Below are 72,089 nucleotides of genomic sequence, written 5' to 3'. Positions count from 1 at the left end.
GTTACTGTGGATCGGGCCATCATGATTCATAGCATCATGATTGGAGAGGAAGTGGAAGTTCATGAAGTCATCTCCAATGAACTCTACAAAATAGCTGACAAGCCTTCATACATGGCACGGCTAGCCTTCCCCCACCTTATATGTCATCTTTGTTACTCAGCTGGAGTTATCATAGATGGAGATGTCTCCATTGAAGAAGACAAGCCCATCACCAAGAAAAGGATGGAGCAAACAAGAGAAGTTCCTCACGGCCCTCAAGAAGAACATGAGGAAGTTCATCATCAACAAATGCCTCAAGGAATGCACTTTCCTCCCAACACCTATTGGGAGCAACTCAGCACCTCCTTAGAAGATTTGAGCCATAATGTGGAACAATTAAGGGTGGAACACCATGAACACGCCCTCACTCTCCAAGAAATAAGAGAAGATCAAAGAGCAATGAGGGAGGAGCAACAAAGGCAAGGAAGGGACATAGAAGAGTTGAAGAACATCATTGGTCCTTCAAGAAGAAGACGCCACTAGAGGTGGATTCATTCCTTGTTCTTTATTTCTTTCTGTTTTCGGTTTTTAAGTATTATGTTTATCTATGTTTTGTGTCTCTACTTCATGATCATTAGTGTGTAACCATGCCTTAAAGCTATGAATAAAATCCATTAGTCTTTCACCTCTCTTAAATGAAAAATGTTTTAATTCAAAAGAACAAGAAGTACATAATTTTCGAAATTATTATTGAATTTAATTTAATTATATTGATGTGGTGACAATACTTTTTGTTTTCTGAATAAATGCTTGAACAGTGCATATTTTTGATCTTGTTGTTTATGAGTGTTAAAATTGTTGGCTCTTGAAAGAATGATGAACAAAGAGAAATGTTATTGGTAATCTGAAAAAAATTCATGAATTGATTCTTGAAGCAAGAAAAAGTAGTGAAAAAGAAGAAGCATTCGAAAAAAAAAAGAGAATATAGAAAAAGAAGGAGCAGTAGAAAAAGCCAATAGCCCTTAAAACCAAAAGGCAAGGGTAAAAAGGATCCAAGGCTTTGAGCATCAATGGATAGGAGGGCCCAAGGAAATTAAATCCAGGCCTAAGCGGCTAAATCAAGCTGTCCCTAACCATGTGCTTGTGTCATGAAGGTCCAAGTGAAAAGAGTGTGCTTAAGAGCTCTGGACACCACTAACTGGGGACTCTAGCAAAGCTAAGTCACAATCTGAAAAGGTTCACCCAGTTATGTGTCTGTGGCATTTGTGTATCCGGTGGTAATACTGGAAAACAAAGTGCTTAGGGCCACGGCCAAGACTCATAAGTAGCTGTGTTCAAGAATCAACATGCTTAACTAGGAAAGTCAATAACACTATCCGAAATTCTAAGTTCCTAGAGAAGCCAATCACTCTAAACTACAAAGGAGAAAGTGAGATGCCAAAACTGTTCAGAAGCAAAAGGCTACAAGTCCCGCTCATCTAATTAAATTAATATTCATTGATATTCTGGAATTTATAGTATATTCTCTTCTTTTATCCTATTTGATTTTCAGTTGCTTGGGGACAAGCAACAATTTAAGTTTGGTGTTGTGATGAGCGGATAATTTATACGCTTTTTGGCATTGTTTTTATATAGTTTTTAGTAAGTTTGAGCTACTTTTAGGGATGTTTTCATTAGTTTTTATGTTAAATTCACATTTCTGGACTTTACTATGAGTTTGTGTGTTTTTCTGTGATTTCAGGTAAATTCTGGCTGAAATTGAGGGACTTGAGCAAAACTCTGAAGAAGGCTGACAAAAGGACTGCTGATGCTGTTGGAATCTGACCTCCCTGCACTCAAAATAGATTTTCTGGAGCTACAGAACTCCAATTGGCGCGCTCTCAACAGTGTTGGAAAGTAGACATCCAGGGCTTTCCAGCAATATATAATAGTCCATGCTTTATTCGAAGATTGACGACGTAACTTGGCGTTGAACGCCAAGTTCATGCTGCTGTCTGGAGTTAAACGCCAGAAAAACGTCATGATCCGGAGTTGAACGCCCAAAACACGTCATAACTCGGAGTTCAACTCCAAGAGAAGCCTCAGCTCGTGGATTGATCAAGCTCAGCCCAAACATACACCAAGTGGGCCCCGGAAGTGGATTTATGCATCAAATACTTACTCATGTAAACCCTAGTAGCTAGTCTAGTATATATAGGACATTTATCTATTGTATTAGACATCTTTGGTCTCAGTTCTATTTTATTCTTCATCTTAGGAGATCATTGATCACGTTAGGAGAGGGCTGGCCATTCGGCCATGCCTGAACCTCTTTTACTTATATATTTTCAACGGTGGAGTTTCTGCACACCATAGATTAAGGGTGTGGAGCTCTGCTGTACCTCAAGTATTAATGCAATTCTATTATCTTTTATTCAAATCTCTCTTATTCTTATTCCAAGATATTCATTCGTACCCAAGAACATGATGAATGTTATGAGTCAAATTACCCTCATTATCATTCTCACTTATGAACGCGTGTGATTGACAACCACTTCCGTTCTACATGAAACAGAGCTTGAACGTGTATCTCTTAGATTCCCCAACAGAATCTTCGTGGTATAAGCTAGATAGATGGCGGCATTTATGAGGATCCGGAAAGTCTCACCTTGTCTGTGGTATTCCGAGTAGGATCCTGGGAATCCAGAAAGTCTAACCTTGTCTGTGGTATTCCGAGTAGGATTCCGGTAATGAATGACTGTGACGTGCTTCAAACTTGTAACCTGCTGGGCGTTAGTGACAGACACAAAAGAATCAAGGGATTCTATTCCAGTAGGAGCGGGAACCAACCAGTGATTAGCCGTACTGTGACAGAGTGCGTGAGCATTAGTTTTCACTGCGAGGATGGGATGTAGCCATCAGCCATGGGTGATGCCTCCAGACGATTAGCCGTGCGACTGACAACCGCATAGGATCATTTTCCCGAGAGGATGAAAGTAGCCACAGTTGATGGTGAACCCCTATACAAAGCTTGCCATGGAAAGGAGTAAGAAGGATTGAGTAGAAGCAGTAGGAGAGTAGGCGTCCTTGGGCTCTACAGCATCTCCATCCACTTATCTGAAATTCCCACCAATGAATCTGCATAAGTATTCTATCCCTTTTATTATTCCTTTTTATTATTTATTCCAATAATCACAATTACCCTTTAATCTGCCCAACTGAGATTTACAAGGTGACCATAGCTTGCTTCATACCAACAATCTCTGTGGATTCGACCCTTACTCACGTAAGGTTTATTACTTGGACGACCCAGTACACTTGCTGGTTAGTTGAACGGAGTTGTGAATTCAACCAGTGCCATAATAAAGTTTTCATTCAAAATCCAAAGAACGTAGATCACAATTTCGTCCACCACCTATGTACGTGAAAGCTTCAAAGCTCAGCCTAAACACTCACCAAATGGACCCCGGAAGTGGATTTCTGCACTGTCTGCACTTAGTTACTCATTTTTTGTAAGCCTAGGTTACTAGTTTAGTATAAAAATTACTTTTAGAGATTCATTTTGGAACGGATGACATTTTACATCTCATATTGTATCTTCTAAGGCATGAGTCTCTAAACCCCATAGGTGGGGGTGAGGAGCTCTGCTGTGTTTTAATGGATTATTGCAATTACTATTGTTTTCTATTCAATCATGCTTGATTTTATTCTAAGATACTCACTCGTACTTCAAAATAGAGAATATGATGATTCGTGACACTCATCATTATCCTCAACCTTATGAACGCGTGCCTGACAACCACTCCCGTTCTATCTGAGCTCAATGTAGTCATTGGGCGACAGCTTGAGTGCGTATCTCTTGGGTCTCTGATCCACAGGCCGAGTCTGTGAGATTAGAACCTTCGTGGTAGAGGCTAGAACCAATTGGCAGCATTTCTGAGATCCGAAAAGTCTAAACCTTGTCTGTGGTATTCCGAGTAAGATCTGGAAGGGGATGACTGTAAGGAGCTTCAAACTCACGAATGTTGGACGCAGTGACAGTGTGCAAAAGGATAGAGAGATCCTCTTCCGACACAAGTGAGAACCGACAGATGATTAGCCGTGTGATAGCTGTGCCTGGTATTTTTCATCCGAGATGAGAAATCTGACTGTTGATTAGCCGTGCAGAAACCGTACTTGGACCATTTTCACTTAGAGGATCATACAGCCTGCCATGGAAGGAAGCCATCCGTGTTTGGAGAAGAAGACAGTAGGAAAGCAGAGATTCAGATGACAGAGCATCTCCGGAACCTCAACCTGTTCCTCATTACTGAATTACAAGTATTATTTATTTCATGTTATTTACTTTTCATAAACAAAATCATTTTTATCACTAATCTCCTGACTAAGATTTACAAGATAACTATAGCTTGCTTCAAGCCGGCAATCTCCGTTGGATCGACCCTTACTCACTTAAGGTATTACTTGGATGACCGAGTGCACTTGCTAGTTAGTTGTGCAGAGTTGCAAAAGTGTAATCACAATTTCGTGCACCACCAGCCAACTTCTCGAGAGTTATGCGAGAATTGTGCTGGTTTTGTGCGTGGGGCACAAAATGCACCCACGCGTACGCGTGGCTAACGCATAGGCGTCGCTTGGCTTCTCTCCCATCCATGCGTGCGCATGGGCGACGCATACGCGTCGATGCACTTTTTGGCTTTTCCACGCGTGCACGTGGTCAAAGTGCACGTGTGACCCTGTTTTCACCCCAAAGTTAATTTTTGAATTTTAAAAGCCAAATTTCATACTTCTAAGCCTTCGATCTCACCCCTTATGTCTCAAATCATTATGATATGCCTAGCGATAGGAAAGAAGCTAGGGAGTTTGGTAACTTGTGAATGAAGAAAGGGGAGAAATAATGATCAATGATGATCAAATATGATTTTATGAGATATGGAGGATGGCAGTGGAAGTGCTTTATGTTCCATGAGCCGATGGGCTGTATTTGTTAATAAATTGACTGGATATAAATTGAATTATGAGCCAGATGGCTAAGTTACTGAGTTACGGCGGAGTCATTATTGAATTATGGCCGAGTATAATTGCATATATGCATATCGAATGAAATGTGAATGTTGCACTTCTACTATCTAAGATATGGGTTTTCTTGGGAGAAAGCAGTGGCTAGCCACCACGTGCTCCAAGTGGAGACTCGATACTCTGCTGACCCTATGTCGTAAGTGTGGCCAGACACTGTGAAAGTTCCGGATGAGCTCTCCTCCGTGGATAAACAACAGTGTGGGTATTGAATTGTTTGAGATTGCCTAATTGACTGCATATTACTTGCTAATTATCTAAATGCCATATCTGATATATCTCTTGTCTGATATAACTGTGTCTGCCATATTATACTCCTGCTGGTGGTTAGGAGGTCTGAAGGATTTGGAAAGGGAAGTATTAGTTAGACTGAAGATCTTTAGTTAGTTGCCATTTATGGTTTAGCCTATTTATAAGCTTTGATTTATCTGTTGGAAGTTCTAAGATTGCCTTCGGCTTTCCCAGGACATTACATGTTAGATATGTGGGCACTGTTACCATACTGAAAACCTCCGGTTCTAACCAATGCGGATTTTGTGGTTTTCAAATGAAGGTTGTGAGGCTTCTCACTGAAGCATGCTGGAGAGTTCTGGATTAGTGAAGATCCTTGGTTCTTAGGAGTCTATTTTGGTTTATATGTTTTGCTTAGATACTTTATCTCCACTAAATAATACATACTGTTTTGACTCCTCTTAGAGATGACTTTGGAGAATAAGTTTTATATTTTTGCCCTTTGGGTTTCCTTTGGGTTTCCTTTGGGTTTCTTGCTTTATATATATTTGTATATATTTCTATGCTCGGACCGGTTATCTTCGCAACCGGAACTAGAGTTTTGATATTTATGTTTTTGGCACTCATTTGTATATGCATAACCTCGCGTTAGCTTATCCTTCATCCGTTCCGTTATGTTATCGATCGGAGTGTTGCGCTTTTCAAGTTATGATTTTGTTTTATCCCTTTTTCTTCAAAGGCTCCTAGTTATAATCATTATTCATACTACTATACGTGCTAAATTTTATTTTTAGAGGTCGTAATACCTTGCCAACTCTGTTTTATGACTTAAGCATAAGACTCTGTATGGTAGGGTATTACATTATGGTATCAGAGCAGTTCGTTCCTATAGAGCCTGAGGGACGGACTGACTATGCTTTTGTGTATTCTCTGTATGTGTGTTTATGTGCTGTTAGAATATCTAACTGATATACCTGGCATAAACGTTCATGAGCATGCATTTGGGACTTTGAAGCACTAAACTTCCGATATTGAGACTGATCAACTTAATATCAATTGTTTGGTATGTATAGGAACCAGATGGCGCCTCGTGGATGTGGTCAAGGTCGTGGGAGAGGTCGTACTAGTGCTCGTGTGCTGGGGGTTGACACAAATGACCCAGTAGACTTTATGGCGGTGTTGGAGAACATGAGTGGTGCTATGCAGGCCACTACGGAGGCTCTTGGGCAGCAGATGAACAACCATAGCAATGACATAAGTGGAGCTCAGGGCCCGATGACATTGGCATCCTTCTTGAAGGTTAATCTACCTAAGTTCAAGGGAACTACTAGCCCGACTGATCCCGATACCTAGTTTCAGGCTATGGAGTGAGTACTACAAGTACAGATAGTACCTGAGGGGCAATGTGTTAAGTTTGCTACATATTTGCTCTCTGGGGAAGCATCGCATTGGTGGCAAGGAGTCTGATGTCTCCTGCGGTAGGGTGATGACTATATCACCTGGGATGCCTTCCGGGAGGAGTTCTATAAGAAGTACTTTCCAACTTCTGCTAGGACGGCCAAGGAACTTGAGTTGCTGCAGCTGAAGTAGGGTACTATATTCGTATCTGAGTATACTAACAAGTTTGAGGAGCTATTCAGGTTTTCCATATGTGTCAGGGGACTCCGGGAGAGTATGAGGAATGTAAGTGCATTAAGTATGAAGGAGGACTCCGGAGCGATATCTTCAGCTCAGTGGAACCAATGGAGATTAGGACTTTCTCAGAGTTGGTGAACAAGAGTAGGGTTGCTGAAGAGTGTGTGAAGAAGGCAGCTGCAGAGAGAGGAAGTCACAAGGGATCATTCCCACAGAACCGAGGGAAGAGCTTTGCTCCTAGAGGTCCGCCTTTCAAGCGGGGAGGCTCTTCAGGAGATCCAACAACAACAACACACAAGGAAAGAGATTTGGAAAGCAGCCTCAAAATGAGCAAGCTTGTACTAGGTGCGAAAGTCACCATCCGGGATCCCCGTGCAAGGCCGCATGGGGCTTGTGCTATTCTTGTGGTAAGGCGGGACAAAAGGCCGCAAACTATCCAGAGAAGTAGAAGCAATGTGCAGGAAAGCACAGAACACTGGTCGGGTGTTCACCACCTAAGTTATAGGTGCCGAAGGATCCGAGACACTTATCCGAGGTAACTGTGAAATGACTGGTCAAACTTTAAATGCTTTATTTGATTCAGGAGCAACACATTCATTTGTTTCATTCGAGAAAGCTAGTGAGCTAGGATTGAATATCGTAGTTTTAGGTTATGACCTAAATGTGTATAATGCCACAGCCATGGTGACTAGGCTAGGATGTCCGCAAGTTCCATTTAGGATCAAGCAATGTGACTTTGTCCATAATTTAATTTGCTTGCCAATGATTGGTCTTGATCTTATCTTGGGATTGGATTGGTTATCTGAGAACCATATCTTGCTTGATTGTTCTGTAAAATAAGTGTACTTTATGCCGGAAGATACAGAAGGACCGGTTGTATTGAATAGTTATTACTTGAATTCTATGATGGTGAATTGTTCTGGGACTAAATGTCAGGGTATCTTGTTGTTAACTGTGGGTGTTTTGGGTGATGATCAAAGATTGGAACAAATTCCGGTTGTGTATAAGTTTCCGGAGGTGTTTTCCGACGATATTGATGAATTTTCACTTAACCAAGAGGTTGAGTTTGCTATTGAGTTGGTGCCTGGGGCTGGACCAATCTCAAGTGCTCCTTATAGGATGTCACCGCTAGAAATGGCCGAGCTAAAGTCAAAGTTAAAGGTTCTGTTGGGTAAGAACTTTATCCAACCAAGTGTTTCTCCGTGGGGTGTGCCAGTGTTACTGGTAAAGAAGAAAGACGGGAGTATGCTGCTCTGTGTGGATTACAGGTAGCTAAACAAGGTCACAATAAAGAATAAGTACCCATTACCAAGGATTGACGATCTCATGGATCAGTTACAAGGAGTCGGGGTTTTCTCCAAGATCGATTTGCGATTCGGTTATCACTAGATAAGGGTGAAGGGTGAGGACATCCCTAAGACCGTTTTCAGGACTCATTATGGTCATTACGAGTACACTATAATGTCTTTTGGGTTGACAAACGCTCCTGCAGTGTTTATAGATTATATGAACAGAGTTTTCCGCCCATTTCTGGATAAATTCGTTGTTGTCTTCATTGATGACATACTGATTTATTCCAAGACTGAAGAAGAGCATGCAGAACACTTGAGGACCGTGTTGCAGATATTAAAGGAAAAGAAACTCTATGCAAAACTATCTAAATGTGAATTCTGGAAAAGTGAAGTGAAGTTTCTGGGTCACTGACGATCGGATTTTTGACGGTTTAGAATTTCACTAATGAAATCTCGTTGTAAAGTATAGTTTCTAAACCAACAATAACCCTTTCATACAAAAGATTGTTTGTCACAAGTAACAAACCCCTAAATTTATAAACCGAAGTATTCAAACCTCGGGTCGTTCTCCCTAGGAATTACAATAAAGTGTTTTGTTATTGGTTTGAGTTATTTTGGGGTTTTGATATGAAGCATGAAAGATAAATGGCAATGAAAGTAGACTAACAACTATAAAAGACTCTTGGCAAGGTATGAAAATTAGAAGTCCTATCCTAGTTATCCTTCTCAATTGTGATGAGAATTGTTCATTGCTCCCACTTAATTAACCCTTACTAGATAAAGGAAAGTCAAGTGGATGAATCAATTTGATTCCTCAAGTCCTAATCAACTCCTCAAGGAATGACTAGCTTTAGAGACATTCAAACCAATTAGCAACTTCTAATTATCAATCAACAGAGGAATTAGATAACTCAAGAGTCACCAATTACTCTACCTAGGCCAAGAGGAACAAAACCTACACTAAAACCCAACCAAGCATTTCATCAAACACTTGGAAGGCATAAAAGAAAAGCATAGTAAATTGACAACAAGGATAGAATCTAACAACAATTATTGCAAAGAATTAACAACAACAATCAAAGAAATCATAACTATCATGAATTACCTCAAATTGCATTATTGAAAGGAAACAAAGGAATAACAATCTATCCAAAACAAGTGAAGAATTACAATTATGAAAGCACATAACTAGAAAGAGAGAGATGAGAAGATTGAGAATTGATAGAAGAAAATTGAATCAAAGCATGAATTAAACCTAGATCTAAGAAGAGAGATTAACCTAAACCTAATCCTAATTCTAGAGAGAAGTGAGAGCTTCTCTCTCTAGAAACTACTTCTAAAACTAACTATCTATCTAATGATCTCCTAATCAATCTATGGGTGTGAATGTGTGTCAATCCCCTTCAATCCTTGGCTCTTATATGCATTTTGGCGCCAAAGTTGGTTGCTGAAACCTTCCAAAATCGCCAGGCACGTGTTACATTAATGAACTCATGTGCCACCATCGGCGCGTGAGCGCACGGTACGCGTGCGCGTCCCTGGCTAGTTCTGCGATGTGCGCGCGAGCGCCTTGTGCGCGTACGCGTGCTTGGCCGGGATCAATTCTTTGGCTTTTTGTGCTTCTCCCCACTTGCATGCTTCCTTCCTTACTTCTTTTGATCCATGCCTAGCCTATTTTAATCCTAGAATTACTAGCAAACACATCAAGGCATCTTATGGAATCAAAGAGAAACTAGAATTCATCAAAATAAGGCTCAAAAAGCATGTTTTTACACTTAAGTAACAAAACCATGCTAATTCCTAGGCTAAATGTGACAAAAGGCTATCAAGATACTCTAAATTCAATACAAAACAATCCGTCAATTTGGGGTTTGTCAGTCACGTGGTGAGTAAGCAGGGGATAGCTGTAGACCCGTCTAAGGTGGAAATTGTAATGAATTGGGGACGACCAACATCTGTAACTGAGATAAGGAGTTTTTTGGGCTTAGCTGGCTACTACCGGAGATTAATCAAAGGCTTTTCGCAGATAGCTTTGCCATTGACAAGGTTAACCCGCAAAGACACACCATTTGTTTGGACTCCTGAGTGTGAGGAGAGCTTTCAGGCGTTGAAGCAAAAGTTGACCACCATGCCTGTGTCGGTGTTACCTGAGCCAAATGAGTCATTTGAGGTGTACTGTGATGCCTCACTGAAGGGTCTAGGGTGCGTGATGATGCAACATCGTAATGTGGTGGCGTATGCCTCACGGCAGTTGAGACCTCATGAAGTTAATTACCCTACGCACAATTTGGAGCTTGCTGCGGTTGTGTTTGCACTAAAGGTGTGGAGGCATTACCTCTATGGGGTTAATTTCCAAGTTTTCTCTGATCACAAGAGCTTGAAGTATCTCTTTGATCAGAAAGAGCTTAATATGAGACAGAGGAGGTGGATGGAATTACTGAAGGACTATGACTTTGAGTTGAATTACCATCTGGGGAAGGCGAATGTAGTGGCAGATGCGTTAAGTCGGAAGTCGTTGTATGCTGCTTGGATGATGCTTCGAGAAGAGGAGTTGCTCAAGGAATTCGAAAGTCTGAAAATTGGTGTTCAAGAAGTATCTGGGACTCTATGTTTGAGTCAATTACAGATCTCAAGTGATTTTAAATCCAAACTTCTAAAGGCTCATGAAAATAATGACGCGTTATCAAAGGTGTTACCAACTATTGAGTAAGGGAAACTGTGGAGAGTGTCGGAGGACCAATATGTGTTATAGAGATTCAAGGGTAGGATCATTGTGTCAAATGTTGGCACTTTGCGGCAAGATATCTTATAGGAAGCACACAAAAGCGGATTCTCTATTCACCCATGGAGTACTAAGATGTACCATGATTTAAAAGCCATGTTTTGGTGGCCTGGTATGAAGAATAATATGGCGGAGTACGTCTCGAAGTGCTTAACTTGTCAAAAGGTAAAGATTGAACATCAAAGACCTTTCGGGATGTTGCAACCTTTAGAGGTTGCGCAATGGAAATGGGAAAGCATTGCAATGGACTTTGTGTCGGGATTGCCAAGCACTAGGGCCGGTTTTGATGATGTTTGGGTGATCGTGGACCGACTGACGAAGTTAGCTCACCTTTTACCCATTCGGATGAATTACACCCTTGAGGAGCTATCACGGTTATACATAAAGGAAATTGTGAGACTTCATGGTGTACCTACTACTATAGTTTCTGATAGAGATCCTCGTTTCACTTCGAGGTTTTGCGGTGCATTTTAGAAAGCTTTCGGAACCTATTTAATCTTGAGCACATCTTACCATCCTCAAACAGATGGTCAATCCGAGAGGACGATCCAAACCTTAGAAGATATGTTAAGGGCTTGTGTTCTGGATCAGCCAACGGGCTGGGATCGATATATGCCGCTAGTGGAGTTTGCATACAATAATAGCTACCATGCGAGCATTGAAATGGCTCCATATGAGGCTCTGTATGGGAGGAAATGCCAATCTCCACTATGCTGGTATGAAGCTAGGGAGAAAGGCTTGTTGGGGGACGGAGATGATAGCTGAGACCACTAAACAAGTCAATAAAATCCGATATAGGATGCTTAATGCACAGAGTCGTCAGAAGAGTTACGCCGATCAGAGGCAAAAGCCCCTGGAATTTGAGAAAGGAGACCATATTTTCCTTAAAGTTACTCCAACCACAGGAGTAGGTAGGGCAATTAAAACGAAGAAGCAGAATCCTTGGTATATTAGTCCATTTCAGATACTGGAGAGGGTTGGACCGGTGGCGTATCAGATGGCTCTACCACCCCACCTTTCGAACATGCATGACGTATTTCATGTGTCGCAGTTTTGGAAGTATACTCCTTATGCTAGCCATGTGTTAGAACCTGAATCCATTCAGTTAAAAAAAGATTTGACGTTTCCAGTGGCTCCGGTCAGAATTGACGATACGAGTATCAAATGATTGCGTGAAAAAGAGGTTTCGTTAGTCAAAGTGGCATGGAGTCGAGCCAGTGTTGACGAGCACACTTGGAAACTTGAGTCAGAGATGCAAACTGATTACCCGCAACTATTCTCAGGATTTTGAAATTGAATTTTGTGGGCAAAATTCCCAATTAGGTGGGTAGAATGTAAAACCCGGTTAATTAATGAATAATTAGCCCATAAATGAGAATTTATTCTAGAAAGATAAAAATGTGATTTTTATGGCTTATTATGATAGAAGAAACTGAGACGAGAATTTCGATATCAATTTTATAGAAATCGGCCCAAGATTGGACCGAACGGGCCAAACCTGGCCAACCGGACCCATAATGGGCCCTTGGCCCAACATAACTAAATCTAAAACCCTAATTTTCAGCACTCTCTCTCCTCTCTACACACTAGAACACCCTAAAAAGGAAAATGGAAAGGGGAAGAACACTCTCCAAAGTTCTAACCCTTGGTTGATCTTCAAACCACCATAACTTTTGATCTAGAGCTCCGATTGCCGCACCGTTTGTGGCCACGCGTTCACCGCAAAGAGCTCTACAAAACCCACCCATTTATTCTTGAAGTAAGCCACGATTTTGGTTCAGTTATTCATCCCTTAGTTTCGAATTTCATGCAAAAAAGTATTGAGATTTTGGGCTCTTTGATGTTAAAGGACTCAACTCTCTTGAAGGAGAAGATTAATCGTGTCTCCTTAAACCTTGGGTGTGGTAAGATTCTCAATCCTATTGGAATTTGTTGTTCTATGATGTTTGGGTATTGAGTTGTTGTGTTTAGGTATGATAATTGTAGCTTAGGTAGTGTGTATGTGAATATTGAAGCTTAATTGAGATTTTAAAAAGCTTGGAAAAGGACTTTGGTGTGCTAAAAATCTGTTCTTGGAGGTGTTGAAACCTTGAGAGCTTGTGGAAAAGTGATTTGTTGAATGGTTGAGATATATGGTGTGGTTATATATGTGATTATGAATATTGGCATTGATAGTATGATGCATGAGAAATATGTATGTTGTGATATATGCTTGATGATTGATTGAGGTTAAATTATGGGTGAAACCATGTTGATGGTGAGTATGATATTGATTATGTGTAATGATGGTTGGTTAGAAATGGTGTTGTTAAAAATTGGGATGAGAAAAAATATATGACATGAAAATGTGTTGGAATTGGGTATTTGATTGAGATCGGTTAAAATGGTGGGATGGTGGTTTTGTGAATTTTGGTAAAAATGTGAATGTATGAGTTGAGGAGGCTTGAAGTTGATTTTTGGTATGTTTTGGTTGATTTTAAAAAGGTTTGAAATTAGTTTGTTTTGGAAATGGCACTTCGTGGTTTTGTATAAAAATGTGGTATTTGGGCATACTATGAAGGAGCATAACTTGGATTCCGAATCCCCGATTTGTGTCAAACTTGTTTAGAAATGAAATTGGATCCGGGATGTTTATGCCGTTTGAAGAACGAGTGAAAAATCATTTGAAATGAAGAGGTTATGCCCGTCGGAAGATTGGGGTTTGAAACTGTGAATTCTGCAGCTTTTAACTTAGAAAAATGTTTGGCAGAATGCACACCCATGCGTAAGCGTGGCCCACGCGTACGCGTCATTTTCACCACCCACACGTGCGCGTGGCCGATGCGTATGCGTCGGTGTGCTGCACTGAATGCCCAGCCAACTTTTCGAGAGTTGTGCGAGAATTGTGCTGGTTTTGTCCGTGGGGCACAAATCGTACCCACGCGTAGGCGTCGCTTGGCTTCTCTCCCATCCATGTGTACGCGTGGCCAATGCCTACGCGTCGATGCACTTTTTGGCTTTTCCACGCGTGCGTGTGGTCCTGTTTTCACCCCAAAGTTGATTTTTAAGTTTTAATTATGATATGCCTAGCAATGAGAAAGAAGCTAGGGAATGTGGTAAATTGTGAACGAAGAAAAGGGAGAAATAATGATCAATGATTATCAAATATGATTGTATGAGATACGGAGGATGGCGGTGGAAGTGCTTTATGTGCCATGAGCCGATGGGCTGTATTTGTTATTAAATTGGCTAGATATGGATTGAATTATGAGTCGAATGGCTGAGTTATTGCCGAGTTACGGCGGAGTCATTATTGAATTATGGCTGAGTATAATTGCATATATGCATATTGAATGAAATGTGAATGTTGCACTTCCACTATCTGAGATACGGGTTTTCCTGGGAGAAAGCATTTACTAGTGACCATGTGCTCTAGGTGGAGACTCGATACTTTGCTGACCCTATGTCTTAAGTGTGGCCGGACACTGTGAAAGTTCCAGATGAGCTCGCCCCCGTGGATAAACACTAGTGTGGGTGTTGTATGGATAAACACCAGTGTGGGTGTTTTATGATTATGATTATAATCATGATTATGTTGAGTATAACTCGAGTTGGGGATGCACGAAAGAGGGACAGTCTAATGGTTAGCTATCAGGACTTGTCAGGTTGGCTTTATAACTGAGAGATGAGACTCATCAGCCATTAGGACAGGCATACATCATATGCATATTATGTGAATTATTTAAGATTGCCTAATTGACTGCATATTACTTGCTAAATGTCTAAATGTCGTATCAGCTTCCTATTTGTATATCTCTTATCTGATATAACTGTGTCTGCCATATTATACTCCTGCTGGTGGTTGGGAGGTCTGAAGGATTTGGAAAGGAAAGTATTAGTTAGACTAAATATCTTTAGTTAGTTGCCATTTATGGTTTAGCCTGTTTATAAGCTTTGATTTATCTGTTGGAAGTTCTAGGATTGCCTTCGGCTTTCCCAAGACATTACATGTTAGATATGTGGGCACTGTTACCATACTGAGAACCTCCGGTTCTCACCCATGCAGATTTTGTGGTTTTCAGATGCAGGTCGTAAGGCTTCTCGCTGAAGCATGCTGTAGACTTCTGGATTAGCGAAGATCCTTGGCTCTCGGGACTCTATTTTGGTTTCTATGTTTTTCTTAGATACTTTATCTCCACTAAATAATATATACACTTTTAACTCCTCTTAGAGGTGACTTTGGAGAATAGGTTTTGTATTTTCGCCTTTTGGGTTTCCTTTGGATTTCTTGCTTTATATATATTTCTATATATTTCTATGCTCGAACCGGTTATCTTCGCAACCGGAACTAGAGTTTTGATATTCATGTTTTTGGCACTCATTTGTATATGCATAACCTTGCATTAGCTTATCCTTCATCCGTTACATTATGTTATCGATCAGAGTGTTGCGCTTTTCAAGTTACGATTTTGTTTTATCCCTTTTTTCTTCAAAGGCTCCTAGTTATAATCATTATTCATACTACTATACGTACTAAATTTTATTTTTAGAAGTCGTAATACGTTGCCAACTCTGTTTTATGACTTAAGCATAAGACTCTGTATGACATGCTGTTACAGTAATTAAAGAGAAAATTAAAGAGTACTTACAATAAAGATGAGTAAAATCCAAAATCAAAGCTTGCTATAAAATGCTAAAATGGAAATTTAATAAACCCTAAGAGAGAATTTGCTATCTACACTACTCCTACTCCTATTGCATATTTGGAGGCCTCCTAAACTAATGCTTTCATGTATGATCATTTCCCTTTGATATAGCATCACAAAAGGCTTCAGTAACTCCAAAAATTGGGCCAAGAGAGCCTCGAATTCGCGAGCCACGTGCTTCATTAATGAAGTCACGCACAGGGACTTATGCGTACGCACAGATGTGTGTGCACGCACACCTCGCTAAACTTTCACTTGTGCGTATGCACGAAAGGTTGTGTGTACGCACACAAGCTAATTTTCTTCTTGTGCATACGCACCAGATGTTGTGCATACGCACACATAGCTGTGTACTTCTCTTTTGTTTTCTTCATGTGTTCTCCCTTGTACATGCTTCCTTCTACTTTTACCTTGTCAATCTTGCCTCTAGGACCTAAAATAACTCAACAAACATGTCATGGCATCAATGGCATAAAAGTGGGATTAAAATCACTAATTTAAGCACAAAAGCGCATGTTTTCACATTTAGGATCAATTTAGGGAGAAAACACAAAAGTATGCTATTTAAGTGAATAAGTGTAAGTTTATGTGATGAAATCCATTCAAATCAAGCTAAAATATATCGTCAAATATGGAATCATCAATTTTCCTACACTTAAACAATAGCATGTCGTCATGCTAAACCAAACAAGAAGAAAGATCAAAGGGTAAACAACTTATTGAATGCAACTATTCATATGCATGCAAGTATATTATATACTATCTATACCTATCTATCTATCTATAGTTCCTATTATTTGGTGAAAACAAACCAATCAAATTTTCAAGTAAGAGTATAGATATATAGGGTTAGGCAAAGAAGTAATTCAATGCAAACAAAATCTAAATAATTGATTTAACTCATCAAAATGAAGCAACTTGCAAAAACTCAGGATAAGAGAGGTGGAGACATAGAATTGAGTAATTGAACTCTCACTAGGTGTGTATGCACTCTTATCACTCGATGTGTATGCACTCTAATTGAACTCCTCTAATCATGTTTTCAAGGATTTGTTTTTCATCTAACAATCAACAACCATGTGATGCATGAATGCAATTATCATGAGGACTTCATATAGATATGGCTAAGTGGACTAAATTGAATCCTTGATTAGTTTAAGTATCCAACTCAACCTTTATCAATCCAATAACAAAGAGTATGCAATCCTAACTTTCCATCATCACACTTTTTATACACATTCATGTATGCTCTTTCATTTGCATTACATATGCATTCTTTTTTATTTATTTTCTCTTTGGGGTAACTTTTGTCCCTGATGAGCGGATAATTTATACGCTTTTTGGCACTGTTTTTAGTATGTTTTTAGTACATTTTAGTTAGTTTTTAGTATGTTTTTAGTAGTTTTTATTTAAAATTCACTTTTATGGGCTTTACTATGAGTTTGTGTATTTTTCTGTGATTTCAGGTATTTTCTGGCTGAAATTGAGGGACCTGAGCAAAAATCTGATTCAGAGGCTGAAAAAGGACTGCAGATGCTGTTGGATTTTGACCTCCCTGCACTCGAAGTAGATTTTCTGGAGCTACAGAAGCCTAATTGGTCCACTTTCAATTGCGTTGGAAAGTAGACATCCTGGGCTTTCCAGAAATATATAATAGTCCATATTTTGCCCGAGAATTGATGGCCCAAACTGGCGTTTCAAATCAGCTTCAGAATTCCTGGCGTTTAACGCCGGAACTATCACAAAAGTTGGAGTTAAACGCCCAAACTGGCACAAAAGCTGGCATTTAACTCTAGAAAAAGTCTCTATACATGAAAGCTTCAATGCTCAGCCCAAGAACACACCAAGTGGACCCCGAAAGTGGATTTTTATGTCATTTACTCATTCTTGTAAACTCTAGGTCACTAGTTCACTATAAATAGGACCTTTTGCTATTGTATCTTTATCTCATGACACTTTACATGTTTCATACTGTATCTTCTATGGCATGAGTCTCTAAACCCCATGGTAGGGGGTGAGGAGCTCTGCTGTGTCTTGATGGATTAATGCAATTACTATTGTTTTTCATTCAATCACGCTTGCTTCTATTCCAAGATATCACTTGTTCCTCAACTTGATGAATGTGATGATCCGTGACACTCATCATCATTCTCACCTATGAACATGTGCCTAACAACCACCTCCGTTCTACCTTAGATTGAGTGGATATCTCTTGAATTCCTTAACCAAAATCTTCGTGGTATAAGCTAGAATCTACTGGTGGCCATTCTTGAGAATCCGAAAGGTCTAAACCTTGTCTGTGGTATTCTGAGTAGGATTCAGGGATTAAATGACTGTGACGAGCTTCAAAGTCGCGATTGTGGGGCGTTAGTGATAGACGCAAAAGAATCACTGGATTCTATTCCGACATGATCGAGAACCGACAGATGAATAGCCGTGCTATGACAGAGCGCGTTGAACATTTTTACCGAGAGGATGGGAGGTAGCCATTGACAACAGTGAAACCCAACATACAGCTTGCCATGGAAGGAGCCTTGCGTGCATGAAGAAGAAGACAGTAGGAAAGTAGAGATTCAGAAGATATAGCATCTCCAAAACCTCAACCTGTTCTCCATTACTGCAAAACAAGTATTTATTTCATGTTCTTTTACTTTTTACAATTAAACCTGAGAATTATTGATATCCTGACTAAGAGTTACAAGATAACCATAGCTTGCTTCAAGCCGACAATCTCCGTGGGATCGACCCTTACTCACGTAAGGTATTACTTGGACGACCCAGTGCACTAGCTGGTTAGTTGTGCGGAATTGCAAAAGTGTGATTGTGATTTCGTGCACCAAGTTTTTGGCGCCGTTGCCGGGGAGTGTTCGAGTTTGGACAACTGACGGTTTATCTTGTTGCTTAGATTAGAAATATTTTATTTTTGTTAGTTTAGAGTCTTTTATTTGAGTTTAGTTTCATATTTTAAGTTTGGTGTCAATTGCATGCTTTTATTTTCTTTTAATTCTTCGAATTTGCATGTTCCTAGTCCTTTCTTGATCTTTAAAAATTCTAAGTTTGGTGTCCTCCTTGTGCTTTCCTTTAAGTTTTCAAAAATCTGTGTTTGATTTTCTAAAAATTTTAAGTTTAGTGTCGATTTGTTGTTTTTCTCTTTCCTCATTAATTTTTTTAAAAAAATATCTTTCCCTTATTTTACTCCTAATTTTCAAAATTTTGCATTAATTTAGTCAAAGATTTTCAAAATCATATCTTTTTTTGCAATTCATATCAATTCCCTTTTCTCCATCATGGACATAAGTGGAAATGAACAGTTCAGAAGGACTCTGGGGTCATATGCTAACCCTATTACAGCTGCATATGGGAGTAGCATCTGTATACCCCCCATTAAAGCAAGCAGCTTTGAGCTAAATCCTCAGCTTATTATCATGGTGCAGCAAAATTGCCAGTATTCCAGTCTTCCACAGGAAGATCCAACTGAGTTTCTGGCACAGTTCTTGCAAATTGCTGACACAGTACGTGATAAAGAAGTGGATCAGGATGTCTACAGATTGTTACTGTTTCCATTTGCTGTAAAAGATCAAGCTAAGAGGTGGTTGAATAACCAACCCACAGCAGGTATAAAAACATGGAGACAGTTATCAGACAAATTCCTGAATCAATTTTACCCTCCAAAAAGGATGACACAGCTAAGGCTGGACATCCAAGGCTTTAAAAAAGAGGATAATGAATCCCTTTATAATGCCTAGGAGAGGTATAGAGGTATGCTGAAGAAATGCCCCTCTAAAATGTTTTCAGAGTGGGTATAGTTGGACATCTTCTACTATGGGCTTACAGAAAAAGCTCAGATGTCTTTAGACCACTCAGCTGGTGGATCTATACACATGAGGAGGACGATTGAAGAGGCTCAAGAGCTCATAGATACGGTTGCTAGAAATCAACATCTATACTCAAGTAGTGAGTCCTCTATAAAAGAAGAAGTTATGGCAGTAACTACTGATCCTAATCCTCAAGAACAGATTGTTGAACTTAATCAACAATTACTCCTGATGACAAAATAATTAGCAGAGTTTAAAGAGATACTCCAAGAAACTAAAAATGTTAACCAGTATATGGAAGCACAATTGAATCAGACAAGACAGCAGCTATCTAAACAGATAACAGAAGAATGCTAAGCTATTAAATTAAGGAGTGGGAAGACATTGAATGTATCAATTCAAAGCAGCAGAAAGCCAAGAAAGGAACAACTGACAGAGGATAACCAAACTACTGCCCAAAATCCCTCTGAGGACAGTAAGAGCCCAGAGAGTAATACTTCTGGCGTTCAAACGCCAGAAAAAGGGAAAAAGTTGGCATTAAACGCCCATTCCTTGCCCAGTTCTGGCGTTCAAATGCCAGAAAAGGGTGGAAAGCTGGCGTTAACCGCCCATCCTACACCCAGTCCTGGCGTTCAAATGCCAATGAGGAATCAGACACCTGAGAGTGCTGATAGTAACCCCTCTAAGAAGGCTTCTCCAACCACTTCTGTAGGGAATAAACCTGCAGCAACTAAGGTTGAAGAATATAAAGCCAAGATGCCTTATCCTCAGAAACTCTGCCAAGCAGAACAGGATAAACAATTTGCCCGCTTTGCAGACTATCTCAGGACTCTTGAAATAAAGATTCCGTTTGCAGAGGCACTTGAGCAAATACCCTCTTATGCTAAGTTCATGAAAGAGATCTTAAGTCATAAGAAGGATTGGAGAGAAACTGAAAAGGGATGTTTCTCACTGAAGAATGCAGTGCAGTCATTCTGAAAAGCTTACCAGAGAAGCTTCAAGATCCAGGAAGCTTTATGATACCATGCACATTAGAAGGTGCTTGTACCAAGACAGCCCTATGTGACCTTGGAGCAAGTATCGACCTGATACCTGCAACCACTATCAGAAAGCTTGGGTTGACTGAAGAAGTCAAGCCAACCCGGATATGTCTCCAACTTGCTGATGGGTCCATTAAATATCCATCAGGCATAATTGAAGACATGATTGTCAAGGTTGGGCCGTTTGCCTTTTTCACTGACTTTGTAGTGCTAGAAATGGAGGAGCACAAGAGTGCAACTCTCATCCTAGGAAGACCTTTCCTAGCAACTGGACGCACTTTTATTGATGTACAAAAAGGGCAAGTGACCCTGAGAGTCAATGAGGATGAGTTCAAGTTGAATGTTGTCAAAGCTATGCAGCATCCAGACACATCAAATGACTGCATGAGCACTGATATTATTGACTCTTTGGTGGAAGAGATCAATATGACTGAGAGTCTCGAATCAGAGCTAGAGGACATCTTTAAAGATGTTCAGCCTGATCAGGAGGAACCAGAGGAAATAAAGAACCTCTGAAAATTCCTCAGGAAGAGGATAAGCCTCCCAAACCTGAGCTCAAACCACTACCACCATCCCTGAAGTATGCATTTCTGGGAGAAGGTGACACTTTTTCAGTGATCATAAGCTCTTCTTTAAATTCACAGGAAGAGGAAGCACTAATTCAAGTGCTAAGGACACACAAGACAGCTCTTGGATGGTCCATAAGTGATCTTAAGGGCATCAGCCCAGCAAGATGCATGCACAAGATCCTATTGGAAGATAATGCCAAGCCAGTGGTTCAACCACAAAGGCGGCTAAATCCAGCCATGAAGGAGGTGATGCAGAAAGAGGTCACTAAGTTACTAGAGGCTGGGATTATTTATCCTATTTCCGATAGTCCCTGGGTGAGCCCTGTTCAAGTCGTCCCCAAGAAGGGAGGCATGACAGTGGTTCATAATGAAAAGAATGAACTGGTTCCTACAAGAACAGTTATAGGGTGGCGTATGTGTATTGACTACAGAAGGCTCAATACAGCCACTGGAAAGGATCATTTTCCTTTACCATTCATAGACCAGATGCTAGAAAGACTAGCGGGTCATGATTATTACTACTTTTTGGATGGCTATTCAGGCTACAATCAAATTGCAGTGGACCCTCAAGATCAAGAGAAAACAGCATTCACATGTCCTTCTGGCGTATTTGCTTACAGAAGAATGCCTTTTGGTCTATGCAATGCACCTGCAACTTTTCAGAGGTGCATGCTATCTATCTTCTCTGATATGGTAGAGAAGTTCCTGGAAGTCTTCATGGATGACTTCTCAGTATTTGGAGACTCATTCAGCTCCTGTCTTGACCATCTAGCACTTGTCCTAAAAAGGTGCCAAGAGACTAACCTAGTCTTAAACTGGGAGATTTTTACGCTTTTTGGCACTATTTTTAGTATGTTTTTAGTACATTTTAGTTAGTTTTTAGTATGTTTTTAGTAGTTTTTATTTAAAATTCACTTTTCTGGGCTTTACTATGAGTTTGTGTGTTTTTCTGTGATTTCAGGTATTTTCTGGCTGAAATTGAGGGACCTAAGCAAAAATCTGATTCAGAGGCTGAAAAAGAACTGCAGATGCTGTTGGATTCTGACCTCCCTGCACTCGAAGTGAATTTTCTGGAGCTACAGAAGCCCAATTGGCCCGCTCTCAATTTCTTTAGAAAGTAGACATCCTGAGCTTTCCAGCAATATATAATAGTCCATACTTTGCCCGAGAATTGATGGCCCAAACTGGCGTTTCAAATCAGCTTCAGAATTCCCAGCGTTTAACGCCGGAACTGGCACAAAAGTTGGAGTTAAACGCTCAAACTGGCACAAAAGCGTTTAACTCCAGGAAAAGTCTCTACACATGAAAGCTTCAATGCTCAGCCCAAGCACACACCAAGTGGACCCCAGAAGTGGATTTTTATGTCATTTACTCATTCTTGTAAACTCTAGGTCACTAGTTCACTATAAATAGGACCTTTTGCTATTGTATCTTTATCTCATGACACTTTACATGTTTCATACTGTATCTTCTACGGAATGAGTCTCTAAACCCCATGGTTGGGGGTGAGGAGCTCTGCTATGTCTTGATGGATTAATGCAATTACTACTGTTTTTCATTCAAACACGCTTGCTTCTATTCCAAGATATCACTTGTTCCTCAACTTGATGAATGTGATGATCCGTGACACTCATCATCATTCTCACCTATGAACGTGTGCCTGACAACCACCTCCGTTCTACCTTAGATTGAGTGGATATCTCTTGGATTCCTTAACCAGAATCTTCGTGGTATAAGCTAGAATCTACTGGCGGCCATTCTTGAGAATCTGGAAGGTCTAAACCTTGTCTGTGGTATTCTGAGTATGATTCAGGGATTGAATGACTGTGACGAGCTTCAAAATCACGATTGTGGGGCGTTAGTGACAGACGCAAAAGAATCACTGGATTCTATTCCGACATGATCGAGAACCGACAGATGAATAGTCGTGCTGTGATAGAGCGTGTTGAACATTTTCACTGAGAGGATGGGAGGTAGCCATTGACAACGGTTAAACCCAACATACAGCTTGCCATGGAAGGAGCCTTGCGTGCATGAAGAAGAAGACAGTAGGAAAGTAGAGATTTAGAAGATATAGCATCTCCAAAACCTCAACCTGTTCTCCATTACTACAAAACAAGTATTTATTTCATGTTCTTTTACTTTTTACAATTAAACCTGAAAATTATTGATATCCTGACTAAGAGTTACAAGATAACCATAGCTTGCTTCAAGCTGACAATCTCCGTGGGATCGACCCTTACTCACGTAAGGTATTACTTGGACAACCCAGTGCACTTGCTGGTTAGTTGTGCGAAATTGCAAAAGTGTGATTGTGATTTCGTGCACCAGTCCCCTTTTAATTTTATTATTATTATTATTATTATTATTATTATTATTACTATTATTATTATTATTATTATTATTATTACTATTATTATTATTATTATTATATATATATATATATATATTTCTTTTTTAAAATCAAGATAAATGCATATGGTTTAATAGTTCATCCATGAATGCACCTATTTTCCAAAATTTTCAATGAAGATCCAAAATAAAAATTTTCTCTACCAATGCTTCCCGAAATTCTCCCACACTTGAATGATACACACACCTCAAACCTAAGCTAATCAATAATTTCATTCAAGGTAAATTATGGTCTTTCGCTTAAGGTTGTAATATGGTGATCTTAAAAACAATGGGGTAAGTAAGGCTCAAAAAGGGGTTAGCAAAGGTAGATGCAAGGGTAAGTCTATATGGATTAGTGAGCTATACAAAAATGGCCTCAATCATGCTCAATGTATTCAAACATCAATCATCAGAAATAAAGAATTAAGCAAAACCAAGATCACAATCATAGAAGGAGCATAGCACACAAGAACAAAATAGTGGTTAAAATGTGTAACCACTCATTATAGGCTCAACAACTCACAAGGTATTTTGTTCTATCTCTCTTCTATGTTCCATAAAAATCATTCAAGCAAGTCTAAAAATAATTTTCCAAATCAATTTAATAGAACGCCCTAAAAACAAAATTCTTGAAAATCTTTGTTGTTTTTCACCAAAATTATTTCCTATATGTATGTATGATATGATGGATGCAATTTTCAAAATTTTCCTAGTTCTCTTCTTAATTTTCAACATCGCAAAAACTAACATGAACAAATTAGGACCAAAATTGAACTAGCACTACAAGGATCTTGCTCATTTGTGGCGGTTTTTTTTCCTGTTTGTGGAGGTTTCAAACCCCCACAAAAAGGATCGTGGCAATTTCAAAAATCCCCAAAATTTGAGGTGCCACGAGCTCTTTTGTAGAGGTTTTTCACAACCCCCACAATTCTATTCAGTGGCGGTTTTTTATACCTTTTGTGGGGATTCTGTGCTTGCGTTTTGTGGCAATTCTTGGTTAATCATTGTGGCGGTTTAAAACCCCTATAACAAAATTTTGAATTAAAAAAAAAACACATTCATGTGGGTTTCAACCTCCCCAAACATGTCAATATTAGTCTGAAACAATTAATCTAAATACTAGAATTACATTATTATACTACTAATCAATTATCATTTAAAAGAAATCTTTAAATAAGACACATTAAAAATTTAGAAGGAAATTAAAATATTACATATTTGAACAAAATTTAACATGAATAATTTGAAATATAAAACAAGGTCTGTCAATATGACCTCGACCAAACTGGGTAGTAAACTAATATAAGAACCCCTTTGTATCCCAATTGGATGAAATAAAGATTGTATTTCAACTATATAAAGCACTAAAGTCAATTTGGCTGATTAAAGCATTCTAGCTATCACTTGAAAATATGATGAAAATTTCATAACCAACCATGAATAGACAAGTAAGTCACTAGGAAAGGAGTCATTTGATTCAGTGAGTTACCAAAATGATCAAACACTATTCCTGGTTGGCGAACATGCTTGAACAAGCGAATGCAAGGTTCTCTTCCTTTTTCTTGAGCTTGCATTCTTGGGTAGCATTGGGGTGACTCCTTTAATGAAATGCAAGCTGTTTTTGCCAACCATCTGCTGCACACTCTATTAGTCTTTCCAATAATATTACTGTTGTATTAGATTTCATCTCTTCCTCTATTGCAATTTGACTCAAAAAATAATACAACACAAAAGAAGCAAAAAGTAAATTATCTAAGTTATCTTCAATCCAAAACAATACAAGATATTAGTAACAAAACATTGACATAAAAATATTGACACATGCCATATTTATTAGAACAAAAGGCATGTATATAATAATTTTAAAACAGAAATTTCAGACTGACATTTAAGTATTTGACGGAATATGATTTTCCAAGAAGAAATGTTATTTTAATAGTTTAACATTTAACAATTAATAACTAAAATTCAATTATCTAAATTATCTTTTTAAATTTAGTCAATATTTAATAATTAAAGATAACTTAGATAAATTATTTTTTGCTTAGTTACCAAGTTATGTTTAATTGTCAAAATGGCTAAACCCTCTTAGTCCTACTAAACACCTCTGCTGCCTTTATTGCCTCTTCTGAGAACCCAATTGCCTCTTAGTCCTACTTATTTTATTTAAAATACAACATTTTCATAAGCAAGGTTCCAATTTTGGCCATAAAAAAGAGGCCTACAATCAGAAGAAATTTACATGCTCTGTAATATGGCAAATTCTTCATATAAATTCCAAAATATTAATGATATGGAATTAACACTAAGTAATAAATATTAGCATGGTATATAAATCAGTTTATTGGGATAGAGAGGAACAAGCAACAAATGAAAGAGATCACAACAGCATATCAAACCTCTATTTATTATTTGTTTTCATCCTAATCTACGCATACATTTATTTTTCCACAAAATGAAACCTCGGCAGAAGTCTCACCTCTAAAGAAGAAAAATTATCATTACGAAGTTGATCTTTGAGTCTTCCATCCTGCAAAAGAATATGATCTTTAAAGTAAACAATCAAGAAGTACAATATAATTGATCAATTTATAAAATTCATTACTAATGTAATATGTCATTCCGAACATATTGCTAAATAAATTTTGCTAACTAAAAGTGGTAATATCATATGATTGTCAATTACCAACTTACATTCTCAAAAGCAATAACAAGAAACTAGTGAGAGAAGAATCAATACCCACTTTAATTATAATTATTATCTGTAAAAAAATTGAAGGATAATATAATCAATTAAATTAAATTCTGAATTCAAGCCTAAACAACTTATTAATTTTGTCATGTATGGTTATGGTTACGGGAATTTTCCCTTTTGAACATGAACAAATAAAAACACATGCATGATATCTGAAAAGAGTATCCATGCTCTGCATCAACACAAGGATATAAAAACAAGAAACAATAGGCAAAGGGGGAACATTATCATCTTCTATTCCTAAAACTAAACAAAATAAAACAAAAATAATAAACATAAAACTTAAATCTATTCCTAAAACTAAACAAATTAAATGAACTCGAATTTAAATAATTACAAACTTATAATTTCTCTAACAAAATTAAACTTAACATGCTTTTATGCATTAGTCTTGCATATCCAATAGCATGAAAGTGGAGATAACAGTAATAACCATACCAAAACTTGTCTTGTTTGGAAGGAAGAAAAAAGTCTTTGTTGTGAGGTTACTAAAATGTATATACCCTCAGAATGAGAATGAGAATCAGAATCAAAATCACACTCATATATACCTCTATATTTGGATGAAGAGATGTAATTGTTGGATCAGTAGTAATTAATGCTTCTTCACAAAACTTTATAAAATTATGCAAATCTTTAAGATGTCCCCACTTAGGCTGTCTAATGATTCCTGCATAAGAGATATTGATTAAATTTGAGATTCTCTTTAGAACCAAAATAATAAGATAGATAAATAAATAAATATCATACCATATTCATCAAGTGGTGCATCATAGTCATAACTAGTAGCAACAAAAAGTGCACATGTGGTTCTACTAAAATTGATTCCTTCATGATACTGTTTCATATCAAAATTTTGTGCTATTTACTCAATTCCTTTCTCATATACATATAATAACAAACTTAAAAGATATCATAGGTTTCAATACCATATAGTAGTTCATAAAAGTTCCACCAAGTTGATAAAATCTTGCCACAGCAAATGCAAGATCTTTCACAGGTCTCTAAGGTACAGCTCCAATAAAGAAACCTGCCGTTGCAAATCAAAGAATTCAAAGTCACTTAGACCCTTTTTTCGGTCTTTATCTACGCTCTTTTATCAAGAATCTAACTAACTTTGCTCAAGTATCTAACCATCCGTTATAGCCCTCGATCTAAATCTTCGGCTTAGCATTAGAGTTTGGTATGAACTGATCACAGTAAACTCTATTGCATCTGTCAATCTAGCGATTAACATGTATAACAATAAAGCAATATTAGTGAAGATAGCTGCAAATTAAGGATACTTAATAATTAGTTAATTACCTACAATAGGATTAGGAGCATCTACTTGCATGTACATAACACAGGGGACACCAGTATCAAGAGAAGTAGCCATTGATGCTGCCTATTTTAAGTAAGGTTTTGCTGCAGGACCTTCTTTTTTTCCTGTAGAAACAACAAAACTGAGGGGGGATTTGTTTTTCCCAGTCGAGGATTAATCTTTCACATAAGTAGATGAAATATGATAACAGTTAAAATTTGTATAATACAAATATGCTGTCTTTAGGAAAATAGGGGACAAATTCGTACTATAAATCAAACCAAAATTAGTTTAACCAAAAGCAAGATAATATTACAAACCAAAAGGGAAAAAAACCTTTAACGTATTATCAACTTAAATATTAATAAGATTTGTATAACCACTAACAACTCAGCCACCATTGTCACTAGTACCAATCCATTGCCACCATCAATCACAGTAACTATAACATAGTTAGCATGCCAAAAGTAAAGCTGGTACCAATGGAATAAGAATCTTGTTAGCTCAAGATATCTGAAAATAGAATAATATAATGGAATATAACAATGATCCATACTTGAAGCTTTGCTACTGTGCAAACATCTAGGAATGTCTTAACACCTTTTCATAGCATTAGCCAGATCCAGCATTGATAATAAAGAGCTTATGGAGAGTCTGCAAGGCCATCCATGTAGCAAACTATTTTGTAATCAGTAAGTTCAATCTTCCATTTGAAAAGGAATTATTAGAAAGACATACATATATACCTCAGGATAGTAACTACTATCGATATTCTGAATTTCCATAAAAAGGTACATTGCTGGCTTTGTAATCTGGAATCATTGAAATGATAGAAGCAAGTGAGAAAGTATCTTTATGAAGCTGAACAAGGCACAAATTAGAGTTAATAGAGAACTCAAATTCAATTCACCTCTCTCACAAACACGGAGATTGTCTGAACAAATTCTAAACGGAAGTGAGTGAGAAAATTTGAGTTTCGAACTAAACAAGAAAAAATTAGGAAGAAATTCTCACCGCAATGACTTGGAACGACATGAGAATCAGTTCCACGAGATCTGATAGCTTCGAACGCAGCTTCAATCGAAGCTTCCAGAGACTCCTGCTCGCTCGCCTTTCAGATCTTCTCAGCCAGTGCCATCGCGCTCGCGCTGAAACCCTGCTCTGAGAGTTTCAAGCCACTGGAGCAAAAGCAAAACTAGTGGAAGAATCCGCCGTAGAAGACGATGCAGAAGCAGAAGATCTAAGCATTACCTCAATGAAGGAGAATATGACGGCAACAACGGTAAAGACATGAATGGTGGTGGCGGTGGCAGTGGTGGTGGCGGTGGCAGTGGTGGTGGCGGTGACATTGAAATTCTAGGGTTTTGGAGAGATCTCACTCTCCATCGTCCTCTCCCTCGAAGCCCTCTCTTGAAGCCCTCTTATGTTTTTTTTTTTGTATGGGCTGAGTGAATTTTTGTTTGAATTTGGATTGTTTTATAATTAATTGGATTAGAAGTATTATAAAAATGGGAGTTTTATAATTTGCCACAAATAAAATATATTATGGAGGTTTTTAGTAATCCTCATTAAAAAATTATCACAAACAAATAAAAATTTTGTAGTGTAGCTGCTATACTATTCACAACATCCAATCACAACTTCTATCTATAAAGTATATACCATGCAAAAGATGCAAAATACAATAGATATAAACTATGAATAGTCTAAGATATATGTACTAGAAGTGAATACAATGCAACAATAAAAAACACTCCAAATATCTACAAGAAACATAATAAAAAAAACAAAAATAAAGTGCCAAGTGTTCGGAAAAAAATTTACTATCCAAAAATGGCGAATCTTCCCCACAGTTAAGCGTTGCACGGTCCTCCGTGCACGAACACAATCCGGGGAGAATGGCTCTAAAGCGCTCCACCTTCAGTTGGCGGATGCAGGGCTCAGGTTGCATGGAAATTGTCAAGTTCAAAACATGCTTGACATCTCCATCCTCGACATCCTCCTCCTCTATCGGCTCCTTGTCTTTACGTCTCATCCTCAAAAAGAATGAATAAAGTATAATTAGGAATCATAGGGCAAGTGGCACAAAAAGGTAAAGGATGGAGCAAATACATTGTATGCTTGGAGCAAAAAGAAAAAAAACAAGCATTTAATTGAGGAAGTTTGCATAGTGGTGTGGCATGATAAAAATGAGCCGTGTGTGTATTCCAATTATGCGCGCGGTTAGAACACACACAATGGCCGGTGAAAACGGCATCCACACAATCAAAAATTAAGAATGAGTTCCTCCATTAAAAGACCTAAGTTGCAAGCAATGGATGAGCATGAATTAGAAATAAGCAAGCTTAGGCGATTACATCAAGAGTGAATTGAATTTAGAAAATATTGGATATTGAAATTGTGCAAGTGAAAGCGCATGATTGATGTAAAATAGCACAACAACAATAACCAATGCAATAATGAAAAGAAGGCTACTTATTCATCCTCAGGAATAATGAAATAATCACATGGGAAGGTGCGTGTTACAAAAAGTGACAAGCTTGATGAGAATCAAGTCAAGTCAACTCAAACAAATGCAAAGCATCAAAAAGAAACAAGACCTTGTGATGTGATTATATTGATTTAAAAATCATGATGAACAAGCAATTCAATTCACTTCACTAAATTCAATATATACTTGTTAAAATTTTTTACCAAATAAGAAACAAATGTCAATCTCTATATCAATTTGGTGCTAGCAACTCAAGACAATAATCAAGTACATGATTGAAATTCCAATCCAAAACAACATTATAATCATGCAAAAGTGCACCATTCTTGATTAGAATGCCAAATAAGGACATAGTCTAACATATATAATAGCTATAACACATGCATTAAACAAAAAGTTTATTCGGACATTATATCAAACACATGGTATGTGGTGCACCAACTCATCATATTCAAGCAAAAACTCAAGTACTAACAACCCACAAATAAAAAATTGAACACTTGCAATCAACAAACAAAAAATTAAGGAAAACTTAAGCTACATTATCAAAGTAAAATAAGAAAAACGAAAATTAATCAAGCAAATAAACAAAACAAAGAAGGGTAAAGAGAGAAGAAGAAGAAAGAAGAAAGAAGAAGAAAAGAGGGAAGAAGAGAAGTGGTGGCGCGGTGGTGGCTCCGGCGGCGTTGGTGGTCGCCGGAAGATGGGGGCGGGCTGGGGTAAAGGGGGTGAAGAAAGAAGAAAGGGAATAGTGGGGGGGGTCTAGCATAACAGGGTATCCTTCCTGATTAACACCCAGAACGCGACCTGTGCGTACGCACAAGGACGTATGCGCACGCACAAAAGAGAAAAACAAAGGGAATGCGAACGCACAGGGTGTGCGAGTGCTCCTGGCAAGAAGGGTGCTACTATGTGTGCGCACGCACAGGCCTGTGCGCACGCATAGAACACACTTTTTTTAACAGGGTAAAATTGATCATGTGTGCATGTGCACAGGCTGGCGTGCGTACGCACATAATGAAAATGTGCTGGGGTGCGCTTGCACAGGGTGTGCGAGCATTCTGAATAGAGTGTGTGTCATCAAGTGCGTGTGCGTACACACAAGGCTATGCGCACGCACAATGCTCTGTTTTTGTAACATTTTTAATGCCTCTAAGGCACCACCCATGATATCAATTAAAGGTTTTCAACCCCAAAACATATCATTCTTCAAAAATAAATGATCAAACATAAAATGCAACTAATTTAAACCTAGAATTCAATCAAACTAAGTTAATCAAAGAGACAAAATTCAATAAGTAAAAGCTAAAAGAAAGAAGAGTTGGAAAGATGTTACCATCGTGGGGTGTCTCCCACCTAGCACTTTGGTTTAAAGTCCTCAAGTTGGACTTTTTGAGTGAATCTTGTGTCATGGTGGCTTATGCTTCCGCTCATCCTTGGGTCACCACCCATGTTTGCTCTTGAAAGCTCCTCTGGGATCCCAAACGAAGTACATTAAACTCTCAAACAACCTCAAGTAAGCAATTGGGACCCAAAATTGTTGGTTGTAGCATTGTATGTCCGGATCCCACACTTTGGTTTTCCAGTCATCCTCTTGTTGCTTTTTACTTGTACCCTTGGATGAACAACCTTTTTCAAACACCTTTGAAGTATCCACTTGAACGTTGGACTCCTCCCAATTGAATCTTACACCACTTATACCTTGAATTTCTTTGGGAACCAACATCCAATCGTTCACCATTTAACACTCCAAGAAGCACCTTAAGTTGATGATCCATTTCCAAGATAGCATATTAGTATGGGCCTATGAAGCTCATGGAGGAAATTGTTACCCACTCAAATTGCCCTTGAATTAAAATCACCCTATTGGAATCTTGCATGAATGCCTCCACTTCTTGGGTGATCACCTCTTCCTCACCACCCTTTTTCAAGCTCTTTCCTATCTCTCTCAAACTCAAAAGTGGAAGGTTCCTCAAGATCATTGAGAGGATTGACCAAGGTGGACAAAAATCATTGATGATGCAATCCACTTCTTGATCAAACTCCCTCAATTCTCCATTTACCTCTTCCGGTTCAATTGTTTTACCTTTCTTCTCTTGCGACTCTAGCTTTAGCTCCACTCCTTCTATCTTAGACTCCAGTTCTCCTCCTCACTACACTCCTTAGTTGATCCTCCACATTCCTCAAGGGGAATGTCTTGATTGTTTGAGCGTAGTAGGACTAAGCGGTTCACCGCTTCGGCTATGGTAGCCATGAATTTCCCTTTCTTCTTTCAGAATCCTTCTTGCTCTTGGAAGAATGCTTGAAGGTCTTGTTATTCTTGGGATAAGGGTTGGAGAACTTCATATTGAGGTAAAGAAGAAGGTTCAATGATGGGGAGACAGGTTATATAGTTAGAAGGTGTGTCATGTGGGTGAGGGTATTGATGTGGTGTATAAGGAAGTGATGGTTCATATGGTTGGTAGCAAGCTGTATAGACATTAGGATTCCATGGAGGTGGATGGTGTGGTGCTTGAAGGTTTGGTGGTTGAGGGTTGTGTATGGGGTATCTTTCATATCTTTGGGTTTGATACGCAAACAGTTCCTCCCTTAATTGATCCTCCCACTCCATGATGCAATCCCAATTTGAATCCATCACACCCTACAATATGATTTCAACCAAGCTCCAAGCAACAAGGGTGATAACTCATAAAGAAAGTAGAAAATAAAAGAAAAAGACATCAATAAACAAGAAAAACAAATACCTAAGTATTAACAAAAACAACCAAACAACCAAAAAATAAGATATTTACACTATTGACATATTTACAACAACCAAAAACATGACACCAATTATATTTCCCGGCAACAGCGCCAAAAACTTGATGTGGGCTAAAGTGGGTTAGGAATTTTTTTCAAAATAGAATTGACGTTGCAAGTATAGTCCAAACCCAACAATCAACCAACATCAAAGTTTGATTTTCAAAATACAAATATAACCGAGAGTAATGAAACCTCGGGCCATTCTCCCTCGGAATGCAATTGAAATGTCACACGTTTGGTTGTGACGATACGGAATTTTGAAATCAAAGAACAAAAGATTGAAAGAACTTAAGAAATAAAAGAACTAAGAGATGATCAAAATTGGAATTAATGCAATTAAAAGGAAACAAGGTCAAAACTGGTGAAAATGCTATAAATGCATAAAAGAGCCTTGCCTTGGGAATGAGGATCCAAGGAATCCTATCATTGTCATAACCACAACTCTGACAACTATGATGAGTCAATCTCACTTCGTCTACACCTAACATCGAAGAGTAAGTCAAGCAAGCATAATTGATATTAATCCATAAGTCCTAGCTAACTTACCAAATTAATTGACAAAAAGCTAGCGTCAATGGAAACAAGAGTCAACTAACTACCCAAGAATTACCACTAAATATCGGACATTATGACTCTAGTATCCTAGAAACTCAAATCCCAAGGCAAGGTGTGAAAAGCTACTCAAAATTATCAAGTGGCATTTTCACAAACACCTTGTAGGCATAAAAGTAAAACATGGAAAATTGTAAGGAAAAATAGAAAACTATAACCAACTATTCATAATATCAACAATAAATATTCAATCAAGCAAATATAAATCATAAAACACTAAATTCATCAATCAAAACTTCAAGGACTTAAAATTGCAAATATTAACAAAGTACTTGAACCAAAGGAAAATAAGAGTAAAGATGATGTAATTAAAGAGAAAATTGAAGAGTACTTACAATAAAGAGGAGTAAAATCCAAAATCAAAACTTACTACAAAATGCTACAATGGAAATTTAATAAACCCTAAGAGAGAATTTTCTATCTGCACTACTCCTACTCTTAATGCATATTTGGAGGCCTCCTAAACTAATGCTTTCATGTATGATCATTTCCCTTTGATATAGCATCACAAAAGGCTTCAGCAACTCCAAAAATTGGGCCAAGAGAGTCCCAAATTCGCGAGCCACGTGCTTCATTAATGAAGTCACGCACAGGGATCTATGCGTACGCACAGATGTGTGCGCACGCACACTTCGCTGAACTTTCACTTGTGCGTACGCACGGAAGTTTGTGCGTACGCACACATGGCTGTGTGCTTCTCTTTTGTTTTCTTCATGTGTTCTCCCTTTGTACATGCTTCCTTCCACTTTTACCTTGCCAATCTTGCCTCTAGGACCTAAAATCACTCAACAAACATGTCATGGCATCGAATGGCATAAAAGTGGGATTAAAATCACTAATTTAAGCACAAAAACACATGTTTTCATATTTAGGATCAATTTAGGGAGAAAACACAAAAGTATGCTATTTAAGTGAATACGTGTGAGTTTATGTGATGAAATCCATTCAAATCAAGCTAAAATATATCATCAAATATGGACTCATCATGTATCCTGAAACTATCTACAAGGTTTTATATATATTATGTCTTGTTCTATCCATGCCTTTAGTTATCGTGTGTGAACATTTCGCATTTCGAAATTTTGTTGTATGCAACTTTGAGCTTTACTCCTTCATCGGACTTCTAGTTATATAAATTCTTGGTTATATATATATATATATATATATATATATATATATATATATATATATATATATTAGAACTGTCGTGATACTTTGTTATCCTTTACTTTACGGCTAGCGGTAAGGTTTAGGGTAACGGGGTGTTGCACATTGCAGATAGGGGTGGAAAAAGGCCAAGCGGCCTCCCAAAGGCTTGCAGGCCTGTGTTTAGTCTAGTTTGGCCTGACCTATTATATAATAGGCACTGACTCAAGTTATTATAAATGTCTTAATATGTTAATAAGCTAAGTTTAGGCTCACTAATTAGTTTTATTAGTCTGTTAGGCCTGTCTGGACCTGTTAAAATAAAATTAAATATATAAATAAAATTTTTATTATTAACAAAATTATGAGATATTTTAAATTTATTATATTTTATTATAAATATTTTTATATATTTTAAAAATTTAAAATTTTTTATAAATATTAAATATGACATATTATATATAAATATTTTTATTAAAGAATATCTTTTAAAGAATATTTTTATTTTTATAAAAATAATTATTAAGTTTTTTAATATAGATTTCAGACTAAGACAGACCGAATAACAAGTCAAAATTAATACTTTAAAATAAGTCTATAATAGATTATAAATAAGATGTAAGTCAATTAACTACATAGTCTGACTTATTTTCACCCTAATTACAGACATTATTCACATCGGCGATTTTGATGAACTCTTCCCCCTTTTTTTTTCGGATATGTTCATAAGTAAGCCTTTTATTTCTTGAGAGAAACAAAGTAGTGTCTATGGATACTTGTTTCGAAGAAAAAATTTAGTTGCCATGATAATAATTAAAAGTTTTCATGATATTCAACAACCATAGAAGAAAAAAATTCAGAGAATTTAAGCCAAGAAACAGCCAAATATCATTTTTCTTTTAAGGTAGTCTATGAATTGTCCAATCAAGATGAAATTCGATGATTATAACTCATAATTTTTTGATAACTTAGCTTGCAAATAAATTGCATCAGATCACCTAACCTCTTGCAGATTTTATCACTTGAGGTTAGATATCTTATCAATATCTATGGAATAAAGTGACTGTCTAACATGAGTTGCACTAGAAACTAATGCCTACAAAAGAAAACACTAGTATAGCTGTAAGACCATAAAAACAAGTATATTATGCGGCAATATTAAATTTATCAAATGTTTTCACAGACACACGTAAAAATTGTTCTATTATTTTATAAGTTTAGTATAGAATATAATACCATGAAACTAATAAAATTTATTATTTTTGATCAATTTAAAAAAAATTGAAATTTAAACATTTTTTCTAGAAAAAAGCTCTTTTAATATGAAAAAAATTAATACCACATTTTAATTTACCCCCATTACATTGCAACGTTAATTTTTATTTCATACCCATTTTAGTAATTTATCACAAAAACTGATTATTTTTAAACCATTCAAGGACAAATTAAATTAAAATTATATTTGAACTAAAGAATAAAACTCCATCTTAAACTCAATTATTATTCAAGATGACAACTTGCCCTTCATCGATTGAAAATGACAATGCAATCTCTAACTACTAATTTTATTAGATTTTTTAGTCTTTTAGTTAAATTTTTCGTCTAGAACTAATGAATGTTGCTTACGTGTGTAACGTTAAATAATTACATGTTAAGAAACTATTTCAAGGGACAAAACATCCTTATTGCAGTAAAGTAAGACAAGTAAACTCTTGAGAATTTTTTCAACGAGACATTTAAACTCCTAACTAAGGGCTAGTTTGGCTAAACTTCTTAAATAAGTTCTTTTGAAAAATGAGCTTAAAATACAAGGACTTTTATTAATAATAACTTTTAAATAAGTTATTTTGAGTTTGGATAGTTATTATAGAAGTCCTTGTTTTAAAGTTGTGCATTAAATAAGAGTGATAAAATAGCTTTTGAAAATAGGAGAAGTTACATTTTTTAATTTCTTCAAAAGCTCTTAAATAACTTTTTGAAAAGTTAAAAGTTTATCTAAAAAATTGTACCAAACACATTAATGTAACTTTCTATAAGTCAAAAGTTGAAAAAAGTAACGTTTTGGTGTTTCCCAAACGGACCCTAATTATAAACATAGACAAATAAACTCGTAATAAACTATTGTGACAAAAAAAATCATAATAAACTATAGTGTAGGACAAGTACCCTAAATTTTAAGGGAGAGAAATGTACATTTTACAAATAAAGGGAAGAGAAATATACATTTTATAAATAGATGGGAGAATAATGCCATTTTAGTATCTCTCAAGAGAGGGAAGCGAAATTTTCTCAAAAGTAAATTGACACACTTATTTTAATAATATAAGTTAAAATTTTGTTCAATAATTTAAGAGTATTTGTCCATTTTGGTCCTCAAAGAATTTTGGATTAGACACTTTAGTCTCTAACTAAAATTAATTACTCGATTAGTCCCTAACAATTAATTTCGTCAGTCACTTAGATCCTTCGCTCTGTCAATTCTAACAGAGGACAAAATAGTCCCTGAAAATTCTAACAGGGGACAAAATGGTGCCTGACCTCTTCTGTTCGGAAATGATATTATTCTCTCCCAATTTTCATCATATCTCGCATAATACTAACAGTTTAATACTGTAACTTCAAACTACACAATGCACACTCTGCAATTTCAATGTTCACAAGAAGAAAAATTTCCAATTTGTTTTCAACCAATTCACACTTAGAAAACTAATGACTATGTCTCTCTCAAGTACTTGTCGTCTTCGATGGATCCCATGAATCTAGACAGCAAATCTGATTTGTTAAGACCTGCCGTCGTCGTCGCCATCTCCCTCCTCATCTGTCCTATCATCTCCGTGACCACATTGTCCACCACTCTGATCGCTTCCTTCAGCTTCTTCTCTGAACCAATGCTCAGTAATCGTTTTAGTTTCTATATAAGCGACAAAGTCGATATTGCTCATTGTGCTGATAATTTGGATGCGAGGTCAAAGCTGTCTACCAACTTGGACTCCGAAAAAGAAGAAATGAAGCATTTGGGGTCCATTCCAAATGAGAATTTGCACATAATGTCAAAAGAGAATCTTCTCATGATATCCTAATGTCCAACAATTTATATTGCTTGCCGGAGAATGGAGATAGGCGTGTCCTTGAAGTAGTTGTGAAACTTGGTCATAAGGATGTGGTGGACGTTGTCGGGGTTAGAGGTGATGCTGTTATCAAGGATGTGGGAGTGGATGTTTCTGGTGGATGAAGTGCGGAGGAGATGGGTGTACCAGTTCCAGAGATTTAAGAAGTGTGTGGTTCATGACATGTTGAGGTAGGTGGGACACACGTGGCACTTACACTATGACTTGATTTTGGAGCTGAAAAGAAATAAGAATAAGATGAAAAAGATGGCTCTGAAGGTGAAAAAAGAGAGTATGAATGTTAGGATTATGCGAGATATTATGAAAATTAGGGAAGAACAGTGTTATTTTCGAACAAAAGTATCAAAAATCATTTTGTTACCTGTTAGAGTTGTCAGGGACCATTTTGTTTTCTGTTAAAGTTAATGCAGTCAAAGTTCTAAGTGATCGACAGAATTAATTGTCAGAGACCAATCAAATAATTAATTTTAGTTAAGAATTAAAATGTCTGACACAATTCGTTGAAGATCAAAATGGGTAAATACTCACCATTTAAATAATTTGATTAGTTTAAAAATGTTAAAATAGCTCGCAATGAAATGGTTACCCGTCTTGCTTTTTGGACTGTCCGTACATTCTCTCTCTTCCCGCTGTCTCCTGCTTACTCTTCCAGCAGGTTGCTACGATCTTCTCTACTATGCTCCTCCTTTTATACCCACTCATTCTCTCTAATCTCTATTCCTTAACTAACTTCTTCATCAACTCAATCACTTGCAAGTTACACCTCCTTCGCAATTGTGCATTTCTCTTTTTACCTAATTCACGTGTCATGTCAATATGTCATTACCTTCAAATTTGACACCATATGAATTTCGAGCATTTTTTCATTCAATTGTTCATTTTTCAATCCAATTCAGTTATTATTGCAATTTTTTTTTTTGGGTTGCAGGGCAAGGTTTAGTGGAAAGTGTTTGAATAAGGGAATGGATGTAGACACTCATTTGTTTCCCAAGTCTACTAAGTCTGCTAATTTTCGATTATGCAATGTCTCAGGGTATGTGAATTTCTTACCTGTTATGATAATAATTTTTTAATTAATTGAGTTATTTTATAATTCATGTGGTGATGTGTTATAATATATATATTTTGTTTAGTTACAAATCTGAAATATTGGAGATTCACGCTGTTGCTCCAATTATGCATGTTCTGCTTGTGCCTGGGAACCCAGGTATGGCTTCCATTGTTTGTTTGCTTATGTTTTCCCTTTTTTTTTCTTTTTTATTTTTAAAAAAAAATATTCGTCTAACTTTTTGGTTTGTTGTGTTACTGCAGGTGTTATTTTATTCTACCAAGACTTTGTGGAGTTTCTATATGACCAGCTTGAGGGAAATGCCTCTATCACAGGCAAGTAATGACACTTCTCTCTTTATGGTTTATGTTGCACATATGGTACATAAGTGAGCAAAACTGAAGTATTTATGAAAATCAACAATTATGTACTTACTAGTTGTGTTTCTCTGTGGTTTATTAGCTATTGGCCACATCTCTCACACGAGAAAGGTACATGCATTTCCGTTTTCTTTGATTTTCTCGGGCTACATTAGTATGCTTATTATAAGCAGTTTTATTGCTAGAATTGGGAGCATGGACGGTTGTTCTCCTTAGAAGAACAAATCAATCATAAGGTAGTTAATGCTTTGGCATTTTGGTCTTCATAGATTATTGACTGGTTGGTGTACAATAGATTGAAAAATGATTTGTTGCAGTAGTGCAATTTCAGTTGCTAGTTAGTGATGTGATGCCTTTGGCATAAGAGCATGTTGGGGCAATGGGGTCACATGTAACTCAAGAGTATTTGATTTTTCGGTTACATTTTTTATCCATTTCTTTGATTTCCTTGCTTTTAATTGATTGTCATTCTTTTTTCTCGATTTAGAGAAATTGAATTTGACACTCTTTATTCTCCATTTCTTTTATCGATTTCTGTAATTGCAGTCTTAATTTTTCCTGTACTTTTTGTAGGTTGATTTCATCAGAGAGGAATTGCAAAAGAATGAGATTCCTATAGTACTGGTGGGTCTTTAATGTCTGACCTGTAGCATTCTTGTCTTTTCTCATTTTGACATGATCAGTTATTGTTTATTGAATGTGATACTTAACACCTTAGGAAGCTGGTGATAATTGGCATTCTGTACAATGAGGTCACACTAATGAAAAATTGCACATCACATTAATGAATCTCCTTTCCCCTTAGAGAAGGTTCAATACTTGTGTGTCTGTGTCTCAGCAGATTTATCCACTAAAAAAGAACAACTTAGGTAGATTATATTCATTAATATATAAATTGAATCTTGTTCTTAGCCAAAGTTGCTTGCAATTTGCAAACATTCCTATCTTTGATTTCCGAACATATATAGGTGTTGATTTGAGAAACTAGTGAAGAAATTTTAAGAGGGTTTAATTACATTCTTCCAGTGGAAAGTTGTGTTATCAAAAAGTTGTGCTGCATACAGTGAAGTTTAACCATGCTTACTGAAATGAAATTCTGGTAGCTAATTTAGAATTTTCTCACCAGGTCGGGCACTCTATTGGTTCTTACATAGCCATTGAAATATTCAAGAGGTTTCCAGGGAAGGTAATATGAACTCTGGCATATTTAATGAACACACATCATGGCGCCTATCCATCACTTCTGATCTTAATAACTTGTATGCTTGCATTCTTCTCGGCTCAATAGGTGAAATATTGTGTTGGACTTTATCCATTTTTGACAATGAACCCAGAGTCAAAAACACAGTTGGTTATTGGAAAGATTTCAGAGTAAGCAACCCTCCCAAAGTCGCCCTTCGACATGAACTAGTATTGTCGGTTTATATATCAATATTTTTCTCATGGTTCACTCTCTATTTCAAACTTCTGAGGGATTCAAGTTAGAAGTAAAACTGTTTTTATCGCTTTTATTCGTTTGCTAAATATTTAGCTCCAAAGCTAGTAAATGATTCTTCCTTTCAAAAATCTGAAGTACAGCATTTAAAATGACTATCGGTACTCTGCATTTCAGATCCCAAATTCTATCAATTGCTCTTTGTTACCTGATAGCATCATTAGGATTGTTGCCCGTCCAGGCTTTGAGGTTTATAATCAGAAATTCCGTGGCAAAGTCATGGTCAACTGATGCAGTTGATGCTACCTGCTCTCATTTGTCACAGGTTAGTTTAACTGCTGAAAGAGATTGACAAAAGATGTTTCAGTGCTGATTACATTATGCTTGTAAAAATCTTATTTATTGATTTGTGTTTCACATTATTAAGACCTCTTTTTTTCCCCGTTTAGTTTTATCTTTTATTAAAGAAAAAAAAAAAAGATACTAGGACAATGAAGGAGAAATTGGGAAAATGTTATATATGTAACATTCAACCGAGAATTAAGTTATTTGTGAATGACTAGTTATGCCTATTTATGTTAGTTCTAACCCTATAATATAATGATTTTCATTTTGTATGCAATGCGAAATTTGATTTTAATCTCTCTCTACTTTAAATTTTTTGTTTATATTTGAATTTTGAAATTTTCTAAAGAGATAATTTGTGTTTATGTTTTTGGGTCTTGACAAGCATATGGTGTTCACACATTATTAAAATGCAAGGAATAAAGTGCAATTAGCCCGTTGAAATATAGCTTTCCTAGAGTGGCTTTGTATCTACATATTTTTTATGTTAACACTTTCTGATTTGAACAACTGACAGTATCATGTAATGCGGAATGTCTTCTACATGGCCATGACTGAATTCAGAAAGGTACACTTCTCTTTATTCCTTATCTTTCCACTTCTTTAAGTTTATGATTAAATTGTTTCCCTTTTGTAATTATAGCAACTTATTGACAATTTCGTTTGACATTATGCTATATTCTCATGATCTTATTGATTAGTATTAGTCATTATTAGTGTTTTTGGTCATAATAACATTAAAGGAATATAAATCTTTTAAAACTATATTGGATTTATCCTAATATTATAGATTATGACACAAAAGATTTATAGAATCAATTACTTTTACAAAAAAAGTCGTAGGAGACAAAAGTCCCTGTCGGCTAAGAAGATAAGGGTCTCCGTTAAAAAAAAATCAAATAATAAGTTTTTAGATTATTATTTTCAAGTGAAAGAGTTTAATTTTTTACTAATAATTAATGTTAACATTCATTATCTAAGACTTAAAAGAATTTAATGTGTATACTTTACCATTTGATTATATATTAGGTTTGTTGCACAAATAAAAATAATTAATTTTTATGTTTGTTATTTAAAAATAATATTCTCTCTTTAATGTATATATATATATATATATATATATATATATATATATATATATATATATATATAGATATTAGTATAAAAAAATTTATATTGATAGTTATAAAATTAATTCAAAATAAATTTTTGGGCAATTTACGTTTTTAAATTGTTTCAACTTCAAATTTACGCAAATGCATTGTTTTAAAAATGGTTACGCAATTACATTGTTTCACTATATTATATAAACCGCTACTGCCCATAGCGGTTTATAGATGCACAGAAACTGCTAGAGCCAGTAGCGGATTATGCTCAAACAATGCATCACATAAACCGCGGCAGCCCATCGCGGATTATGGTTTGTAGAAGTTGGTCAGAAACCGCTGCTGCCAGCAGCGGTTTATGTGCGAGGGGAAGTGTGCGTAAACCGCTAGAGGCTATAGCGGTTTACGTTAAGTACGCATCACTATATAAACCGCTGAGCCAGCCGCGGATTACACAATTGGAGGTTGGGAGTGGAAATTCTAGAGAGAGGAAATTCTAGAGAGAGGTCAGAGCAAGTTGAGAAGGGGTCCGAGGTATTTGAGCTGCGACTTCCGGCGGCTTATCATGGCAGAAGACAGAAGGAGCATGTACCGACTGAACGGTGTTGCTCATGTTGCCGGATGCAGAATGCCCTATACGCATGGGGAGGTCGCCAACCACTATCTGGTGACTCCAGCGCAGCCTTGATGCCGTTGTGTCTGTCGGAGATGACGAGAATACCTTCCTGTGGAGTAACATGTCTTCTAAGATTGGACAAAAAATATGACCAAGACTCAGCATTTTCCCCCTCACAGGCAAAATATTCGAATTCCCATCCTGAGCAATCGCCAACAACAACGTCCCTCCATACTTACCATACAAGTGTGTCCCATCGATGCTCACGAGTGGCTTACAGTGGCGGAATGCCTCAACACATGGAGGGAATGTCCAAAACATGCGATGAAAGTAGACTCTTTCTTCATCAACCTGGCCACCCACTCTAACCGGGGAGGTCTTTAGTAGAGCAACGGAACCATCCATGGTTAACGTGACCCCAAGGATCCAGCGGGGCAGATCCGCATGACTCCTCCCAATCGCCATAAATCTGTGCTACTGCCTTCTGCTTTGCCAACCACACCTTCCGATAACTAGGCTTGAAACCATATGTTGCCTCTGTTGCCTCTTGCAACACCTTAATCGAAACCGACGCATCAGCTCTAACCAATGAAAAAATCCTTGCACAAATCACATGATAATCAAGCTGCCTGTGGTCGCTCGAAATCGATGTGGCCATACACGTGTGTGGTCCGTTGTACCTCCTAACTTCCCATGTGCTCTTCCTTTTTCGCATGACTATCCGGATCAACCACGTGCATCCGTTACCGAACTCCTTGCATCTCCCTTGGTATTTTAGACTGTCTGACTGCATAACCCTGTACTCAACTCCACGCCGAATGCTGTAATCTTTCACGCTCAGCACAGCTTCCTCCTTACTCTGGAACGATTGCCCAATCTGAAATTCAGTCAAACCTGTCCCATCATGCATACCCTGTCCATCGAATTTTGCCTCAACATTCTGGTGTTGACCAATGGCCTCCAAGTTCAAAGACGACAGGTGCGGAGGGTACTCGTGTTGCAGAACCGGAACCTCCATGGGCTGCACCTATTGGTATATCATCTTCACTGTCCCCACCAATATCAAGCGGCTCCTCATCGGAATCATCATCACAAAGCGCATTCTCAACTCTATCCGGTCCAACCTCAAACTCAACCTCAGTACGTTCTGCCTCGGGAGGTAGAACTACCGCTGCTACCACAGGCAGTGATGTCGATGCACCGCCCCGTGTGGTCGACTGAGGACCTGGTGCTGATGCCCCAGAGCTATCCACACGATCTTCCAACTTCGCAAACATCTCAGGTATCCTCACCTCCGGAAAACTACGCCTGCAGTGAAACAAGACCTGCAGGTCTTCATCCGACCCAATCACAAAGGTCTCAAACCGCACGCCGGTTGACACAACAGTAATGGGAATCTTGTAAAACAACTTTTTTACCTGCTTCGAACCACAGGTACCGAGCTTCTGTAGTATGCTGAGCTTAATCTCTGCCAATGTACTTGAAGATCGAATAAAAATACTAACTGGTTCTCTATCTGTGAATTTCACACCGTGGCGTTTGCTCTTTTGAATTTTTCCAGAGCAATGGACCAGAGCCACAAAACTATCCTCCCCATCCATTTGTGAATAACACTCTACTATAACAATGCATTTGGCCCCTCCATGGTTTATATAGGGAACCAAATGACACAGAATACACGTAAACCGCTATGACCACCAGCGGTTTAGGCACGCATTTCAACAAACATAAACCGCTGCTGGCAGCAGCGGTTTATGAGGAACCAAAAATCAACATAATCCGCTACTGGCTCTAGCGGTTTCTGTGCATCTATAAACCGCTATGGGCAGTAGCGGTTTATATAATATAGTGAAACAATGTAATTGCGTAACCATTTTTAAAACAATGCATTTGCGTAAATTTGAAGTTGAAACAATTTAAAAACGTAAATTGCCCTAAATTTTTTTTGAAACAATTGAATCTTGATTCTAATTATTAATCACAACATTATTATTTTTTTCAAATTATATGTAATAAATATTTGAAGGAAGAGAAGTAAAAATATAGATTAGAAAGATAAGTAGTGAAAATTTAAAACTAAATAAAAAAACTAAAAAGGTATGCATATAATAATAAATTTTATGCGAATAATATTATAGAATTATTTTATTAATTTTGTTGTAGAACAGAAAGGTGAAGAGAGATAGAGAATGAGAGAGGAAAGAGAGAAAGATAAAGAAGAAGGAGAGAGAGAGAGTTTGTTAATTTTGGAAAAAAATATTTTATTTTAATTGGAAAAAAAGAATATTTTAGCTTATCAAATTAGTAATATAAAATATAGGGTTAAATAAGATTTTGGTACCTAAGGTATAGGCCAAAAAAATTTTTCATCCTTAACTTTTTTTTTTGCATACAAAATCGTTCCTAAAGTTTAACTTGGTTTTAAAATTGTCTTTTTTACTTAACTTTAGATTTTATTACCAAATTATCCCTAACCAAAAAATTATAAAATAAAAAAAAAAGAGAAAGAGAGTTCTAGAGTTGAGAGAGAGAGAAGCAGAACCACGGGGAAGGGGAAATGGTGGTGAGGGAAGCAGTGGCAGGGACAAGGTAGTAGCTGTGGTGGTCGCCAACGCTGGTAGCTGCAAGAACAGAAACAGAGGTCGCGACATTTGTCACGGTAGAAGAGAGGAGAGAGGGGAAGAAGAAGAAGAATGGCTAGCTCGCCGGTGATTGGGACAATGGGGCTGGCAGTGGCGGATCGGCGGCGGCAGCGAGCTTGTGGAGAAAAGAGGCCGCCTTCGGTGGTCTCTGTTCAGTGAGGGAACTGATGGTGAGCACGGGGAAACGGCTAGGTTGGGGAGGAATGAAGGAGGGAGACGTTGCGGCGGCCTGGGTTTCGCCAATGGCGCTAGGGTTCGGAGGTTTTGGGTTCGCAGAGAGGGGAAGAGAGAGGTGAAACCGCGGAGATGGAGGTTACCTCGGCGATGGGTGATGTACAGCGAGAGAGATGTGGCGGCGCTATGACGTCTGCTGGCCTTCGATGGACGGCGACGGTGGGTGGTGGTTGGGAGGAAGAGGAAGAAGAAAAGAAGGGGAGGAAGAATGAGGGTAGAATCGGAGCAATGACGGCAGCGGCGGCCGAAGGTTGGGTTGATGGCTTCTATTTCTTTTGCTTCTGATTTTGATTCTGTTTTCATTGTTGCTGTGCTTCTGATCCTGATTCTATTTCTTTGAATTCATTGTTATTGCGCTTCTGATTTTATTGTTCTTCTGATTTCATTGTTCTTTGATTTCTTGTATTCTTCTGATTTTTTCTGATTGCGCTACTGATGATGAAGAAGAAGAAGAAAAAGAAGAGATGTTGCTATGATGGAGAAGAAGAACTGGGTATTTTGGTGAAGAAGGAGAAGGGTAATTTGGTTTGAAGGACGATTTTAAAACTAAGTTAAACCTTATGGATAATTTTGTATGCAAAAATAGGTTGAGAACGAAAAAAATTTTCGGCCTATACCTTAGGAACCAAAATCGTACTTAACCCTAAAATATAAATTATAAGTTATATATATAAAGTGAAAAGAGTAGAGAGAAATAAAGAAGGGGAGAGAAGTAGATAAGAAAATGACGGAAGGAAATTTAATAATTTTGGAGGAAAATATTTCATCTTAATAAAATTTTATTAAGAGTATCATTTGATACATTTTGATTGTTGAATTTAGTAATATAATATAGATATATTTCAATTTCAATATTTCGAATTCAATTTTAATTTAATTTTAATTGCAATTAAAGAATGTTATGTTGTACATTTTTATTGTCAAATTTATAATTCGGGCGCGCTACACATCTATGTAACCATGTAACCAAGTTGGTCCAATTCCAAATAGAGTCATGCGCATTAATGAGAGTGAAAACACGCGCCCGCTCATTATGAAAAAACGTTACTTCTTCCTCAGTTCTCTACTTGCGTTATAGGCTTCACCGTTCTCCTCTGCTCGCGTTTTCTTTCTTGTTCTTCTTCTTCTCTACTCGTGTTCTTTGTTATGGATCTGAATTGACTTCAACGTAATTAGCTTTGTGGTTCTTCTTCTTCTTCGTTTTCTTCTTCGATCTGGACTTTTGAATTGAAACAATGAATGAATCAACTTCAAAATCTGTTGAATGAGTGCGATTTGAATTATTTTTCCGAAACGCATCACAATAATCTTAAACATTGAACAAAGTAAAAAGAGGTCACTGAACCGAACAACATTCATTTGGTGAACCGAAATCACAAAGCCCACCGAACCGAACAATGTACATGTGATGAATAAATGGTGATCAACTTTCAATCAACAAGAATAGTATTTCTCCATGCAAAAGAAGTACTGAATAGAGTAACAACCAATTTCAAAGCCCTAGTTACACTATCCACTAAACTGAAGAAGAAGAACCTACGAGAACAAATTTGAAAGAAGGAGGAAGAGGAGGAGAAATACTATTCTTGTTGATTGAAAATTGATCACCATTTATTCACCACATGTACATTGTTCGGTTCGGTAGCCTTTGTGATTTCGGTTCACCAAATGAATGTTGTTCGGTTCGGTGGCCTCCTTTTACTTTGTTCAATGTTTAAGATTACTATGATAGCATGCAGCAATCAATCATTCCCTAACTGTCTCAACGTAATAACCTCATTCAATTGATTTGAAGTTGAATTATTCATTGTTTTCATTCAGAAGTGTAGATCGAAGAAGAAAACGAAGAAGAACGATGGAGCTTATCACGTTAAATTCAATCCAGATCAATAATGAAGAATGCGAGTAGAGAAGAAAAACGCGAACAGAGGAGAACGACGGATTTTATTAGGTTGAAGAAGAAAACGTGATACGTTATATGAGGCGCGTGTATAACAAACGACTGTGGGGTGGGGGAACGCGTGTATGGAGGAAGTTACTTGACAACATCCATGTATTATTTACATGGATGTAGAGCTTTTTCCTTTATAATTAGTCATTGATAATGATATATAAGAGAGATAGAGTGGGTGAAGGAATGAGAGAGAGAAAGAGAGAATGAGAGAACTCTTTAATTTTAAAGGAAAAAATTTGATTTGATTTGCATTCTCACTTTCAAATTTTAATTTCAATTAGAAATTTATCGGGAAACAGAAAATAAAAAAAAGGAAGGGAAGGGAAGATGCTTTTTACACTTCATCAATACGATAACTGGGGACCTAACATTATCCTGATGTGAACTATATGACATTCAGATAAAATGGTACAATGATACAATTATTGATACATGAAAAGTTGAAGACAATCTAAAATAAAAGAAGACTGACTAGGAGGGAGTGCTTGTTTGTTCAGAATACCTAAAGGGGGTGGGGGGAGTCCCTAAATTCTCAATATTCAAAGTCATTGATGCACTCGAACTTCATCATTGAAGTGTGCAAGGAGGTTCTTAACTCTGAACAATTTTTCTTCATGTTTGGGTTACAGCCAATAGGAGTTTGGGAGGATGGGATATGAAGCACACACTTGGAACACTGGATAACATTCTAGACTCTCTTGCATTACACTAGGTTGAGACTAAATTTATAACCATTCTTACCGGCTCATTATATGTTAGTTTGCAGAAGGACCGGATTGGACATTTATAAGGGAAAGGAAGGCTCAAATTTCATTTTTATTTGGCGATGACGATCACTGGGGTCCACTTCATGTTCTTGAAGAGGTAACTTGTAGAAAACATATCAAACTATCAAATGAAAGTGAATTGCATTGAACTGTTCCTAGACATGTGGTCGGTTCATCTAGTTGATGTCTTACTCATGATAATTGCATTGGTTCAAATGCAAAAATCCCCAATCAGTAGTCGATCGACGATCAGTGATATAACTATTAGCCTTAGCCAAGGTTGATGTTTGGCCCTGGCTATGAAATAGAAGATCTTCTTCTCCCCCAAAGAAACCTTTTATGATTTACCATAAACCATGATACTTAATTACTTACTTTTCACAGTCCTTAATTTCATTTTGAATGATTTAGTCTTTTTCTAAACAAAATTACTGTGATAAACAGATAACAAAGTAAAACAGATAACCCTTGGATTTGAGCATGGCATGGCTTTTTAGGTTCACTTGCTCTCTTCCCCCCATTCTCTTTGTTGTTTTGGAGGATGGAACTGTCTTTAGCTTAAATTTTATTTTATTTTCTTAAAAAGTTATGAATAGAGTGCTATTAGCACAGAAGAAACTAAAAAGCCAACAAGAAGCTGTCACAAAAAGTCGACTACAAGGCCTTTCGATTTCCTTTCAAAGATCTACAGACCATGGTTTGGGAAATAGCTTTTCTTTCAGAGCCTTTTCTGAACTGTAGTTTTTGAGTTCCAAACTGAAATACAGAAAATTATGAATTGGTGATTAGGGGGTCTTCCATTTCAATTTCGAATTTCAATTCCCTTTCAAGAGAGAAGTTGGCACCATTCTAATAGTATTTCATATACTTGTTACAGGAAGAGAAGTTTTCGCAACAAATTAATCTTCTCTTTTATGCTTTTAAGTAATTATTGCAGTAATGATTCTTAATGCTGCTTTTTTAATTCAAGTACTAAAATATAATATACCATGTGAATATTAGATTATGGAAAATAGTTCTTTCACAAGACTGTTAAATGATCATAGAGAGATGCTAAATGGAACGATCCAATATTGCACGAACTATTTTCACCAATCATATATATGCTTAACTGAAACAACGGTGAAGAATTCAATTCAAAAGATAAAAGTGATAACCTCTACCAATCAGATTCTTGTGCACAAGTTACACAAGAATATTTTTCATAACAAGAAGTGTTGTCTCATGATCAGTGTTACTGTGGTTGCAGATATCAAAGCAGGTTCCAGGTATTACAGTAGCTGTTGAACGAGAGAACCATACTCATGGATTCTCCTGCACTGAGGCTGGCTCATTGTGGGTGGCTCAGCATGTCGCGAACCTAATAAAGAATCAGACCTCTTTAACTTTGCAATAAGCTCTTTCCTTTATGTTATGTGTGTTCTCACTTCTCGTTTCTCAAGTTGGTTATTCACAGAAAGGAATGAACAACTGAATAAATTTGAATGTTGACCTAAGAAAGCTCAGTCAATGTCCCTGTTGTGTGTGGGGGCTTAATTATTGTTTGATTGAATCGACGGGAATCCATAATCCACCTATACGGAGATTGATTAGTGATTACTATAGGGTTTAGGGTTCAGGTTAATTCCATATCATTTTTATCTTGCCGAATACTCTTTTTTTTTTTGTCATGGATTAAACAATTCTCAATCGTAAATTACACAACATACCCACTCATACACATTACTACTAATATGGGTTTTATATTCCTCACTCTGAGGATTCGAATTTGTGTGCAGCTTCCAGCGAGGCAGGTGATGCTGTCATTGATCCAAGGCCTCTGGCTGCGCCAAATACTCAATTCAAAACCACTAGTTATAGAGAAGGACCAAAAGTAGAGTTCTGAGTTCAGACTATTAATGACTGCAAAAAAAAAAAAGGGACAACTTCAGTGTAATGTTCTGTTGGGCTGGTCTGAGAAAGGCCCAACTCTGCCCATGTAACTTTTCGTCTTCCAGGAAAATAATATGTAGACCAGTAAACTTGCAGCACCATGGAGGCTTCATTCCATGATAGGAAATTTTCCTGTTGTCCAAAATAATAAATTTTAACGACAAAATAAATAGAATAAATTATTAAAGGTTGGAAGGGGGGGTGGTCACTGCTGCCACGAAGAAAGCAGAAATGTAAGACTATATTTTGCGTTTGGTAAATTAAAAAGTCTAAGTACAAAAGTCTAAGTACTTGTGTTTGCGGTTTTTAAAAGTTAGGGGTGTTTTTAAAAGTATCTAAGCGGGAGCTTTTTAAAACTGGCTTATGCTTATTAAATTTTATTTATTTTTTCGCACATATTTTCAACTATTATATTCCCATTGAAATCCTCGTATATTTCTAACTTTTCATCCTAATCTTCATAAATTTAATACCATTTTTATATATTTTTTATTTTTTAACCTAATTTTTACAAATTTTAACACAAATACATCTCTATCACATATTAGGTATGAACTTCTATTTATTTATATTATTTTTTTGTGCGTTGTTTTTATATTTCTCAGTAGATCTATGATATTTGTTTATTTTTTTATCTGTTCTTTAAAATGCAAAAAGGTTGACTTGGTTTGTGAAAACCAATCATACAATTTTTCTTGCATAAACACTAGTCAAAATTATATATATATATATATATATATATATATATATATATATATATATATATATATATAAGAGTAGTTTATTTGAGATATGTGTCCCATTTTTTTTATCTGTAACTAATATTGGATTACATACAAATTTTATTATTGACTAATGATAACTCTATTTATATTAATAAATAGAGTAAATCAAGTAAATATTTAAACTATTAGTCTCTAAGAGATGTTTTTCTTGAAACTATGGAGATGATTCGAAATAATATACCATCAAGTTTGATTGGTGGAAAAAATTAGGTTATAATGATTTAGATAATTTAGTATTTTTAATGATGATGTTTAGGATAAAATATATTTTAATGATACTTATATAAAATATTAAAGTTAAAAAATAAAAGAGTTTATTTATTATATTTATGTTTATTATGAATTTTTTATTTTAAAATTATTTTATTTTAAAATATTATATAAAATTTTAAAGAATTTGAAAAAGAAATTATTCTTCGTTATAAACATGTTCATTATAATTTTTTTAAGTTTTAAAAGTTGTTTTACTAAACACAATTATGGTGTTTGTGCTTGTTAAAAGTCATTTTTAATTTGATTTTACCAAATGCAAGTACTGCAACTTTTAAAAGACAGCTTTCATAAGCTACTTTTAAAAAGTAAAAGTTTTACCAAATCAAGCCTATATATAATGAGTAATGACAGAATCAATAGAGTAGTTTTAATTATCACATGTCATATTGTAATTGTGCATGTTGCAAAAACCCATCATATTCCTGTTATTAGTGTTATATGATAGTCCATGACTAAATAACAACCCTCTCATTATGTTAACGAATTGAAAGAGCTTCCTTTATTTCTGTATTCCATTAGCTTTATGTAACTAACTTGCATGATTCCATAACTTAGGTAGGTTCTAGGGTTCTAGGGTAGCACAGCCTGTTAAACACATTGATTTAAATTGTGATCGGTAGTAATGGCATGGAACTAATACTACGTGATTTCCACTTTCCAGCCAATGTTATCTAACCACCACTTTTTAGCACATTACTATCATGATGTGGATGTTATTAAGATCAGAGTGAGAATACAATAAGTTTGGTGGATGACTGGATGGTTCCATTCCATAGTAGTTAACTTTGTGAGTAACTGACAAATCAATAGAGTTTGATAGTAACGTTTATCATGAGTTTAGAGATAAAGATTCCAAGCAACAGAAGACTTGAGGCAAAAGGAATAACAAGATTTACTTAATGTGGGTTTTAAATTTCTTTGTCCTTAAAGTGTATAAGGAGTGAATTTATTTATCTTTCTTCTTCAGTTATTTCCAATGAATTTTTTTTGAAGTAAATAGTCAAATTCGTCCCTAAAAGATCACTCGTTCTTTAAATTAGTCTCCTAAATTTTTTTAATTAAATTCGTCTTTTAAAGATTTTAAATTAATTGCATTAGTTCTTCTGTTATTTTCTTTGTGATAATATCAAAATTTGTTAATATTACACATTAAGTGATACTATAACACACAAGAGTCTTAGGGTATGTTTGGATTAGTGTTTGGAGTATCAAAATCTTGTTTAGTTCTTTTGAAAGCTTCACTTTTTTGTTTGGCTGTTTTTTCTTTCTCTAAACGTAAACTTATTCTATCCTTCAACCACGTTTATCAAAAGCTACGATTTCTATCTTTTGCGTTCAACTTTTTACCAATTATATCCTTTATTATTTATATGATAAATTTTGTTATTTTTTTATAATATTGTTTCTACAATACTCTTTTATGTATATTTTTATTTTTTATAAAACTCTTATTATTTTTTGTTTATATAATTTTTTTACCGTTATTTTTATTATTTTGTATGAAATATTTTTTTGCTTTGAATTATAATTCTATTAAAATACTAAAGAGCACTGAGAATATTAAAAAAATATTAAAATTTATTTAAATATCTAAAATAAAATTATAAGATAACATAAAATAATTACTTAAATTCATGTCTTTTTTCTGTAATTTTTCATCTAAAAGTGATTTTAAATAATGTATCCAAATAATATTTAGTTTACTATAATTCATTTTGAACAAAAATTACCAAACATAAACCACGTTAATACCAACTCACTTTTAATCAAAATTAATTTTGCAAAATCAATTTTATACAAACCTCCGTTTACAACCGGTAATCCAAACACACACTTAATTGACTATTAGCATGGTAAATTTATGAAATTTGATCAAATCAAAAACCTAATTGAGGGAAGAACTTGAGGCATTGGAATCCTACAATTTTGGGTTGATTTGATCTAATTTTATAAATTTATTATGTTAGTCGCCAATTTGGATTACTAGGTGTGTTGTGGTATTACTTAATGTGTCACATCAACAAATTTTGACGTCGTTAACAATGGAAGTGACGAATTTGATCTAATTTCGTAAACTTATTATGCTAGCCGCCAATTAAGAGTACTAAGTGTGTGTTGTGGTATCACTTAGTGTCACATCAACAAATTTTAACGTCGTTAGCAATGGAAGTGACGAAAGAACTAAAATGACTAATTTAAAATCTTTAAATGATGAATTTAATTAAAAAATCTTTCAAAAATTAATTTGAAAATGAGTAATCTTTTGAAAATTAATTTAACTATTTACTCATTTTTCTTTATAAGATAAAAGATTTTTTAAGGAGGCAAGACCTGTACGAATCTGTCAAACATTGTTTAAAGTCTTGGTGAATTTTTGTTTCCTTTTGTTTTAAATCTTGTATTTATAGAATTACTTTCTTTTGAAAAATGATTGTAACACCCTGAACCTTATTCAATTAACTAAAAATTAAAAATAAAAATGCTCAAAACTCTGTAGAAAGAAAAACTGAAAAGTAAATTACTATTACTGCTGCTTTTGTGTAGGAAGTTGTCTAATTCGATTGAAATTCTTATTATCAAGTGTGACAATAAGAAAAAGAAAAGAAAAACTGGCTTATTTGGTAGAAGATATTAATTATATAATATAGTAATTAATAATAATGAAGAAGACAAATTCATGACTGACATATGTAAGATCCGTGAGGACAAGGATCAGCAAAATCACGAGTGTGATTGAGAAAGTTTAATCTAAATCAAAATAAAACGGTATGTAATTGTCCTCCGTGACTAATGTATAATGTGGTTGTCTAAAAGTCCCAACAATTTAGGATGTGTTTGGTTTGTATTTTTATTTTTTATTTTTATTTTTAGTATTTTTTATTTTTTAGATTTTATAAAAAAATAAAAATAATAAATTTTTGTTATTATTTTATTATTTTTTATAAAAAAACACAAACTAAATATATTCTAATATTTTCAATTACTACAAACTCATTTCACTGCCCCTTATACTTTGTTTGATTGTTAAAAAAAAAGAAAAAAATAAGAAAAAAATAAAAAATAAAAGAAAAAATTAAATTATTTATGTATTGTTTAGATAAATAAAAAATAAATAAAAAAATAAAAAAATTCTTTTATTTGGATGAAAAAATAAAAAAATCATAATAATATAAAATTACATTAATACCGTTATTATAAAATAAAGTATAAATATTTTTATTTATGTTTTTTTATATTTTATAAATATTATAAGATATTATAATTTTATATATTTAATTTAAATTATTTATTTGATACATATAATATTTAAATATAAATTTTTATTATAATAATATATTAAAACTAAATTTATATTAATAATTGTTAATAATAATATAACTAACTAAGGATAATATTAAAAATACAAAAATATAGTAATTTTTTTTGTTTTTTTATTTGTAATGAAAAGAAAATTTTTTTAGTAAAATTCATACAAAAATTTTTTTTTATTTTTTTTATTTTTGTTTGAAATTTTCTATCAAACCAAAGAAAGGGTTAAGAGTTAAGATATTGAATTCGGAGAGATTACCACCACCACTGATAAGTACTTTATTCTTTTCAACTCTCTGCTGTCCGTAAAGCATTTGTGCACGATGTGGATTTCATGTTGCTTTGTTAATTGATTAACAAAACTCCAAACGATTACTACCCTTTCGTGGCTTCGTTCCTCAGGTAGCAAGTTGGGTACGTGATTTGCTTCTGTTCGATGCCAACTCGGACACTGAAATATAGGATTTTTTATTTATATAAATAAATTAAATATATTAATTATCAATTTCCGTAATTTGTAGCGTTTTACAAAAATGCGTAGTATGTCACATTTTTTTATAAAATAAACGAATTGAGTGTAGTTCGTTTATACAATAAATAAAATATGGTTAAAAATAAATGGTCCTATGATGTTTGTACACGTATTTTGTAATGCCCTTATTTTGTTTAAACGGAATACGCGTAAGTTCAATTCGTTTGCACTGTAAATGAAATAGGTTCAGTAACGTCTAGGGCTAGAAGTGAGTTAAGCCAACTCATGAGTCAGCTCGAGCTCGGCTCGTCAATAGCTCAATAAGCTAAGCTCATGAGCTGGTGAGCCAAGGAGCTTATATATATATGCATTTAGTCTATACTTTTAATATTATATATATACATATGAAATAGTAATATATAATTATATATATATATTAATGATCTTAATTATTTAAAATTTTATATTTATTTATTACATATAATTTTGATGTAGGACATAAATAAAAAATTTATATTTATTGATAGATAAACAATATATAAAATTGTTCTTTTTAAATATTTTTTAAAATATATAAGTTACAATTTATTGATATAAAATTATAGATTTTGTATTCTATTATTTGAGCCAGTTCGTGAACTTGAGCCAGCTCGTGAGCTTTCGGTGAGCCGAGTTTGAGCTTAAGAAATAGGCTCGATTATTAATGAGCCGAGCCGTGAGTAAAGCTCAATTTTGGTGAACCGCTCGGCTCAACTCGGCTCACTTCCAGCCTTAGTGACGCCTATTTAAGTATTTTCGTTCACAGTTCTAGAAAAACTCAAAATTTACTCTTTATTTTACTTTTTTTATCCATTTTATCTTTGTTTGACCAAACCGGCGGCTCAGTTGAACATTATGACAGACGATGCAGATATTAACAGGCTGAACGGCACGTGGCATGTCGCTGGGACAGAAGACTTTGAAGTTAGTGTTGTTGTTTATTTTATTATTTATTTTTATAGTACTCGAGACAAGTTGCCATGTTAGCCATATACGTAGTTGATTGTAAAAGTAATGCCTAAATAGAATCTAGTTATAACAATATATAGTTGTATCCGGAATACAGCATTGTTGTTCAAGTGGTGGTGGCGGTTTTCAAAGGAGGATTGCCCATTATGAAAGAAATTGTGTGCTCTTGCAATGATTTGAAGCCAAATGTCCTTTTTTCTTGTCAGCTGATTCCTAATACAAAGGGTCCGTGGAGGGACATTTGTCAATTGCAGATAAGAGAACAACAAGCGAGAGATAAGATGGTCAGAGGATTATCACTAGAGTTAGGAGATGGTAGAAGAATTCGTTTCTAGGAAGATAAGTGGCTACCATGTGGTGTGTTGCAGGATGTATTTCCAACTCTTTTCTCGGTTTCAAATCAAGTCGGATCTGTTATAGGGGACTATGGGTTCTGTGATGGGTTGGAGTGGATATGAAACTTTCATTGGAGAAGGGTACTATTCCAATGGGAGTTAGAATTAGTTAACCAACTTCATGGAGTTCTACAATCTGTCAGGTTAACAAGTGACAGGGAGGACAGAATAGTATGAAAATTTGATAGATCAGAAGTTTACTCTACTAACTCATTTGTCCAGGCTTTGCAGGCTGAGACTCTCTCAGAGGACATTATGAGTTATAGTTTCACTAGATCTATATGGAGAGGACTAGTACCACCAAGAGTTGAGCTATTCACCTGGTTTGTGTTAGTTGGTAGGGTCAATACTAAGGAAAGATTGATTAGATTGGGCATTATTGATCACAGGGATATGATTTGTGTTTTATGTAAAAAAGAAACTAAGAATGATTTCCACTTATTCATTGGCTGTGATTTCACGTGGCAGGTGTGGTGTGCTTGGATATACGCCTATAATAAATTTTGGTCTATTCCAAGAACCATTAAGCAACACTTTGAGAGTTGGACAGGAGCTCCTGTAAGAAAAGTCGAACGTAACAGGTGGCTGATTAGTTTTTTTGCTATTATTTGAAATACGTGGTTGGAAAGGAATGCCAGGATTTTCAAGAATCAAGAAACATGCGTTGTGGAAGTTATTACCAAGTCGATTAGGAGCTACAAAGAGTGGGTTGGCTTTGTTCAGTCTAGTTGTTGATGGCAATGCCGGAGATAACTTCAGTTTTTTTGTTTAGTATTTGTATTGTAACTCTGAACTTTTTAAATGCTCCACCTTACTGTGTTGAGCTTCTTATTTCAAAAAAAAAAAACAATATATAGTTGTAAGTAAGTCGAACGTGTTTGTGGATGTTAGAGAAACTTTGAGTTAGGGATTTGGTTGGTGTACGCTACTTTATTGCATTGTATTATGTATGTTAAAATAAAAAAAATTTACTAATGTAATTTATGTCACCGAAATTTAAACTAAGTACACGAACACATTTGATTATGTTATGTCCCATTTAATAAATGTAATTATTTTTTCATTAAATAACATATTATATATGCAAGAATATATTAAATTTTTATATATTAAGTTTAAAGTAACATAACCGAGAGGCCTGCATGTAATGTGAAACATTTATCATACCTGTGAGTTAGGTATTATTTTATTTTATGGCGTTATAGGGTTGTAGATAACATTTGATCATGAATGTCTTTTGTTTTTTTTTTCTGTGTTTGTTTACCAGTTGGGACGACTACTTCTGCCCCAAAGAGTTGGTCACAGTGTTCCACCATCCGATGCCATTCTCCCGTACCCGATGCCATTCTCTATCGGAGCTAGCATCATATACCCTATCCTCCCAATCTCTTTACTCCCACTTTGATCGAGGTGCCTCAATATCAAACTTTTCAATTCCGACAACGAGGCAATTCGCTGTGTGCGCAGCAGCACTGGATTCTCACACTCAAATATGATCCCGTTATCCCCGTTCCTCATTAGGCAATTGGGATACATACACAAAACTAAATATACACTACTAGTAGACATTATGAATGGTTTGGAAAAGGTTTAGGCGGAGGAGGTGAACTTATTGTGAAGAATACAATGGGTTGCACACTTTTTTATAGTTACTTCAAGTTTGTCCTATTGTATTTCGTTTATACAGTAACCAAATTATTGTTCCACATATTTCGTTTACATTGTAAACGAATTAAATTTACGCGTATTTTGTTTACAGTACAAACAAAATATACACGTGTTGTGTCGGCTACCGTATTTCATTTACTGTATACACAAAATACGTGTAAGTTCAATTTGTTTATCCTATAAACAAAATATAATACGTTACGTATTTTTGTAAAAACGCTACAAATTACGAAAATTAGTAATTAATATATTTAATTTATTTATATAAATAAAAAATTCCTGAAATATATGAAACATGATTTTATTTGGGCCACTTAAATTAATGTGGTACTAGCTTTATCTAATATAAAAATTGAAAAAATTATCGACAATTAACTTTTAATTAGTTGATAATATTTAGAATATAAAATTAAAAGTTTATGATCTAGAGTTTAAAAATTAAAATAATCAGATAAATTTTAAAAAATTATTTATTATTAAATAAAAAATTAAAGATTAAATATAATTTTGATCTCTATAGTTTTTGTTAAATATTTCTTTTATTCTCAAGTTTTTTGCATACAAAATTATTTCTAAAGTTCAACGTAATTTTAAAATTATCTTTTTGGACAAATTAATTTTTTAAATAATAAAAATACTTCCTTTCTCTCTTCTCACTACTACCACCACCCCACCCACTACCACTCCATCACCATCTGTACCCCACCCACTACCACTACTACTCTTTCTTATTTCCAGGAGATTAAAACAATCCCAATATTAATCGCAGAATCTAGGAGGCAGCAGCATGGCGGCAGACGTTCATTGATGACCAATCAAAACTACCTTTGAACAGTGTTGGGAGACAAGCGTCAGAGAACATGACAGGGACCCAACATGATGCAGGAAACAGCCCCGAACCCAATTGGCGAATGTGGAAGCAGGTAGTGGCAAGGATGCCAATCAAAATAATGAGCACCTGAAAGTAGTGGAGGTAAAGCCCTTTTTGCGTCTCACGGCAAACGAGGAGCGATTCACTCTGTTGATTACCGCCACTAGAATTGGGAGACCGGCACTGAGCTGGAGGCATCAAACATAGAGGTGCTTCAATTGTTGTTACACTAGCTAAAGGGAAAGGGATTGGTAGTTTCCTTCAATGGTTGTTTCATTCAACCACCACCACCACCTCCCCGACCACAACGAGGAGCACAAAGGCGAGGGCCAGGCGTGTCACGGTGAGGGCAAGGTGCGGCGAAGTGATAGTGACAGCGAGATTTCCTTCTCTTCTTCTCTCCTTCTCTCTCTATCTGAGTTTTTGTTTTTCTTTGAGTCTTTGCTTTTCTCTCTTCTAAAGATATAATGAAGATAATGATACTGAGTGTATAATTGTTCGAAAGACGATTTTAAAACTACATTAAATCTTAAGGATGATTTTATATGTAAGAAAAAAATTAAACACAAAAAATTTTTTGACCTAAACCATAAACATTAAAATCGTACTTAACCCAAAAGTTAATTATCTATGTTACTCTAAAATGAGATAAGTAATATCATCATTATAACATTTGAATCATATAGTTCAAATTATTTGTCTTTATACCATCATTCACTGTGAATTTATAAATGATGAGTTTACTGACTGAGTATGTAGAATTTTTCTTTGCTTTTGCTTATACAATTAATATTTGACAAGAAAATTATCTCTATAGAAACTTGAATTTTTCTTGCCTTCATTCTTTCACTTTTCAACTTGGTTTAATAATAATTAATGTGGTTACTTGTTAAATTTTACTTCATATTACTTATTGTGTTGCAGTAATTTTTGAACAAGCAATTGATTTGTGTATTTTTTAATGTTTCTAGTATATATATGACAGTAACTTAGTTTAATTTTTTAACATTGTCTTTTTTAAATCAAATTTTGTAGAATTAACTATTTCAAACATTTTCTTCAACTTATAAAATAGTTCGGTCTTTAACGGCTTTGTAAATGTATTTGTTATTTTTTCCTCAATAGGACGATACTCGATCATCACTTTCTTATTCACTAATTCTCTAATTTTATTAAACCAAATATCAATATGATTCGATGTTTTATGAAATATCGAATTTTTACAAAGTACAATAACTGATTGGTTATCACAAAATATCATTGTTAAAATACTTTATTCTCATTTAATCATTCAAGAATTTTTCTTACCCATACTACTTGTGTAGCACAAGTTGCTTTCTACTTCTGTTATGAAAAGCGGTATTACTGGTTTTTTTTGAAGACCATAAAATTGCATTAGAATCAAGATAAAATGCGAATTCCAAAGTACTTTTTCTTATTTTTATATCTTTGCCCCAATCACTATTAGTGTAACTAACAAGATATACTTTATAAGTATTTTCATAATAAATACCATCATTTAAAATACTTTTGATATATCAAAGAATCCTTTTTGCTACTTACAAATGGTTGTTACAAGGCTCTTCCATAAATTTGCTAAGCAATTCAACTCTAAACACAATATCTGCTTTGATTGCAGTTAAGTATTTCATACTTTCAATCAAGCTTTTGTAATAATTGGGTTTACTGATCTTCCTTTATCTTCTCTTAGCAACTTGAAGTTCTCTTCGACTAGAGTAGGAATCGGTTTTGAGTGCTCCTTCTGAAATTTCTTCAAAATGTCATTTGCATATTTTTTATGAGAAATAAAAATTTTATCACCTTTTTAAACAACTTCAATGCTAAGAAAATAAGACATCAAACTCATATCTGTCATTTCAAAGTGTTTTATCATAGTTTTCCCGAATTATGCAATAATCTTTAAATTGTTGTTGGTAAAAATCAAATCATCAACATAAAGGGACATGATCAAGATATCTCTAAGTCTAACAAACTTGATATATAGCGCATGCTCAAATGGACATCTTCTAAAATCATTCTTAGTGAAATAAGAATCAATCTTATTGTACCACGCTATTGGTGATTGTTTTAACTCGTGCAAGGCTTTGTTCAACCTATAACATTTATCTTCTTCTCCAAAAATTTCATATACTGTAAGTTGCTCAATATACACTTCTTCTAAAGGGCCATTTAGAAATGTAGACTTAATATCTATTTAATGTATCTTTCACTTATTTTGAATCGAGGATGAAATAAGCATACTAATAGTATCTAATCTAGCAACAGCAGAAAATACTTCAAAGTAATTGAGTTTGTACTTAGTTTTGTACACCTACTCTACTCTAATTGGCTTCTTATCTGTCGATAAATATGTTAGCTCACATGTGTCATTCTTCTCAATGACATGAATCTTCTCATCCATTACTTTTTCTAATTGTTGTCACTAGAGGCTTATTCAAAGTTCATTGGCTTATATTATAAAAATAGAGTAAAATTGATGATTTCTTCATGGGATGGATCGTTGTCATTGCCAACTTCATAATCTACTAATCTAGCAGGTAATCTTCATTCTTTTTGAGACCTTCTAGATAATTCTGGTCGTTCAACAGCATTTGATTGTCTTTCTTCTTGTTTGTCACGTATTCAATCTAGTCCTATCCAATTAAATCTTAAAAGAAAACATGATTTCAAAAGTTGTTCTGAATTATATGTCACTTATTTAAAATTAGAATGATTAAAACCATGCATGTGTCACACACTAATTGAACCACTATTTCTAATCGAATTCAAATAGTCATGTGAAAGAGTTTTCAAACTTTGATTCAAATATCAAAATTTTCAATTATAATACATGGATCTAGAAAGAATTAGCTTACCTTCTGATTCACTAATACAAATGAAGAACAAATAACTCAATCATGAAATAAATTAATGCAAGAATTCGAAATAAAATAAATGTAGATTAATTATCCATGGAAACCATAAACAGAGCTCCTAACCCCTTGACAGAGAATTAGTTAACCATGAGAAAGTAAAAAAAAAAAAAAAACAAGAAGAAGAGAAGCAGTCCGTGGACTTGATGATCTCCTCTTTGAGCTATGCTTACTTATTTATAGTCTAAATTATAGAATTCAAATTCAAAACTAAACTAATCTTATCTTTAGGTGAGATAAGATAACTACTTATCTTCTGGAGAGAAAGATAAGATATTGACTTTAATTCAAATTTAAAAACGATAATTCAAATCAAATTCTAACAACCAAATCTATTATGCTTCTAGAGAGAATTAATAACTAATCTTCTAGAGTTTTAACTCTTCTAAATGTGATTGAGACTTTTGATTATGTGGATAATTAATCTTGGGCCTTAATTGTTGCATCCTGAGAGTTGGAACATGCTGGGCTTGCATTTTGAGTTGTATGGGGTGCTATTTTTTCGTGTCCCAAAGATGATAGTAGCACGTGACTAAAACTAAACATTCACTATAGACATATGTATATCATTATGAAGCTCTAGATGTTAGCTTTCTAAGGTAACTAAAACTGCCTCATTCGAACTTCTGTATCTCAAATTATAATCATTGGAGTGCGAAGAGGTCAAAACTAGTGGACATGTACGCCAAGCGTATGTGTTTTGGGCTCCAGTTTCCTTCCCTTTGTGCATGCTTTTGTTCCTTAGGCTATGGTTCTTGGACCACGTCTTGGGCCATGCTTTTATTTTCTTTGTGATTTTTTTGTGAGAAAGCGTTGATTTTTGCTATTTTTAAGCCCAAAATTTCTGAAAACATAAAACACTATCTCAACTCTAAATATTTGATTATTTGTCAAATTTTATTAAAAATTATAAGAAATTTAATTAAAAATCTAAGAAATTAAATATAAAAATTCTAAAAATTGCTTAAGATAACATATCATCTACTTACGTAGTTTTAAGGTTAAATTACACAGTTAGTTTATATACTTTCAGTGATATTATAAATTGGTCCCTACAGTTTAAAAGTTTGTAATTGGGCCCCTGAAGAAAATTAAAATTTGTAATTGGGTCCCTACCGTTCAAACACCGTTTGATTTAACAGAATATTCTTTAGCATATTCGCTGCTTTAAACATGTGAGTTGCACATGTTTAATAGTAAGGACTAATTTGTAATTTTAGTAAAACTATAGGGACCAACACTATAATTTAACTATTTAAAAATGACCAAAAAATCCCTAACCCACTCCACCCCTCCCCAACCCTCTCACTGTCACTTCTCCACTTTCCAAAACAGAGAAAAAAGAGGAAAGAGCGTCATGAATTGAAGGAACACGTTGCTCTTCAACTCTCCTCCACCTCCAACCCTAAATGCAACAACTCTTGACTGCTCACAGCATCTTCAACAATAGCGAGATCTTCGTCATCATCGTGCCAATTATGGAGGAGATGGCTGCCATTGTTGTTGTTGTTACTATTTCAAGTGCTGTTTGGTTTATTATTGTTGTTGTTGTTACCTTCGATGATGGAGCAGATGGCGGCTGCAATAGCGGCGATGAAGTTAGAATCGGTAGTGATGGCTGCAGTGACGGAATCAGCCAGGGATGGCGGCTGTTACTGTGGTTGGTTGGATTCCTGATTGGGAAGAGGCAACAACTTGTTGAGATAATTGAAGAAGGAAGAATTTTGATTGATTATGTAGGGTTTGAGTCTCAAAGTTTTGCGGGTGACCTTGAAAATTGGGTAACTAGAACAAAGGGACAACATTAAGAGGATGATGATGCTTGATTGGAAGGGTGGAAGTATTATTAGTATTATTTGATGATGATGAGTTTTGTGTGAGGTCCAATGTAACAGTTGAAAATGATGCCCAAGTTGAGAGTGTTGCCATGCTTCAAGAAGTAGAAGTAGAGCCCGATAAAAAAATAACTCTTCCTAGGAGGTTTGGGTTTATGATTTCATCTGCACTTGGCATGGAACCTGATAATAATATAGTGACAGTTGCTGTGGTAGTTGATGCCATGGTCATGACTGCCAGTAAAAAAAAAAGGAGAAGATGGGAAAAGAAAGGATAATATAAGAAAAGGAAAAAAAGTGGACATTATGATAAATATGTATTTTTTTTTACAGTAAAGGTTATTGAGGATCTAATTATAAATTTTAATTTTTTATAGAGATCAAATTATAAACTTTTAAAATATATAAAGTAATTTACAATTTTACTAAAAGTATAAGGATTAACTGTAATTTAACCTACTTTTAAAAATAAATTTAGACCACGAACCTATTTCAATGATTTATACATCACAAAAATATTTCAACCCCGAAACATAAGTTAAATGCTAAAACTTGATAAATTTATTTAGATCATATGTACAAATATATCTTCTTCTCATTTTAAAAAGAAAAGGTAAATTGGTTAGTATTAATTATTTGTTGGTTTTTATTGTTTCTAGTTGGACAGGATAAACAATGGCAACAACATGTCGCAAAAATCGTTCAAGTTCATGGCATAGACCGAACCCGTGGTCTACGATTTTAGGTAGTCTGTATAATTATGATGAGTCTCTAATTCTTAGCTGTTTAATATTTTAATCTTAGACGAAATTGGGAAATTCGTGTCAGATGCCATTCGATGCTCTTGTAAGTATGTGATCATTATACTATACCATATAGTTCAGAATCCTAATTCCTACACGGTGAACGAAAATCGAGTGGCTAATAAGTTCAATACACAATTGACTATTCATTTTTCAATCTTACAATGCTAGTAATATCAAATTAAAATAATACACACCTTACCTTGGAATCATTAAACCAAGAAGCGCATTAATTTAAGGGATTCATATAAAACTCGGCGTTATAAAAATTTAATTCGTATATTCTTGCTTGCCTGCTGTCATGTCATGTCAGCTTCTCCCAAATCTCATACACAATATAATGTTTAAGTACGCATTTTCTCTTTAATTAATTGATCCCAATCTTTCAAATAACGACCTAACTGGCTAACTTAAATATCCATGGCGTTGGCAATACCCTTATCAAATGGCTCTGATTCTCAATCCACATGTGATCCTGTGGCCGATTTCCAGATGCCTCCATCAGCATTTCTTTATTCACGAAAATAGAAAACCTGCGGTTCAGATCACTTCAGATCACCATCAATATATTCAATAAAGTTCAAGCAAGTAACTTAAAAAAAGAACAGGGGTAGCTAGAGACAAATTTAATATATCATATTTAAAGATATAAAATAATTATTTACACATTCAACAAATACTTAAGAGAATGTGACATAAATACTAAAAATTAAGCACACATTAATTATATATTTATACATATTATTTCATATATTTTTAATAAAACAATTAATTATTAGAATCATTAAATATTATACTATAGAATAATAATCAAATTTATTATAGTAAAACAATAAAAAATTTTAACAATAGTATAATAAAATATTTTTATAAATACTAATATATATATATCCTTTTATAATAATTAATTAATGGCCCATTTTTTTGAATTTAAACAACATAATTGATATTTATACTTGAATAATTAAATATGTCTGAAAATAATATATGAAACTTATGTTTTAACCAAACTAAATAAAACATAATCTTAATACGTGTTTTGAAAAAATAAACACTACTAGTTTCCATATTCAATATATTATTATAAGCAACTCCAATAGTAAAGTTAGAAATACAAAATCTAAAATTATTTTATTTAATTTAATATAGATATAATTATATTAAATATTACTGAAATTATTTAAAAAATAATTTAAAATACAAAATAGTGTAAGAATAACTAAAAATATAAAATAAAATAATTTTATGCTTCTTTTGAGTCATTTTCTTTTTATTTTTTTAACATTGTTATCCGACTCTATCCGTTGTTCCAAATAGATGCTTATAGAATAGTTACAAGCTTAGAAACATGATGTACACCGATGTGGGCCTCAAATGGTCACATGCAAAATTAATTAAGATCCTTCGTCATTAGAGCTTAGTAATGGTACTTTACTCCTTTCTCATCCCCATAAATACAAAGCCTCTTTCCAAAGCAACCAAACCATCAAGAAAACACATACACCCTTTGACTCTCCTTCTCCTTCTTTGTTCCTCTGTTTCTGTGTTGTTCTTTCTATTCTTTTCATCAGTCACAGAAGAAAACACAGAGCAATGTCCACCTCCGCCAGAAAAAAGCTTCACCTGAACACAGTTTCAGTGAAACTAGGGTGTGGCAGCAGTTGCAGAAGGCCAAAACTCTCTCGAATATTCCACCCTAAACCAAAACCCAAGAACCCCACTCTCCAAAAACACAAACTTTTCAACCTCTCTTCTTGGAATCATAACGAGAACGACACCGCCACAAGCACCACCACCCCAACCAACACCACCTTCTCCCCTTGCTACATTGATTCCTCTCACTTCTCCGACTCATCAGAGAGCAACAACAACAACAACGGAAAGGAGGCTCGGAGAGTGGGAGGTCTCGGAAGAGCCGGCGGAGAAGGCGTGGCGGTGGAGAAAGACTCCGATGACCCTTACTTGGATTTCCGGCACTCCATGCTTCAGATGATTCTTGAGAACGAGATATACTCGAAGGAAGACCTGAGGGAGCTTCTCAACTGTTTTCTTCAGCTGAATTCACCGTATCACCATGGTGTTATAGTTAGAGCTTTCACTGAGATCTGGAATGGGGTCTTCTCTGTAAGGTCAAGTTCTTCAGCCAGGTTTCACTTCAACCGTAATAATAATAAGCCATTCCACCTTGTATAGAGAATCAGAATCTTTTAATTAGTAGCTAGATAGTAGTTATTACTCATTAGTGATCAAGTTTACTAGGGAAGTGTTATTTTCATAGAAGAAATGTTTGATGTTTGTGAATTGTAATGGGAGAGATCAGAATGAAGAACTAAATAGCTCTTCTGACGAGTGATGAGGACTCTGTAAAATTTGTTTCTTTTGTGAAAATAGAATTTCCTGAGTTGGTAAACATTGTCCACTCTTTCTATTAACCTCACTTTGTTTAATTGTCTAGCAATATGTGATCAAATTCTTACCGCAAGTGAAAATGATGACCGTGTTAATGTACAATTGGTCTTCATAATTCTTGAAGTGGGATTAATTAATTCTTCCTCATCTTTGTTGTTAGAAACATTATTACTATGCATAAAAAAATTAAAAAAACCGTAAAATACATATTAAAATATAAAATATATATTAAAATAATTAAATAACATATATATTTATTCATCATACATAATAATAACTGATTTAATAACTATTTTTTTTGTTTAAATAAAAATAATTTTTTATTAAACTAAAGGAAAAATGATATATACATTATATTTTTTGTTCTATACTTTATATATTCATCTTTTATGTTTTTATATTAAAATAATTAATAAAAATATAAAAAATAATAATTTATTTTTTATATTATAAAAAGATTTAGCTAATATGTGTTCAAAGGGCACATGATAAATTTACTATTAATAAAAAATTTTAAATATTTATATTTAATGAATGTAAAATAAATACATAAAAAATTTAAATTTTTTATATTTTTAAATTTTTTTTTAATTAATAAACTCAATAGATGTATTTAGAATACAAAATAGATAAATCCTTATAGAAATATATATTTAGTAGTACATAAAAAATTATAAACATAATTTGTCTATTTAGATATTTTAATTTATAAGAGAAATGATAATAATTATAACGCTTTTATTTATACATCTTTAATTTCAATGTATATTTTCTGTTTTAGTATAAAAAATGTCTTTATAAAGAATGAGTACATAAAAAATAGTATATGCAACATTTCTCTAATTTACAAATGAATCATAAAAAATAAAAAATATATAGTAGTTTCCTTGACCCTGATACGAAATAGAATGATTAATGCACTTTGTCATGGAGTGTATGGTATGTGGCTTTATCAAGTATTGGAAGGACTCTATCCAACGGGTATGCATGGTCCCCAAGTATACGTTTGGCATGTGGGATTTGGTCAACAATAGTTACCAAGTTTTGAGTGGCATGGTGATGGACTCATGGTGGGAATTGCGAACGAAATACGCATTGGGATTTGGATTCTAATTATAGGTTCTTTTTTATTTTCGAGATAATATTTAATTTAATGTTTTGTATCCGAATTTTAATTTAATTTTTAAAATTTTAATTATTTTTTTTATGTTAACGTAAATAGTTAAATATCACGTTAGACTTGTAAAATAATGTCAATTTTTATTTAGTCCTCAAATAATCTAAAAAAATTATTGTAAGTGATATTTATTAAAAATTTTTTTTCTTAAAATAAATGATCTGACATCGTTTTTTAGTTATTTGAGCACAAAAATTAAAATGACGTCGTTTTACAAGTTATAGCATGATATTTGGTTGTCTATATTAATGTTTTAATAATTTTTTTATCGAAAATTATTTCAAAGACTAATGTAAGTCATGTTTATAAAGTTTGGAAATTAAAAATAAATAATTAAAATTTTAAAGATTAAATTAAGATTTACATATAATTTTAAAAATCAAATTAAGTATTAATTCTATTTTTTTTGTATAAAAATAAAAATAATGATATAATCTAATACTGTGATTTTAATATTTTTTAAAATGTAAAAGATAAACAAATTAAAAAATTCTATTTCTGTATCTTAATTTTTTTATTTTTTAATAAAAATTTTTTGTTCTAATTTTTATATTTCTCACTAATGAAATAGTCTAATTTTTATCTTTTCAATTAAATAATTCTACATTTAAAAATTATACCGTACCGCTCTACATTTCAAAAATACACTGTTACTACTCCAGTATAAAAAATAAAGTGCTATAATTATAAGTATGGTCTCTTCTTCCACGACGGACAGTTGGTTTAATTATTGACTTAATTTCACTGAGACGATATGAGTAGAAATTTTGGGGACCGACTTCAGTGCATTTTCCAATGTTGTTATTAAAGTTCGCTACTCTCTGCTCTGTTTTTAATTTCTAGTATATTTGCTCGTTGCAATGGGGAAGCTTATTACCTTCTCAACTTTTAAAAAGTGGTACATATTGGAAGGATTTAGCAATAAAGTGAAGGTGATTACATATTAGTTAAATAAGAAAGTTAAATTAAAAATAATTTTATTTCAAATCTTTTTACATTTGTATCCCAAAAAAAAAAAATTAAAAATAAAAATCAAAAATCAAAAATCAAAAATAAAAAATATAAAAGTCTAAATTAATAGCATATCAAAGTGAGTTAAACCCTATTTAAGTTTTTGATATTGACGAGTCATTGAGTTGCATTGATTTGATCCTAAACTTTCTAATTGTCACAATTTAATTCTCCATATTAAAAAAAGTGTCTCAATGTAGTCCTTCGTGTATCTTCGGTCGCCGAAATTTAACATCGTTAGTGGCGTAGTTCAAACCTTGTCACGCTAGACATATTAAAACGATGTGGTATGCGTTTTGGTGCTAAAGAAGACACTAAATGACGTCGTTTAAGGATTTGAACAATACTAAAACGTTATACCCCCTCCCTTTTAATATTGCTCAAACCCTGAAATGACATTATTTAGTGCACTTTTAGCGTCAAAACATGTAAAACGTCGTTTTAATATGTTCAACATGGTAATACTTGAGTTATCTCACTAACGACGTTGAGGATGGACTATATTGGTGCACTTTTTTAAATTTGGAGAACCAAATTGTAACAATTAAAAAGTCAGGAATCAAATCAGTGCAACTCGCCAATCTCAAAAATTAAAATGGACTTAACTCTATCAAAATTTGAGATAAGATCCTTGGCAGTATAAAAATGTTAAATAAGAAAGACTTCGCTCAACTTATTCACAATTTGTTATTGAAAATACTTGTTAAAATATATGTTAACGCTAAAATTTTTTGTTAATAAAAAATATCTTTTTTATAAATATTACAAATAAATTAGTGCAAGGAAAAAATTTTGAAAAAAAAATTGATAAAAAAACTTTAAAAAATGAAAAATTAAAAAAAAAAGTAAAATATAAAAGATCTAGAGAGATCATCATTATAAGTAGAAATTTTAGAAAACAAAAATATCTCAAAATTCAACAAATAGAGATAAAAAAGATTCTTTGAAGGTTGTTGAAGCTATTCTAAAGAACTAATGAAGCTAACATTCTTAGTATACAATCTTTTCACTACATCCTTTTATTTTAATTTTTTTTTCAAATCTAATATATAAATCTCATCATTTCTTTTAAATTTAGTACAACCCATTAAAGTTAAAAAATGTATTTTGTGTGTGCGCAAGCTTTACGAAAGAAAAGCAAGGGTATTCTTATTATTATTTATTGTCTAATTTTTTTATTTTCTTCTCAATATCATCATGTCTTTTCTTTATCCGATCTTTTGTCTTCTCATGTTTCTTTTCCTTGTTGAAAGACTGTTCATTTTTTTGTTTTCATGATTTTTTATTTAATTCTTTTCTCATTTTAATGTCATCAATTATTCAGTTTTTTTTTTGTCTTCTCATATTTTTTTCCCGCTTTTTAAAAAGAATGGTGTACTAACTACCACTAGGTTGTTAAACTTTCTGTGACCTTTAGGGGTGCACAGACCCGGCCCGGCCCGAAGGTCCGGCCCGCCCCGAACACTTTAGGGACTAATTTGGTGTGATTTCATCGGGTTTAGGGTCGGGTACGGGTCTCAAAAATAGACCCGGTCATTATTTTGGGTCGGATCCGGGCCATATCTCGGGTCACCCGAAGTCGGTCCGGTGGCCCGGTCATCATACACAATTAATATTTTGTGTTATTAGTGATAGATTATGACTATTCTTATGTGGAATTTAAGTATTGTAAACCTTAATGTTTTGTATTATTAGTCATTATAAGACTATAAATTAATGTTTTATATTTAGAATGCATAAGACTTTAGACTAATACATAAGATTGTGTTATTTGTATTGATTTAAATATTTGGTATTATTAGACAATATTAGTATTGATTGTGGTTATGCTTTAGTATTGATTGTGGTTATGCTTTAATTTTGAAGAAGGGTTGGTTCTTGTTATATTTTTCTAAGTGAATTTTACCATGTTAACTAATGGTTGGAGTCTTGAAAATTTAAATTTTTTTACATGCTAGCTTACAAGAAGGTATCAACGTAATGTAATGTTAACGGCCCGGTTTTCACCCGGTTTTCACCCAGTATAATTGTGGCTCGAAAGTGTATTGGTTTCATCGGGTCTAGGGCCGGGTTCGGGTCTAATAAATAGACCCGGTGTATATTTTGGGCCGGGTCTGGGTTACATCAAACCCGGCTTCACCCGACCCATGTGCACCCCTAGTGACCTTAATACGATATTTTATATATATTATCTAAATCAAAAGCGTATTTAAAAATATAAATAACTACTAAGTCATTTGTTATATCATAGATTACAATATGATTTATCTCATAATTTTTTTTATTTTATTTCTTTTGTATTTTTTATAATTATTAAATAAACTTTTTTGTAAACAATATAATATTAGAAAAATTTTAAGTGTATCAAGAATACCAATATTTTAATTGTTTTAACTATTGATCTAAATTATAAAAAAAAATATAATATATATTAATTAAAATCAATGATTAAAATAACTGAAACACCGATGTTTTTGGATACACTTGAATTTTTTTTATAATATTATCATAATATGATATATCTTATAACTCTTCAAATTAATCAATAATAGAAATCAAAAGAAGATAAGGGTGCATTCTCTCTTCTCACAACCCAATGCTCTCATAGAGTTTGAAGAAGTGTAGTGCAAAGCTTTTGTACACATTGTATTTCTCTACCATTGTGCAGCAAAAATTGGTGAGATCTTGTTCCATCAAATACAACTAACATGTCAAATATAAACAACATACCAGATACACAATACACAATCCAAGACTAAAGATGAAAAATTTCTGATAGATTTTAATAATGAAGACTTGAGAAAAGACCTACATGGGTACGAAAATAACTTAAGAAAAAAATTACACCAACAAAAGTATTAATAACGTATAGATATAATTTGCAATGTAAAACATTTGGAAGAAACCAAAAGGACTGAGAGAAATAAAGTTAAAACCTAGATCTACCAAATTTTTTTTCAGTAAAAG

General features: G+C 34.7%; 3 protein-coding genes across 66 annotated transcripts; 2 read left to right on the top strand and 1 right to left on the bottom strand.

The window, feature by feature from the left end:
• Positions 1-24,667: 24,667 nt before the first annotated feature.
• On the bottom strand, positions 24,668-29,272 carry LOC112696749 (beta-galactosidase 8). 50 transcript variants are annotated; one of them, XM_072197095.1, is made up of 11 exons: positions 28,787-29,155; positions 28,550-28,691; positions 28,282-28,347; positions 28,092-28,189; positions 27,538-28,008; positions 27,367-27,455; positions 27,162-27,262; positions 26,983-27,070; positions 26,784-26,902; positions 25,957-26,007; positions 24,668-25,112 (listed from the first exon to the last, which is right to left on the bottom strand). In XM_072197095.1, exons 7-11 carry the CDS (start codon positions 27,174-27,176, stop codon positions 24,975-24,977), a joined length of 411 nt encoding a protein of 136 aa, XP_072053196.1. In that variant the 5' UTR covers positions 27,177-27,262; positions 27,367-27,455; positions 27,538-28,008; positions 28,092-28,189; positions 28,282-28,347; positions 28,550-28,691; positions 28,787-29,155; the 3' UTR covers positions 24,668-24,974. The 50 variants fall into 49 exon arrangements, with proteins under 50 accessions (XP_072053227.1, XP_072053196.1, XP_072053234.1 ...); XM_072197126.1 differs by having other exon boundaries at positions 24,668-25,109; positions 27,349-27,455; XM_072197121.1 differs by having other exon boundaries at positions 24,668-25,109.
• Positions 29,273-38,275: 9,003 nt separating this feature from the next.
• LOC112696747 (uncharacterized) lies at positions 38,276-49,891 on the top strand. Of its 15 annotated transcripts, none has more exons than XR_011862378.1 (13): positions 38,276-38,369; positions 38,643-38,747; positions 38,848-38,921; positions 39,026-39,097; positions 39,225-39,253; positions 39,328-39,378; positions 39,716-39,766; positions 40,269-40,328; positions 40,431-40,513; positions 40,755-40,902; positions 41,440-41,490; positions 48,241-48,338; positions 49,491-49,891. XR_011862378.1 is itself a non-coding variant. In XM_025749595.3 (13 exons), the coding sequence occupies exons 1-13, from the start codon at positions 38,293-38,295 to the stop codon at positions 49,635-49,637; spliced, it is 1,053 nt and encodes a 350-aa protein (XP_025605380.1). In that variant the 5' UTR covers positions 38,276-38,292; the 3' UTR covers positions 49,638-49,891. The 15 variants fall into 15 exon arrangements, 10 of the variants coding, with proteins under 10 accessions (XP_025605380.1, XP_072053187.1, XP_072053188.1 ...); XR_011862377.1 differs by having other exon boundaries at positions 48,104-48,338; XM_025749595.3 differs by having other exon boundaries at positions 48,234-48,338.
• Positions 49,892-65,907: 16,016 nt separating this feature from the next.
• On the top strand, positions 65,908-66,957 carry LOC112696746 (uncharacterized). The gene has a single exon (XM_025749593.3). The coding sequence runs from the start codon at positions 66,119-66,121 to the stop codon at positions 66,716-66,718; it is 600 nt and encodes a 199-aa protein (XP_025605378.1). The 5' UTR covers positions 65,908-66,118; the 3' UTR covers positions 66,719-66,957.
• The last annotated feature ends 5,132 nt before the right edge of the window (positions 66,958-72,089 follow it).

The sequence above is a fragment of the Arachis hypogaea genome, chromosome 6, assembly GCF_003086295.3.
Source record: "Arachis hypogaea cultivar Tifrunner chromosome 6, arahy.Tifrunner.gnm2.J5K5, whole genome shotgun sequence".
NCBI classification, from domain to species: Eukaryota; Viridiplantae; Streptophyta; class Magnoliopsida; order Fabales; family Fabaceae; genus Arachis; species Arachis hypogaea.
The sequence above is the reverse complement of the archived record's forward strand: the minus strand, read 5'-3'. Positions and strand labels throughout refer to the sequence as shown.

Coding starts and splice junctions, on each gene's coding strand:
- LOC112696746 (XM_025749593.3), top strand. CDS start 66,119: ATGTCCACCTCCGCCAGAAAAAAGCTTCACCTGAACACAGTTTCAGTG.
- LOC112696749 (XM_072197095.1), bottom strand. Junction 26,903..26,982: donor TGCACCACTTGATGAATATG/GTATGATATTTA, acceptor TCTCTTATGCAG/GAATCATTAGACAGCCTAAG. Junction 25,113..25,956: donor ATAATTTTTCTTCTTTAGAG/GTGAGACTTCTG, acceptor TAGAGTGTGCAG/CAGATGGTTGGCAAAAACAG.
- LOC112696747 (XM_025749594.3), top strand. CDS start 38,391: ATGCTCCTCCTTTTATACCCACTCATTCTCTCTAATCTCTATTCCTTA. Junction 41,491..48,233: donor CCATGACTGAATTCAGAAAG/GTACACTTCTCT, acceptor ATTATATGTTAG/TTTGCAGAAGGACCGGATTG. Junction 48,339..49,490: donor CACTTCATGTTCTTGAAGAG/GTAACTTGTAGA, acceptor CTGTGGTTGCAG/ATATCAAAGCAGGTTCCAGG.